The sequence below is a fragment of the Oryctolagus cuniculus genome, chromosome 16, assembly GCF_051225735.1.
Source record: "Oryctolagus cuniculus isolate XC-2025 breed Fujian yellow rabbit chromosome 16, ASM5122573v1, whole genome shotgun sequence".
NCBI classification, from domain to species: domain Eukaryota; kingdom Metazoa; phylum Chordata; class Mammalia; order Lagomorpha; family Leporidae; genus Oryctolagus; species Oryctolagus cuniculus.
The window spans coordinates 31612599-31684687 of NC_142882.1; the positions used below are offsets into that span (position 1 = coordinate 31612599).

The window sequence follows — 72089 nt, forward strand, 5'->3', positions numbered from 1 at the left end:
GGTCTCCTGTATTTCTTTGGCATTTTTCTCATTTTTTGATTTATCCTGCTTTGTAATGAATTTTCTGATGTGAGATTTGGTTTTGAGGCTGCAATATGGAGTTTAGGGCACAAGAGGAAGGTTTTTTTTTTTTTAAACAGGGCACAGCCCTTGGCTTGCTCCAATTCTGGCTTGCTGTCATTGTTTTGCATGCCTCAGCTCAATTTTGGTTTGTTGAGTGGCAATTTCCTAAATGTTTTCTGGGTCTGAGTTGGTTTTGCCTTCTTCCTTCCAAAATTTTGTATTCTGTCGCATTACAAACAAGAGTTTGGACAGAGCAGCCATTATGAAATAAAAAACACAACAAATAGGTGTTAGAAGCTTAGAAATCTACAGGTAACACGACCAAGGTGAGTTTTTGTGTTTTGGAAAATCAAATGGAACACTTTGGCTGAGGTGACAGATATTAATTGCCTCCAAACTGAGTTTCACTGCGATTTTCAGGTTAATTCAGTCAGAATTGCACAGGCAGTCAGCTGGAGGGGTGGATGAATCCGGGAACAGCCGGTTTCCTTGCGACTGAATCAAGCCCAATATCATTATGAATTCTTGCATTTCTTTGGCTTTTTTCTATGTTTTCTTATTTATCATGGTTTGTAATGAATTTTCTGATGTGAGCTTTGGTTTTGAGGCTGCAGTATGGAGTTCACGGCACTGGAAGTATGGTCATTTTAAACAGGGTACAGCTGTGGCTTGCTCCAATTCTGGCTTGCCTTCATTGTTTTGGCTGCCTCAGCTGATTTTGGTTTCTTGAGCGGCAACTTTTTAAATGTTTTCTGGGTCTGAGTTGGTTTTACCGTCTTCGTATCCAAATTTGCTTTTCTGCTGCCATACAAAGAAGAGTTTGGGCAGAATAGCCATTATGAAATAAAAAACACAACAAATAGGCGTTTGAAGCTTAGAAATCTACAGGTAACATGACCAACGTGAGTTTTTGTGTTTTGGAAAATAAAATGGAACACTTTGGCTGAGGTGACAGATAGTAATTGCCTCCAAACGGAGTTTCATTGTTATTTTCAGGTTAATTCAGTTAGAAATCCACAGGCAGTCAGCTGGAGGGCTGGATGAATCCGGGAACAGCCGGTTTCCTTGCGACTGAATCAAGCCCAATATTATGGATTCTTGAATTTCCTTGTCTTTTTTCTCATTTTTCTTATTTTTTATGGTTTGTAATGAATTTTCTGATGTGAGCTTTGGTTTTGAGGCTGCAATATGGAGTTCAGGGCAGAAGAGGTAGGTTCTTTTTCAATCAGGGTACAGCTGTTGGCTTGCTCCAATTCTGGCTTGCTATCATTGTTTTGGGTGCCTCAGCTGACTTTTGGTTTCTTGAGTGGCAATTTCCTAAATGTTTTCTGGGTCTGAGTTGGTTTTGCCTTCTTCCTTCCCAAATTATGTATTCTGATGCCATAGAAACAAGAGTTTCAGCAGAGTAGCCACTATGAAATAAAAAACACAACAAATAGGCATTTAAACCTTCAAAATCTACCAGTAACATGACCAAAGTGAGTTTTTGTGTTTTGGAAAATCAAATGGAACACTTTGGCTGAGGTGACAGATAGTAATTGCCTCCAAACTGAGTTTCACTGCGATTTTCAGGTTAATTCAGTCAGAATTCCACAGGCTGTCAGCTGGAGGTGTGGATGAATCCGGGAACAGCCGGTTTCCCTGTGACTATTCAGGCCAAATGTCATTATGGATTCTTGCATTTCTTTGGATTTTTTCTATGTTTTCTTATTTATCATGGATTGTAATGAATTTTCTGATGTGAGCTTTGGTTTTGAGGCTGCAATATGGAGTTCAGGGCACCAGAGGAATGGTCTTTTTCAAACAGGGCACAGCTGTTGGCCTGCTTCAATTCTGGCTTGCTGTCATTGTTTTGGGTGCCTCAGCCGATTTGTGGATTCTGAGCAGCAATTTCCTAAATGTTTTCGGGGTCTGAGTTGGTTTTGCCCTCTTCCTTCTCAAATTTTGTATTCTGACGCCATACAAACAACAGTTTGGGCAGAGTAGCCATTATGAAATAAAAAACACAACAAATAGGCGTTTGAAGCTTAGAAATCTACAGGTAACATGACCAAGGTGAGTTTTTGTGTTTTGGAAAATCAAATGGAACACTTTGGCTGAGGTGACAGATAGTAATTGCCTCCAAACTGAGTTTCACTGCGATTTTCAGGTTAATTCAGTCAGAATTCCACAGGCAGTCAGCTGGAGGAGAGGATGAATCCGGGAACAGCCGGTTTCCTTGTGACTAATAAGGCCAAATGTCATTATGGATTCTTGCATTTCTTTGGCTTTTTTCTCTGATTTCCTATTTATCATGGTTTGTAATGAATTTTCTGATGTGACCTTTGGTTTTGTGGCTGCAATATGTAGTTTAGGGCACCGGGGGAATGGTCTTTTTCAAACAGGGCACAGCTGTTGACCTGCTCCAATTCTGGCTTGCTGTCATTGTTTTGGGTGCCTCAGCCGATATGTGGTTTGTGAGTGGCAATTTCCTAAATGTTTTCTGGGTCTGAGTTGGTTTTGCCTTCTTCCTTCCCAAATTTTGTATGCTGACGCCATACAAATAAGAGTTTCGGCAGAGTAGGCATTATGAAATAGAAAAACTCAACAAAAGGGGTTTGAAGCTTAGAAATCTACAGGTAACACGACCAAGGTGAGATTTGTGTTTTGCAAAATCAAATGGAACACTTTGGCTGAGGTGACAGATATTAATTGCCTCCAAACTGAGTTTCACTGCGATTTTCAGGATAATTCTGTCAGAATTCCACAGGCAGTCAGCTGGAGGGGTGGATGATTCCTGGAACAGCAGGTTTCCTAGCGACTAAATCAAGCCCTATATCATTATGGATTCTTGCTTTTCTTTTGCTTTTTTCTCCTTTTTCTTATTTATCATGGTTTGTAATGAATGTTCTGATGTGAGCTTTGGTTCTGAGGCTGGCATATTGAGTTCTGGGCAGAAGAGGAAGGTTCTTTTTCAAACAGGGCACAGCTGTTGTGCTGCTCCAATTCTGGCTTGCTTTCATTGTTTTGGGATCCTCAGCTGATTTGTGGTTTCTTGAGTGGCAATTTGCGAAATGTTTTCTGGGTCTGAGTTGGTTTTGCCTTCTTCCTTCCCAAATTTTGTATTCTGACGCCATACAAACAAGAGTTTGGGTAGAATAGCCATTATGAAATAAAAAACACAAGAAATAGGCGTTTGAAGCTTAGAAATCTACAGGTAACACGACCAAGGTGAGTTTTTGTGTTTTGCAAAATAAAATGGAACACTTTAGCTTAGGTGACAGATATTAATTGTCTCCTATATGAGTTTCACTGCTATTTTGAGGTTAATTCAGTCAGAATTCCATAGGCATTCAGCTGGATGGGTGGATGAATTCGGGAACAGCCGGTTTCCTTGCAACTATATCAAGTCCGATATCATTACAGATTCTTGCATTTCTTTGGCTTTTTTCTCATTTTTCTTATTTATAATGGTTTGTAATGAATTTTCTGATGTGAGCTTTGGTTCTGAGGCTGGCATATTGAGTTCAGGGTAAAAAAGGAAGGTTCTTTTTCAAACAGGGTACCGCTGTTGGCTTGCTCCAATTATGGCTTGCTGTCATTGTTTTGGATGCCTCAGCCGATTTCTGGTCTCTTGAGTGGCAATTTCCTAAATGTTTTCTGGGTCTGAGTTGGTTTTGCCTTCTTCCTTCCCAAATTTTGTATTCTGACGCCATACAAACAAGAGTTTGGGCAGAGTAGCTATTATGAAATAAAAAACACAACGAATAGGCATTTGAAGCTTAGAAATCTACAGGTAACATGACCAAGGTGAGTTTTTGTGTTTTGGAAAATAAAATGGAACACTTTGGCAGAGGTGACAGATATTAATTGCCTCCAAACTGAGTTTCACTGCGATTTTCAGGTTAATTCAGTCAGAATTCCACAGGCAGTGAGCTGGAGCAGAGGATGAATCCAGCTACAGCCGGTTTCCTTGTGACTAATAAGGCCAAATGTCATTATGGATTCTTGCATTTCTTTGGCTTTTTTCTCTGATTTCCTATTTATCATGGTTTGTAATGAATTTTCTGATGTGAGCTTTGGTTTTATGGCTGCAATATGGAGTTCAGAGCACCGGGGGAATGGTCTTTTTCAAACAGGGCACAGCAGTTGGCCTGCTCCAATTCTGGCTTGCTGTCATTGTTATGGGTGCCTCAGCCGATATGAAGTTTGTGAGCGGCAATTTCCTAAATGTTTTCTGGGTCTGAGTTGGTTTTGCCTTCTTCCTACCCAAATTTTGTATTCTGACGCCATACAAACAAGAGTTTCGGCAGAGTAGTCATTATGAAATAGAAAAACACAACAAATAGGCGTTTGAAGCTTAGAAATCTACAGGTAACACGACCAAGGTGAGATTTGTGTTTTGCAAAATCAAATGGAACACTTTGGCTGAGGTTACAGATATTAATTGCCTCCAAACTGAGTTTCACTGCGATTTTCAGGTTAATTCAGTCAGAATTCCACAGGCAGTCAACTGGAGGGGTGAATGAATCCGCGAACAGCCGGCTTCCATGTGACTAATTCAAGCCCAATAACATTACGGATTCTTGCATTTCTTTGGCTTTTTTCTCCTTTTTCTTATTTATCATGGTTTGTAATGAATTTTCTGATATGAGCTTTGGTTTTGAGGCTGCAAAATGGAGTTCAGGGAGCAAGAGGAATGTTCTGTTTCAAACAGGGCACAGCTATTGGCCTGCCTCAATTCTGGCTTGCTTTCATTGTTTGGGATCCTCAGCTGATTTGTGGTTTCTTGAGTGGCAATTTGCTAAATGTTTTCTGGGTCTGAGTTGTTTTTCCCTTCTTCCTTCCCAAATTTTGTATTCTGACGCCATACAAACAAGAGTTTGGGTAGAATAGCCATTATGAAATAAAAAACACAACAAATAGGCATTTGAAGTTTAGAAATCTACAGGTAACACGACCAAGGTGAGTTTTTGTGTTTTGCAAAATAAAATGGAACACTTTAGCTGAGGTGACAAATATTAATTGTCTCCAAAATGAGTTTCACTGCTATTTTGAGGTTAATTCAGTCAAAATTCCATAGGCAGTCAGCTGGAGGGGTGGATGAATCAGGGAACAGCCGGTTTTCTTGCGACTATATCAAGCCCGATATCATTACGGATTCTTGCATTTCTTTGTCTTTTTTCTCCTTTTTCTTATTTATCATGGTTTGTAATGAATTTTCTGATGTCAGCTTTGGTTCTGAGGCTGGCATATTGAGTTCAGGGTAAAAGAGGAAGGTTCTTTTTAAAACAGGGTACAGCTGTTGGCTTGCTCCACTTCTGGCTTGCTGTCATTGTTGTGGGTGCCTCAGCTGACTTGGTTTCTTGAGTGGCAATTTCCTAAATGTTTTCTGGGCCTGAGTTGGTTTTGCCTTCTTCCTTCCCAAATTTTGTATTCTGATGCAATACAAGCAAGATTTTGGACAGAGTAGCCATTATGAAAGAAAAAAAAAAAACACAGCAAATTGACCTTTCAGGATTAGAAATCCATAGGCAACACAACCAAGATGAGATTCTGTGTTTTGGAAAATGACATGGAACGCTTCTGCTGAGGTGACAGATTCTAATTCCCTCCCAAATGGAGTGTGAGAGCGATTTTGAGGTGAATTCAATCAGAATTCCAAAGTCAGTCTGTGGAAGGGGGGGATGAATCTGGAAACAGCCAGTTTCTTTGTGTCTAAATCTAGCCAAATATCACAAAGGACTCTTGCATTTCTTTGGCTTTTTCACATTTCCCTAATTTATCATGGTTTGTAATGAATTTTCTGATGTGAGCTTTGGTTTTGAGGCTGGCATATTGAGTTCAGGGCAGAAGAGGATGGTTCTTCTTCAAACAGGGCACAGCTGTTGGTGTGCTCCAATTCTGGCTATTGTCTTTGTTTTGGGTGCCTCAGCTGAAATTTGGTTTCTTGAGTTTAACTGCGATTGTCAGGTTAATTCAGTCAGAATTCCACAGGCAGTCAGCTTTAGTGGTGGATGAATCTGGGAACAGCCGGTTTCCTTGCAACTAAATCAAACCCAATATCATTATGGATTCTTGCATTTTTTTGGCTTTTTTCTCTTTTTTCTTATTTATCATGGTTTGTAATGAATTTTCTGATGTGAGCTTTGGTTTTGAGGCTGGCATATTGAGTTCAGGGCACAAGAGGAAGGTTGTTTTTCAATCAGGGCACAGCTGTTGGCTTGCTCCACTTCTGGCTTGCTGTCATTGTTTTGAGTGCCTCAGCCGATTTGTGGTTTCTTGTGTGGCAATTTCCCAAATGTTTTCAGGGTCTGAGTTGGTTTTGCCTTCTTCCTTCCCAAATTTTGTATTCTGATGCAATGCAAAGAAGAGTTTGTACAGAATAGCCATTATGAAAGAAAAAACACAACAAATAGGCGTTTGAAGCTTAGAAATCTACAGGTAACATGACCAAGGGGAGTTTTTGTGTTTACGAAAATAAAATGGAACACTTTGGCTGAGGTGACAGATATTAATTGCCTCCAAACTGAGTTTCACTGTGATTTTCAGGTTAATTCAGTCAGAATTCCACAGGCTGTCAGCTGGAGGGGTGGATGAATCCGGGAACAGCCGGTTTCCTAGCGACTAAATCAAGCCATATATCATTATGGATTCTTGCATGTTTTTGGCTTTTTTCTCTTTTTTCTTATTTATCATGGTTTGTAATGAATTTTCTGATGTGAGCTTTGGTTTTGAGGCTGGCATATTGAGTTCAGGGCACAAGAGGAAGGTTCTTTTTCAATCAGGGCACAGCTGTTGGCTTGCTCCACTTCTGGCTTGCTGTCATTGTTTTGGGTGCCTCAGCAGATTTGTGGTTTCTTGTGTGGCAATTTCCTAAATGTTTTCTGGGTCTGAGTTGGTTCTTCCTTCCCAATTTTTGTATTCTGATGCAATACAAGCAAGATTTTGGACAGAGTAGCCATTATGAAAGAAAAAACAAAAAACACAGCAAATTGACCTTTCAGGATTAGAAATCCATAGGCAACACAACCAAGGTGAGATTCTGTGTTTTGGAAAATGACATGGAACGCTTCTGCTGAGGGGACAGCTTCTAATGCCTTCCAAATGGAGTGTGAGAGCGATTTTCAGGTGAATTCAATCAGAATTCCAAAGTTGGTCTGTGGAAGGGGGGGATGAATCTGGAAACAGCCAGTTTCTTTGTGTCTAAATCCTGCCAAATATCACAAAGGACTCTTGCATTTCTTTGGCTTTTTCACATTTCCCTTATTTATCATGGTTTGTAATGAATTTTCTGATGTGAGCTTTGGTTTTGAGGCTGGCATATTGAGTTCAGGGCACAAGAGGAAGGTTCTTTTTCAATCAGGGCACAGCTGTTGGCTTGCTCAAATTCTGGCTTGCTGTCATTGTTTTGGGTGCCTCAGCCGATTTGTGGTTTCTTGAGTGCCAATTTCCTAAATGTTTTCTGGGTCTGAGTCGGTTTTGCCTTCTTATTCCCAAATTTTGTATTCTGATGCAATACAAGCAAGATTTTGGAGAGTAGCCATTATGAAAGAAAAAAAAAAAAGCGCATTGCCCTTTCAGGATTAGAAATCTACAGGCAACACGACCAAGATGAGTTTCTGTGTTTTGGAAAATGACATAGAACGCTTCTGCTGAGGGGACAGATTCTAATTCCCTCCCAAATGATTGTGAGTGCAATTTTGAGGTGAATTCAATCAGAATTCCAAAGTCAGTCTGTGGAAGGGGGGGATGAATCTGGAAACATCCAGTTTCCTTGTGTCTAAATCCAGCCAAACATCACAAAGTACTCTTGCATTTCTTTGGCTTTTTTTCTCTTTTTTCTTATTTATCATGGTTTGTAATGAATTTTCTGATGTGAGCTTTGGTTTTGAGGCTGGCATATTGAGTTCAGGGCAGAAGAGGATGGTTCTTTTTCAATCAGGGCACAGCTGTTGGCTGGCTGCAGTTCTGGCTTGCTGTCCTTATTTTGAGTACCTCAGCCAATTTGTGGTTTCTTGTGTGGCAATTTCCCAAATGTTTTCTTGGTCTGAGTTGGCTTTGCCTTCTTCCTTCCCAAATTTTGTATTCTGATGCAATGCAAAGAAGAGTTTGTACAGAATAGCCATTATGAAAGAAAAAACACAACAAATAGGCGTTTGAAGCTTAGAAATCTACAGGTAACATGACCAAGGGGAGTTTTTGTGTTTACGAAAATAAAATGGAACACTTTGGCTGAGGTGACAGATATTAATTGCCTCCAAACTGAGTTTCACTGTGATTTTCAGGTTAATTCAGTCAGAATTCCACAGGCTGTCAGCTGGAGGGGTGGATGAATCCGGGAACAGCCGGTTTCCTAGCGACTAAATCAAGCCCTATATCATTATGGATTCTTGCATGTTTTTGGCTTTTTTCTCTTTTTTCTTATTTATCATGGTTTGTAATGAATTTTCTGATGTGAGCTTTGGTTTTGAGGCTGGAATATTGAGTTCAGGGCACAAGAGGAAGGTTCTTTTTCAATCAGGGCACAGCTGTTGGCTTGCTCCACTTCTGGCTTGCTGTCATTGTTTTGGGTGCCTCAGCAGATTTGTGGTTTCTTGTGTGGCAATTTCCTAAATGTTTTCTGGGTCTGATTTGGTGTTGCCTTCTTCCTTCCCAAATTTTGTATTCTGATGCAATACAAACAAGAGTTTGGACAGAGTAGCCATTATGAAATAAAACACACAACAAATAGGATGTTGAAACTTAGACATCTACAGGTAAAACAACCAAGGTGAGTTTTTCTGTTTTGGAAAATCAAATGGAACACTTTGGCTGAGGTGACAGATATTAATTGCCTCCAAACTGAGTTTCACTGCGATTTTCAGGTTAATTCAGTCAGAATTCCACAGGCCGTCAGCTTGAGGGGCGAATGAATCCGGGAACAGCCGGTTTCCTTGCGACTAAATCAAGCCCAATATAATTAGGGATTCTTGCATTTCTTTGGCTTTTTTCTCATTTTTCTTATGTATCATGGTTTGTAATGAATTTTCTGATGTGAGCTTTGGTTTTGAGGCTGGCATATTGAGTTCAGGGCACAAGAGGAAGGTTCTTTTTCAATCAGGGCACAGCTGTTGGCGTGCTCCAATTCTGGCTTGCTGTCATTGTTTTGGGTGCCTCAGCTGACTTTTGGTTTCTTGAGTGAAAATTTCCTAAATGTTTTCTGGGTCTGAGTTGCTTTTGCCTTCTCCCTTTTGAAATTTTGCATTCTGACACAATACAAACAAGAGTTTGGGCACAGTAGCCATTATGAAATAAACAACACAACAAATTGCGTTTGAAGCTTAGAAATCTGCAGGTAGCATGACCAAGGTGAGTTTTTGTGTATTGGAAAATAAAATGGAACACTTTGGCTGAAGTGACAGATATTAATTGCCTCCAAACCGAGTTTCACTGCGATTTTCATGTTAATTCAGTCAGAAACCACAGACACTCAGCTGGGAGTTGTTGATGAATCTGCAACCAGCCAGCAATAAGAGAACAAATCAAGCCCAATATCACTAAGAACTCCTGCATTTCTTTGGCTTTTTTCTGATTTTTCTTATTTATCATGGTTTGTAATGAATTTTCTGATGTGAGCTTTGGTTTTGAGGCTGCAATATTGAGTTCAGGGCTCAAGAGGAAGGTTCTTTTTCAATCAGGGCACAGCTGTTGGCGTGTTCCAATTCTGGCATCCTGACATTTTTTTGGGTGCCTCAGCTGATTTGTGATTTCTTGAGCGGCAATTTCCTAAATGTTTTCTGGGTCTGAGTTGGTTTTGCCTTCTTCCTTCCCAAATTTTGTATTCTGACACAATACAAACAAGAGTTTGGCCAGAGCAGCCATTATGAAATAAAAAACACAACACATAGGTGTTTGAAGCTTAGAAATCTACAGATAACACGACCAAGGTGAGTTTTTGTGTTATGGAAAATAAAATGGAACACTTTGGCTGAGGTGACAGATATTAATTGCCTCCAAACTGAGTTTCACTGCGATTTTCAGGTTAATTCAGTCAGAATTCCACAGGCAGTCAGCTGGAGGGGTGGATGAATCCGGGAACAGCCCATTTCCTTGCGACTAAATCCAGCTCAATATCATTATGGATTCTTGCATTTCTTGGCTTTTTTCTCATTTTTCTTATGTTCCGCCCAAGGAACGACTCCAAGAGACTTTTTCTCTCATGCAACCAGCAAAGGGTTAAATTTATTGATCCAACATGTTGGGGCCCTCTGACAAGGACAGAGGAGCAGTGAGGAACTACAGCATAGGGTTTATAAAGGCAAAAACCGCAAAATCGGGAGGGGGGAGAGAATACACGGTTGCTAAGCTGTTGCTAAAATCTTACAATCAGCAATTATGATTTTAAGACATAGACAAATTACATCTTCATTATTAGCCCAGGTAACCCAGGTGCAACCTTTCTACTTTTAAGCTTGAGCAATCATGCTAGGGGGGTTTTGTGCGTTGCCAAGGGTGGTGTAGTGCCCTGCTATTGTCCGACTATTTGAGATCATAGTTTCAGACCAGAGTCTCATGGTGGGGGGGGGTGCTTTCCCAGAATGCAGTCTCAAGGGCTCCAAAATGGAGTCCCTACTGTCAAGGTGCTACTTTACTCTGTCTTATTTTCACAGCTGCACCAGGAAGGTTTAAATGTAAGCTTAAGCTTAACTTTTGACACCCGTACATATACAATTTTAACTCTTCATTCCCCACTCCTTGTTGTGAGGATCTCTAATCTTAGAGATTATTCGTTTTTGTCTCTTTTAATGTGACATATTGTTGTCTTATGACCATGAGTTTAACATTTTTAACTTGTTTCCGCATGAAGGTGATGAGTCTATTTAACACACCAGGTCCTATGGTTACAATTAGGAGTAGAACAATTAAGGGTCCTGTTAGGGCTGACAGTAGAGTAGTAAGCCATGGGGACCGGCCGAACTATGACTCAAACCATCCCTGTTGAGTTTCCCTCTCCCGTTGCTGTTTTTTCAGTCGTTTTTTTGAGTTTAGCCATGGAGTTTCTAACCACCCCAGTTTAGTTGACATAAAAACAACATTTTTTTTTTTTAGGGCCGCGCATAACCCACCCCCATGAAAATGAGATTCAACCCCCGCCTGTTCTGTAATACTGAAATGCAGATACTGGGCTGCATCTGGGAGATTGTGGAAGATTTGTCAGGCAGAAGGGGCGGGCATCTCCACCTGGCAGGTTATCAGGTAGAAGGGGGCAGGGCAGGATGCAAAGGCCAGGCTGCCCGTGAAACATTGTCAGGATGACTGAGATGCAGATGCATATGCTGGACACATTAGGCCTTTATGTCACACACACATAAGCTCATAACTGACTTTCTGCCTAATATTTTTCCCTCAAGAGGTAATACCCAAAATTCTTCTTTGGGATTATGGATGGAGTTCCGTTTTCTGTAACTTCTTCAAAGCTGGCATGTGGGCGTCGAGGGGGATTTGGGTATTTCCTCTTGCTACCTGTCTTATGGTGTGCAACAGTGGCCTTGGAAAGACTGTGTTGCTCGGTCCAGAGGGCTGCTCAGGTCGTCCAGTGGAATGGGCTGGAAGTCTTGCCTGATGACCATTTGGAGTTTAACAGCTTTTAGTCTGTTAGAGACAAAATGAACAAGGGCATTAAAAACACACTGTGCAAAGAGAAGCATTAAGATTACAGAAGTTAGTGGGCCAAGGAGAGGAAATAGCCAGGATTTCTGGGACCAGATGTCAGGTCAGAAATCCCAGCCCTGCTTGGCCTGGTCCTGGAGCTGTTTGGCTTTTCCCAGGAAAAGTACAAATTTGGGTTTGTGCCTGGCTAGTCTGATTGACCCAGAGATAATATATATATATATATATTTTTGGATATTTAGTAGCCAGTTTTGCTAGGAAGTTAAGCCAATGTACAAGACTAGAGTTTCAGGCTGGGAAAAAGACAGACTAATGAATTATTTACATTAAACCATTTATATTATGGATTATTGTGCACCCCCCTCAAGAGATAGGCCCTTTAAGTCCTCAGTGAGGCCCTGTCCAAGTCGGTGTAGGGCTATCTGAGTTAGCTGTTACCGAAAGCCCTGTTTAATGTTATTGGATAGACTTTTAAGGCCTGGCTGGGTGTGTGAGGCCCAGACCTATCCATGGGGTGCTGGAAGAGAATTGAAAGAGATGCAAATCTCCTTTAAGGGAGGCACCCTGTTGACTTGCATTACATGGATGGACTAGGAGGAGAGCTGAATAGGAGGCTGATGGAAATAGGCAACTTGCATGTCACTGACCCTAGGCCATCCCCTCAATAGCAGTGGCTGGAGCTGGAAGCTGGGCAGAGGCTGGGCAGAGCCAAAGGCTTTTTAGCTCGGGGCCACAGGGTCAGCGGTTCTGAACCAGGAGTCCTTCGACACCCAGGGCAGTTCCGTGTCCAGTGGCCGTGCTCTTGGCAGGGCTGACAGAAGGCATTTGCTGTCACGACAGCTGCTTGCCCAGTGCCCTGGCTCCTTATATTAGCAACAGGTGCCATTTGGGGTGCACTGGCCTTGCTGGGTCTCCTTGATGGCAATCACTGTGTAAAGCAGCCATTGATTGGTCTGTTGCCTATCCTCTGCTGCTAGCTTGCTCCTCATTTTTCTGGTCTCTAATAAAGTAGACAAGGAGGCAGCCTCTATGATGTCAGTCAAGGGGGTGCTCAACCCATCCCTGATTTTTGGAGATTTTTTTAAATATCAGGGTGAGCTAGAAAAACTATGGTCATGGGCAAATTCTGACACTTAATATTTTCCTGCGAGTTAAGACCGTGCCCATGAGGAGAACTATGACCCTTTAGGTAAGATTAACTGTGGTGACCTGCTTGCATACTTTGAGGTGGTCAGTGTAACTTTTTACACCGAAAAATTGATCTAGTTGTTGCATTATTTTATAGTTCAACCTTTGTTGTTGTTGTTGTTGTTGTTTGGGGCCCTATACTGTGGCCAGGCATTATTACAGAAGAGGTCAGTCATCCCTTACATAAGGTCTGGGGATCAAACCGTACATCACAGTGGAGAGTCCTGCAGAACAGTAGTAACTTCCCTTCTGGAAGAGAAAAGAGGAGAAGTGAGGCAGCGAGTTGGGTCTCTAGCCTGACTTTTTGGGCTTTTAGATTTAACTGGCAGTTTAACCAGTGTTTACTTTGTAGCCTGACTTAGAGGAGAAATTGTGGCAGAGGTCTCTGCCATTCTTTGGCTTCCGGGTATTTACCGTGTAGCCTGTGGACACTAGCGCTTTCTTGGGTTTCTGGAACCCAGTTTTTTAGCATCTTCCGCATAACCATAACTTAACAGAGACAGTAGAGTACACAATGGATTAACATGAATTTTATGTCTCTTGTCGAATAAACCAGATATAAAAAAAAACCTTGTATATAAGAGTTTACATAATTTAGGATTATTTAACAGAGTCGAAAAAAGAGCTTACAGGACCTAACTCTAGAAATGGCAGAGTAACCGAATAAGCAAACACTGTTAAAATAGACGTTACAGTTTTTGCAGAAACAGATTCCAAGATTTATGATTTAGACCATTTTTAGATATTTACTAACATTAGTACACTTTTTTTTTTTTTTTTAAACCCCATTGTTATAACAGAAGATCAGACTTTAACTTTAGGTTAGTGTAATTTTGGCATTAGCACTCAACTCTGTAAACAATATTTTAAAATTGTAAACATTTTAAAACTTTTTATGACTTGTTTACACCTTTTGAAACTTTATACCCGTAGTTTCTTTTACATAGCCTTGAATTGTCATGTATGGACAACCTATGAGAATACATGTTAACAAACTCAAACAGTTTTTTTTTTTTATCAAATTTGAGATGTTAAAAGTATATATAATATATTTTCCCAAGTTTTACTTAGCACTGATGCCTAGATGTCTTAAGACACTGAGTTATTAATGAATACCACACCATTATCTGAAATAGAAGTTAAAATTACATTTTTATGTTTTTAAGTAACATGAGGATAACACCTCCTGGACAGCAAACACTAGTGTATGTTTACAACTTTGAAAAGATCTTCCTCATTAAGAGAAACAAGTTTAAAGCATATCAGACATGTAAAACTGAGCAAGCAAGCCACTGAGCAAACCGAAGGGTGTTTGCATTACCTCAATTTTCTGAACCAATCTGCATTGGCTTACTTTAGTTAACAACATAAAGGCTTGTATACACAGAATTTACTCTTATTTTTATAAGACCACTTTAGCTGGAAAGCAAAAACATAAATACAGTATAGGTCTGACACCATTTATAACATTTTAATATATTTTATATAATTTGAATTGACCCAAGCAGCTGTTACTTTAATAAATTTAGAGTCTCATTCTTTGAGAGTTCCAGGGATCCGGCTGGAAGCCCAAAGTTGGAAGACTCGGTTTAGAATTTAAGCTGTCAGAGAGTCAAACCATTTAGCCAAAATTAGTACATTTCTGATCAGTTGGGTAATCACTCAGACATTAAAAACAGATAAACAATGTAAACAACTTTGCATTGTAGTTTTCCCAATTAAGACTCTAATGGCAATAGAAAAACACGAAACCTTCAAGACAGGTGAATGCTCTCAGATGAATAACCCATTATTTAGGTTTTTATTAGCTGCAAAGAGAAAAACCCATCAGGTTGGTAAGGGTTAATGGCTTAAGGTTCTGGCTCCCTTAGGTAAGACCAGCAGTAGTATTGAATTGGAAATTCCTCCAGGAGAGGAGAGAAAAAGCAACCCTGGGGTGGGGGCTCTGCCTAGAGATATTTGGCTATGCCTGCCTGGGTGCGGCAGGCCACATGAACTAGAATACAGTGCAGAGAAAGGCTGTGGTCCCCCATTTACAGGGAAGACTGCACACACCGTGGCCTGGCAGGACTAACCGTGGGGTTGGGTAAGTGTGCCGTTTTACTAAGAGTGTTGGGAACCTCCTATAATTTAACCAAAGCCAGATCAATTAGGACTACTGCAGACACTCAGTCAATTACAACAGATAGTTAACTTTAGCTTTTTTCCAGATTTAGTCCTCAGGCAATCAAAGCTTAGCAACAGTAATACTTCACAAAAAACTTTAAGACGCACCAGAGCTACCATAAGCTGCAAAGACAGAAAACTTTCTACCAGGTTGGAAAGGGTTAACAGGTAACAGGTAACAGCTTTTCCTGGGGTGGAGAGACCTGTGGAATTTCCCTCTCCCTTTCTCCTGGCCAGTGGTACAGGAATGGAGATGAGGAGAGCAAAAGAGTGGAGGAGGGAGCCCCTGGGAGAAGGAGGAAGGCAGAAAGCAATAAAGCTCCTCAGTCTGGGGGCTGAGTGGGGTTCGAAATCTCCTATCGCTCAAGGTTACCCACTACCTAGTTGTCTGAGTTTACCTGAAGGGCCAATATTAGCCTCGACCGAAGCTAAGCCCTGCTCGCGTAGCAGTAGGCAGCACGACCAGGCGTCCCTCCGAGAGAGAGACCTGATCCTCGGGTCGCAGTCCGGCCGCCGGGAAGCCAAAGCGAGCTCAGGGGGTCTCCAGGCTCTCAGCCAACTGCCCTTCCTAATTTCCCTCCCGTTCCTTACAATCCCTCTGGAGTTTCGGCCGTAGCTAAGCCGTGGCCGGGGGGACTCCGCGTTCTCGGAGAGCTGTGGGGTGCCGGACACTCAACGGTCACTTCCACAGATCCGGTCCCGCTTGAGGGAAGGAATACTGACCTTCGATGTCTTCTTAAAATCCCCGTCTGGGTGCCCATGACGGCCAGGCTGGAGAACGGCCTCTTTCACTCAGCGAATGAGTGGTAAATGGAATGAGCCCTCCGGGGGCCAATCCACTCTGAGAGCAGGTCATTTAGAGACACAGAAAGACTGCCACTTTACCTTTTTGACTGACAAAGAAAGGTTATGTGCCTAGTGGCTTACCTCTGACCAATGATTCAAAGTTAGAGACAAAGGTGTAGACACAGTCTGGCCCATGTTAGCAGACAACACAATGTACACAAACAGACAAACAGCGTAGAGAAGCAGCATACAACGACCACATAGATGTCTACCAAACGGGAGCCATCACGGCGTCCCAAAAATGCTTAACAAATACAAAAGACTAACGAGCTCGATCAAATACCAAAGTTTCGGCAGTACAAACAAAATGTGAGTCTCTGCAGTCTATTTCTCTACTGCAGGCAACCCACCAAACAGGAAACACTGGGCGTCCCCAGTTCTCCCTTTCTCCTGGGGCGTCCCCCGGGATGTGGTCTGTGGCTCTGGAGCACGTCTGCCCGCCACAGTCGGGTGGAGCTCTCGCTCGAGCCCGACAACCACGCTGCCGATTACAAACAAATAACAAACCTCACCAAACAACAAATCAAAGTGTACACGTTCAATCAAAACAATAGGCGCCTTACTCACCCCGAGAGATATCCGTTGGAGGCGTCCACAGGCAGCAGTCAGGTCTCGGTGGAACCTCCAAATGTTAGGGTCTAAAAAAAAGCCCACCGCCCAAGGAACGACTCCAAGAGACTTTTTCTCTCATGCAACCAGCAAAGGGTTAAATTTATTGATCCAACATGTTGGGGCCCTCTGACAAGGACAGAGGAGCAGTGAGGAACTACAGCATAGGGTTTATAAAGGCAAAAACCGCAAAATCGGGAGGGGGGAGAGAATACACGGTTGCTAAGCTGTTGCTAAAATCTTACAATCAGCAATTATGATTTTAAGACATAGACAAATTACATCTTCATTATTAGCCCAGGTAACCCAGGTGCAACCTTTCTACTTTTAAGCTTGAGCAATCATGCTAGGGGGGTTTTGTGCGTTGCCAAGGGTGGTGTAGTGCACTGCTATTGTCCGACTATTTGAGATCATAGTTTCAGACCAGAGTCTCATGGTGGGGGGGGGTGCTTTCCCAGAATGCAGTCTCAAGGGCTCCAAAATGGAGTCCCTACTGTCAAGGGGCTACTTTACTCTGTCTTATTTTCACAGCTGCACCAGGAAGGTTTAAATGTAAGCTTAAGCTTAACTTTTGACACCCGTACATATACAATTTTAACTCTTCACAGGTAGCACGACCATGGTGAGTTTTTGTGTTTTGGAACATAAAATGGAACGCTTTGGCTGAGGTGACAGATATTAATTGCTACCAAACTGAGTTTCACTGCGATTTTCAGGTTAATTCAGTCAGAATTCCACAGGCAGTCAGCTGGAGGGGTGGATGAATCTGGGAACAGCCGGTTTCCATGCGAATAAAACAAGCCTAATATCATTATGGATTCTTGCATTTCTTTGGCTTTTTTCTCATTTTTTATTTATCAAGGTTTGTAATGAATTTTCTGATGTGAGATTTGGTTTTGAGGCTGCAATATGCAGTTCAGGGCACCGGAGGAATGGCCTTTTTCAAACAGGGCACAGCTGTTGGCCTGCTCGAATTCTGGCTTGCTGTCATTGTTTTAAGTGCCTCAGCTGACTTTTGGTTTCTTGAGCAGCAATTTCCTGCATGTTTTCAGGGTCTGAGTTGGTTTTGCCTTCTTCCTTCCCAAATTTTGTATTCTGACGCCACACAAACAAGAGTTTGGGCAGAGCAGCCATTTTGTAATGAAAAACACAGCAAATAGGCATTTGAAGCTTAGAAATCTACAGGTAACATGACCAAGGTGAGGTTTTGTGTTTTGGAAAATCAAATGGAACACGTTGGCTGAGGTGACAGATATAAATTGCCTCCAAACTGAGTTTCACTGCGATTTTCAGGTGAATTCAGTCACAATTCCACAGGCAGTCAGCTGGAGGGGTGGATGAATTGGGAACAGCCGGTATCCTTGCGAGTAAATCCAGCCCAATATCATTATGGATTCTTGCATTTCTTTGTCTTTTTTCTCATTTGTCTTATTTATCATGGTTTGTAATGAATTTTCTGATGTCAGCTTTGGTTTTGAAGCTGCAATATGGAGTTCAGGGCACCGGAGGAATGGCCTTTTTCCATCAGGGCACAGCTGTTGGCTTGCTCCAATTCTGGCTTGCTATCATTATTTTGGGAGCCTCAGCTGACTTTTGGTTTCTTGAGTGGAAATTTGCTAAATGTTTTCTGGGTCTGAGTTGGTTTTGCCTTCTTCCTTCCCAAATTTTGTATTCTGACGGCATACAAACAAGAGTTTGGACAGAGTAGCCATTATGGAATGAAAAACACAACCAATAGGCATTTGAAGCTTAGAAATCTACAGGTAACACGACCAAGGTGAGTTTTTGATTTTTGGAAAGTCAAATGGAACACTTTGGCTAGGTGACAGATATTAATTGCCTCCACACTGAGTTTCACTGCGATATTCAGGTTAATTCAGTCAGAATTCCACAGGCAGTCACCTGGAGGGGTAGATGAATCCGGGAACAGCCAGTTTCCTTGCGACTAAATCAAGCCCAATATCATTATGGATTCTTGCATTTCTTTGGCTCTTATTTTTCTTATTTATCATGGTTTGTAATGAATTTTCTGATGTGCGCTTTGGTTTTTAGGCTGGAATATGGAGTTCAGGGCACAAGAGGAATGGCATTTTCAATCAGGGCATAAGAGTTGGCTTGCTCCAATTCTGGCTTGCTGTCATTGTTTTGGGTGCCTCAGCCGATTTGTGGTTTTTTGAGCGGCATTTTCCTAAATGTTTTCTGGGTCTGAGTTGGTTTTTCCTTCTTCCTTCCCAAATTTTGTATTCTGATGCAATATAAACAAGAGTTTGGTCAAAGTAGCCATTATGAAATAAAAAACACAACAAACAAGCATTTCAAGGTTATACATGTACAGAAAACACGACCAAGGTGTGTTTTTGTGTTTTGGAAAATCAAATGGAACACTTTGACTGAGGTGACAGATATTAATTGCCTCCAAACTGAGTTTCACTGCGATGTTCAGGTTAATTCAGTCGAATTCCACAGGTAGCCAGATGGAGGGGTGGATGAATCTGGGAACAGCCGGTTTCCTTGCGACTGAATCAAGCCAAATATCATTATGGATTCTTGCATTTCTTTGGCTTTTTCTCTTTTTTCTTATTTATCATGGTTTGTAATGAATTTTCTGATGTGAGCTTTGGTTTTGAGTCTGGAAGATGGAATTCAGGGCAGAAGAGGATGGTTCTTTTTCAATCAGGGCACAGCTCTTTGCTTGCTCCAATTCTGGTTTAATGTAATTGGTTTGGGTACCTCAGCTGACTTTTGGTTTCTTGAGCGGCAATTTCCTAAATGTTTTCTGGGTCTGAGTTGGTTTTGCCTTCTTCCTTCCCAAATTTTGTATTCTGACGCCATACAAAAAAGAGTTTGGTTAAAGTAGCCATTATGAAATAAAAACCACAACAAATAGGCTTTTGAAGCTTAGAAATCTACAGGTAACACGACCATGGTGAGTTTTTGTGTTTTGGAAAATCAAATGGAACACTTTGGCTGAGGTGACAGATATTAATTGCTTCCAAACTGAGTTTCACTGTGATTTTCAGGTTAATTCAGTCAGAATTCCACAGGTAGTCAGCTGGAGGGGGGGATGAATCTGGGAAGAGCTGATTTCCTTGAGACTAAATCAAGCCCAATATCATTATGGATTCTTGCATTTCTTTGGCTTTTTTCTCATTTTTCTTATGTATCATGGTTTGTAGTGAATTTTCTGATGTGAGCTTTGGTTTTGAGTCTGCAATATGGAGTTCAGGGCACAAGAGGAAGGTTCTTTTTCAAACAGGGCACAGCCATTTGCTTGCTCCAGTTCTGGCTTGCTGTCATTGTTTTGGGTGCCTCAGCTGATTTTTGGTGTGTTGAGTGGCAATTTCCTAAATGTTTTCTGGGTCAGAGTTGGTTTTGCCTTCTTCCTTCCCAAATTTTGTATTCTGACGCCATACAAACAAGAGGTTGGACAGAGTAGCCATTATGAAATAAAAAAAAAAAACAAGAAATAGGAGTTTGAAGCTTAGAAATCTACAGGTAACACGACCAAGGTGAGATTTTGTGTTTTGGAAAATCAAATGGAACACTTTGGCTGAGGTGACAGATATTAATTGCTTCCAAACTGAGTTTCACTGTGATTTTCAGGTTAATTCAGTCAGAATTCCACAGGTAGTCAGCTGGAGGGGGGGATGAATCTGGGAAGAGCTGATTTCCTTGAGACTAAATCAAGCCCAATATCATTATGGATTCTTGCATTTCTTTGGCTTTTTTCTCATTTTTCTTATGTATCATGGTTTGTAGTGAATTTTCTGATGTGAGCTTTGGTTTTGAGTCTGCAATATGGAGTTCAGGGCACAAGAGGAAGGTTCTTTTTCAAACAGGGCACAGCCATTTGCTTGCTCCAGTTCTGGCTTGCTGTCATTGTTTTGGGTGCCTCAGCTGATTTTTGGTGTGTTGAGTGGCAATTTCCTAAATGTTTTCTGGGTCAGAGTTGGTTTTGCCTTCTTCCTTCCCAAATTTTGTATTCTGACGCCATACAAACAAGAGGTTGGACAGAGTAGCCATTATGAAATAAAAAAAAACACAAGAAATAGGCTTTTGAAGCTTAGAAATCTACAGGTAACACGACCAAGGTGAGATTTTGTGTTTTGGAAAATCAAATGGAACACTTTGGCTGAGTTGACAGATATTAATTGCCTCCAAACTGAGTTTCACTGCGATTTTCAGGTTAATTCTGTCAGAATTCCACAGGCAGTCAGCTGGAGTGGTGGATGAATCCGGGAAAGATGGTTTCCTTGCGACTAAATCAAGCCCAATATCATTGTGGATTCTTGCATTTCTTTGGCTTTTTTCTCATCTTTCTTATTTATCATGGTTTGTAATGAATTTTCGGATGTGAGCTTTGGTTTTGAGGCTGGCATTTTGAGTTCAGGGCACCGGAGGAATGGTCCTTTTCAAACAGGGCACAGCTGTTGGCCTGCTCCAATTCTGGCTTGCTGTCATTTTATTTTGGTTGCCTCAGCTTATTTGTGGTTTCTTGAGCGGCAATTTTATGAATGTTTTCTGGGTCTGAGTTGCTTTTGCCTTCTTCCTTGTCAAATTTTGTATTCTGACGCAATACAAACCAGAGTTTCAGCAGAGTAGCCATTATGAAATAAAAAACACAACAAATAGGCGTTTGAAGCTTAGAAATCTACAGGTAACACGACCAAGGTGAGTTTTTGTGTTTTGGAAAATCAAATGGAACACTTTGGCTGAGGTGACAGATATTAATTGCCTCCAAAAAGAGTTTCAATGCGATTTTCAGGTTAATTCAGTCAGAATTCCACAGGCTGTCAGCTGGAGGGGTTGATGAATCCGGGAACAACCGGTTTCTTTGCGACTCAATCAAGCCCAATAGCATTATGGATTCTTGCATTTCTTTGGCTTTTTTCTTCGTTTTCATATTTATCATCGTTTCTAATGAATTTTCTGATGTGAGCTTTGGTTTTGAGGCTGCAATATGGAGTTCAGAGTAACGGAGGAATGGTCTTTTTCAAACAGGGCACAGCTGTTGGCCTGCTCCAATTCTGGTTTGCTGTCATTCTTTTGAGTGCCTCAGACGATTTGTGGATTCTTGAGCGGCAATTTCCTACATGTTTTCTAGGTCTGAGTTGGTTTTGCCCCCTTCCTTCCCAAATTTTGTATTCTGACGCCATAGAAAGAAGAGTTTGGGTAGAGTAGCCATTATGAAATAAAAAACACAACACATAGGCTTTTGAAGCTTAGAAATCTACAGGTAACACGAACAAGGTGAGTTTTTGTGTTTTGGAAAATAAAATGGAACACTTTGGCTGATTTGAGAGATATTAATTGCCTCCAAACTGAGTTTCACTGCGATTTTCAGGTTAATTCAGTCAGAATTCCACAGGCAGTCAGCTGGAGGGGTGGATGAATCCGGGAACAGCCCGTTTCCTTGCGACTAAATCAAGCCCAATATCATTATGGATTCTTGCATTTCTTTGGATTTTTCGCATTTTTCTTATTTATCATGGTTTGTAATGAATTTTGTGATGTCAGCTTTGGTTATGAGGCTGCAATATGGAGTTCAGGGCACCGGGGGAATGGTCTTTTTCAATCAGGGCACAGCTGTTAGTCTGCTTTAATTCTGGCTTGCTGTCATTGCTTTGAGTGCCTCAGCCGATTTGTGGTTTCTTGAGTGGCAATTTCCTACATGTTTTCTGGGTCTGAATTGATTTTGCCTTCTTCCTTCCCAAATTTTGTATTCTGACGCAATACAAACAAGAGTTTGGACAGAGTAGCCATTTTGTAATGAAAAACATAGCATATAGGCGTTTGAAGCTTAGAAATCTACAGGTAACACGACCAAGGTGAGGTTATGTGTTTTGTATAATAAAATGGTCTGAGGTGACAGATATTAATTGCCTCCAAACTGAGTTTCACTGCGATTTTCAGGTGAATTCAGTCAGAATTCCACAGGCAGTCAGCTGCAGTGGTCGATGAATCCAGGAACAGCCGGTTTCCTTGAGACTAAATCAAGCCCAATATCATTATGCATTCTTGGAATTCTTTGGCTTTTTTCTCATTTTCCTTATTTTTCATGGTTTGTAATGAATTTTCTGAAGTGAGCTTTGGTTTTGAGGCTGCAATATGGGGTTCAGGGCACCGGGGCAATGGTCTTTTTCAAACACGGCACAGCTGTTGGCCTGCTCCAATTCTGCCTTGCTGTCATTGTTTTGAGTGCCTCAGCCAATTTGTGGTTTTTTGAGCGGCAATTTCTTAAATGTTTTCTGGGTCTGAGTTGGTTTTGCCTTCTTCCTTCCCAAATTTTGTATTCTGACGCAATACAAACAAGAGTTTGTTTAAAGTAGCCATTATGAAATAAAAAACACTACAAATAGGCATTTTAAGCTTAGAAATCTGCAGGTAACACAACCAAGGGGAGTTTTTGTGTTTTGGAAAATACAATGGAACACTTTGGCAGGGTGACAGATATTAATTGCCTCCAAACTGAGTTTCACTGCGATATTCAGGTTAATTCAGTCAGAATTCCACAGGCAGTCCACTGAAGGGGTGGATGAATCCTTGAACAGCCGGTTTCCTTGCGACTAACTCAAGCCCAATATCATTATGGATTCTTGCATTTCTTTGGCTTTTTTCTCCGTTTTCTTATTTATCATGGTTTGTAATGAATTTTCTGATGTGAGCTTTGGTTCTGAGGCTGGCATATTGAGTTCAGGGCACCGGAGGAATGGTCTTTTTCAAACAGGGCACAGCTGTTGGCCTGCTCCAATTCTGCCTTGCTGTCATTGTTTTAAGTACCTCAGCCGATTTGTGGCTTCTTGAGCGGAAATTTTAAATGCTTTCTGGACAGAGTAGCCATTATGAAATAAAAAATACAACTAATAGGCGTTTGAATCTTAGAAATCTACAGGTAACACGAGCAAGGTGAGTTTTTGTGTTTTGGATAATAAAATGGTCTGAGGTGACAGATATTAATTGCCCCCAAACTGAGTTTCACTGCGATTTTCAGGTTAATTCAGTCAGAATTCCACAGGCAGTCAGCTGGAGGGGTGGATGAATCCAGGAACAGCCGGTTTCCTTGAGACTAAATCAAGCCCAATATCATTATGCATTCTTGCATTTGTTTGGCTTTTTTCTCATTTTTCTTATTTATCATGGTTTGTAATGCATTTTCTGATGTCAGCTTTGGTTTTGAGGCTGCAATATGGAGTTCAGGGCACCGGGGCAATGGTCTTTTTCAAACACGGCACAGCTGTTGGCCTGCTCCAATTCTGGCTTGCTGTCATTGTTTTGAGTGCCTCAGCCGATTAGTGGTTTCTTGAGCGGCAATTTCCAAAATGTTTTCTGGGTCTGAGTTGGTTTTGCCTTCTTCCTTCCCAAATGTTGTATTCTGACACAATACAAACAAGAGTTTGGGCAGAGTAGCCATTATGAAATAAAAAACAATACAAATAGGCGTTCAAAGCTCAGAAATCTACAGGTAACAGGACAAGATGAGGTTTTGTGTTTTGGCAAATAAAATGGAACACTTTGGCTGAGGTGACAGATATTAATGGCCTCCAAACTGAGTTTCACTGCGATTTTCAGGTGAATTCAGTCAGAATTCCACAGGCAGTCAGCTGGAGGGGTGGATGAATCTGGGAACAGCAAATTTCCTTGCGACTAAATCAAGCCCAATATCATTATGGATTCTAGCATTTCTTTGGCTTTTTTCTCATTTTTCATATTTATCATGGTTTGTAATGAATTTTCTGATGTGAGCTTTGGTTTTGAGGCTGCAATATGGAGTTCAGGGCACAAGAGGAAGGTTATTTTTCAAAAAGGGCACAGCTGTTGACTTGCTCCAATTCTGCCTTGCTGTCATTGTTTTGGGTGCCTTAGCTGACTTTTGGTTTCTTGAGCGGCAATTTCCTAAATGTTTTCTGTGTCTGAGAGGTTTTTGCCTTCTTCCTTCCCAAATTTTGTATTGTGACGCAATACAAACATGAGTTCAGACAGAGTACCGATTATGAAATAAAAAACACAACAAATAGGCGTTTGAAGCTTAGAAATCTACAGGAAACATGACCAAGGTGAGTTTTTGTGTTTTGGAAAATCAAATGGAACACTTTGGCTGAGGTGACAGATATTAATTGCCTCCAAACTGAGGTTCACTGCGATTTTCCGGTTAATTCAGTCATATTTCCACAGGCAGTCAGCTGGAGGGGTGGATGAATCTGGGAACAGCCAATTTCCTTGCGACTAAATCAAGCCCAATATCATTATGGATTCTTGCATTTCTTTGGCTTTTTTCTTCGTTTTCTTATTTATCATGGTTTGTAATGCATTTTCTGATGTGAGCTTTGGTTTTGAGGCTGCAATATGGAGTTCAGGGTAACAGAGGAATGGTCTTTTTCAAACAGGGCACAGCTGTTGGCCTGCTCCAATTCTGGCTTGCTGTCATTGTTTTGGGTGCCTCAGCCGATTATTGGTCTTTTGAGCGGCAATTTACTACATGTTTTCTGGGCCTGAATTGGTTTTGCCTTCTTCCTTCCCAAATATTGTATTCTGACGCAATACAAACAAGAGTTTCGGCAGAGTAGCCATTATGAAATAAAAAACACAACAAATAGTCATTTGAAGCTTAGAAATCGACAGGTAACACGAGCAAGGTGAGTTTTTGTGTTTTCGAAAATAAAATGGAACACTTTGGCTGAGGTGACAGATGTTAATTGCCTCCAAACTGAGTTTCACTGTAATTTTCAGGTGAATTCAGTCAGAATTCCACAGGCAGTCAGCTGGAGGGGTGGATGAATCTGGGAATAGCCGGTTTCCTTGCGATTGAATCAAGCCCAATATCATTATAGATTCTTGCATTTCTTTGGCTTTTTTCTTATTTTTCTTATTTATCATGGTTTGTAATGAATTTTCTGATGTGAGCTTTATTTTGAGGCTGCAATATAGACTTCAGTGCAGAAGAGAATGGTTCTTTTTCAATCAGGGCACACCTCTTTGCTTGCTGCAATCTGGTTTAATGTCATTGCTTTGGGTACCTCTGCTGACTTTTGGTTTCTTGAGCGGCAATTTCCTAAATGATTTCTGGGTGTGAGTTGGTTTTGCCTTCTTCCTTCCCAAATGTTGTATTCTGATGCAATACAAAAAAGAGTTTGGTTAAAGTAGCCATTATGAAATAAAAAACACAACAAATAGTCGTTTGAAGCTTAGAACTCTACAGGTAACACAACAAAGGTGAGTTTTTGTGTTTTGGAAAAGAAAATGGAACACTTTGGCTGAGGTGAGAGATATTAATTGCCTCCAATCTGAGTTTCACTGTGATTTTCAGCTGAATTCAGTCAGAATTCCACAGGCAGTCAGCTGCAGTGGTCGATGAATCCTGGAACAGCCGGTTTCCTTGAGACTAAATCAAGCCCAATATCATTATGCATTCTTGGAATTCTTTGGCTTTTTTCTCATTTTCCTTATTTTTCTTGGTTTCTAATGAATTTCCTGATGTGAGCTTTGGTTTTGAGGCTGCAATATGGAGTTCAGGGCACCGGAGGAATGGTCTTTTTCAAACAGGGCACAGCTTTTGGCCTGCTCCAATTCTGGCTTGCTGTTATTGTTTTGAGTGCCTCAGCTGACTTTTGGTTTCTTGAGCTGCAATTTCCTACATGTTTTCTGAGTCTGAGTTGGTTTTGCCTTTTTCCTTCCCAAATTTTGTATTCTGACGCCATACAAACAAGAGTTTGGGGCGAGTAGCCAGTGTGAAATACAAAACACAACAAATAGTCTTTTGAAGCTTAGAAATCTACAGGTAACACGACCAAGGTGAGTTTTTGTGTTTTGGAAAATCAAATGGAACACTTTGGCTGAGGTGACAGATATTAATTGCCTCCAAACTGAGTTTCACTGCGATTTTCAGGTAAATTCAGTCAGAATTCCACAGGCAGTCAGCTGGAGGGGTTGATGAATCCGGGAACAGCCGGTTTCCTTGCAACTCAATCAAGCCCAATATCATTATGGATTCTTGCATTTCTTTGGCTTTTTTCTCATCTTTCTTATTTATCATGGTTTAAATGAATTTTCTGATGTGAGCTTTGGTTTTTAGGCTGCAATATGGAGTTCAGGGCACCGGAGGAATGGTCTTTTTCAAACAGGGCACAACTGTTGGCCTGCTCCAATTCTGCCTTGCTGTCATTGTTTTGAGTGCCTCAGCCGATTTGTGGTTTTTTGAGCGGCAATTTCTTAAATGTTTTCTGGGTCTGAGTTGGTTTTGCCTTCTTCCTTCCCAAATTTTGTATTCTGACGCAATACAAACAAGAGTTTGTTTAAAGTAGCCATTATGAAATAAAAAACACTACAAATAGGCGTTTTAAGCTTAGAAATCTACAGGTAACACGACCAAGGGGAGTTTTTGTGTTTTGGAAAATCAAATGGAACACTTTGGCTAGGTGACAGATATTAATTGCCTCCAAACTGAGTGTCACTGCGATATTCAGGTTAATTCAGTCAGAATTCCACAGGCAGTCCGCTGAAGGGGTGGATGAATCCGGGAACAGCCGGTTTCCTTGCGACTAACTCAAGCCCAATATCATTATGGATTCTTGCATTTTTTGGCTTTTTTCTCCGTTTTCTTATTTATCATGGTTTGTAATGAATTTTCTGATGTGAGCTTTGGTTTTGAGGCTGGCATATTGAGTTCAGGGCACCGGAGGAATGGTCTTTTTCAAACAGGGCACAGCTGTTGGCCTCCTCCAATTCTGCCTTGCTGTCATTGTTTTAAGTACCTCAGCCGATTTGTGGTTTCTTGAGCGGAAATTTTAAATGTTTTCTGGACAGAGTAGCCATTATGAAATAAAAAATACAACAAATAGGCGTTTGAAGCTTAGAAATCTACAGGTAACACGACCAAGGTGAGTTTTTGTGTTTTAGATAATAAAATGGTCTGAGGTGACAGATATTAATTGCCTCCAAACTGAGTTTCACTGCGATTTTCAGGTTAATTCTGTCAGAATTCCACAGGCAGTCCGCTGGAGGGGTGGATGAATCCAGGAACAGCCGGTTTCCTTGAGACTAAATCAAGCCCAATATCATTATGCATTCTTGCATTTGTTTGGCTTTTTTCTCATTTTTCTTATTTATCATGGTTTGTAATGCATTTTCTGATGTCAGCTTTGGTTTTGAGGCTGCAATATGGAGTTCAGGGCACCGGGGCAATGGTCTTTTTCAAACACGGCACAGCTGTTGGCCTGCTCCAATTCTGGCTTGCTGTCATTGTTTTGAGTGCCTCAGCCGATTTGTGGTTTTTTGAGCGGCAATTTCTTAAATGTTTTCTGGGTCTGAGTTGGTTTTGCCTTCTTCCTTCCCAAATGTTGTATTCTGACACAATACAAACAAGAGTTTGGGCAGAGTAGCCATTATGAAATAAAAAACAATACAAATAGGCGTTCGAAGCTCAGAAATCTACAGGTAACAGGACAAGATGAGGTTTTGTGTTTTGGAAAATCAAATGGAACACTTTGGCTGAGGTGACAGATATTAATGGCCTCCAAACTGAGTTTCACTGCGATTTTCAGGTGAATTCAGTCAGAATTCCACAGGCAGTCAGCTGGAGGGGTGGATGAATCTGGGAACAGCCAATTTCCTTGCGACTAAATCAAGCCCAATATCATTATGGATTCTAGCATTTCTTTGGCTTTTTTCTCCTTTTGCATATTTATCATGGTTTGTAATGAATTTTCTGATGTGAGCTTTGGTTTTGAGGCTGCAATATGGAGTTCAGGGCACAAGAGGAAGGTTATTTTTCAAAAAGGGCACAGCTGTTGACTTGCTCCAATTCTGCCTTGCTGTCATTGTTTTGGGTGCCTTAGCTGACTTTTGGTTTCTTGAGCGGCAATTTCCTAAATGTTTTCTGTGTCTGAGAGGTTTTTGCCTTCTTCCTTCCCAAATTTTGTATTGTGACGCAATACAAACATGAGTTCAGACAGAGTACCGATTATGAAATAAAAAACACAACAAATAGGCGTTTGAAGCTTAGAAATCTACAGGAAACATGACCAAGGTGAGTTTTTGTGTTTTGGAAAATCAAATGGAACACTTTGGCTGAGGTGACAGATATTAATTGCCTCCAAACTGAGGTTCACTGCGATTTTCCGGTTAATTCAGTCATATTTCCACAGGCAGTCAGCTGGAGGGGTGGATGAATCTGGGAACAGCCAATTTCCTTGCGACTAAATCAAGCCCAATATCATTATGGATTCTTGCATTTCTTTGGCTTTTTTCTTCGTTTTCTTATTTATCATGGTTTGTAATGCATTTTCTGATGTGAGCTTTGGTTTTGAGGCTGCAATATGGAGTTCAGGGTAACAGAGGAATGGTCTTTTTCAAACAGGGCACAGCTGTTGGCCTGCTCCAATTCTGGCTTGCTGTCATTGTTTTGGGTGCCTCAGCCGATTATTGGTCTTTTGAGCGGCAATTTACTACATGTTTTCTGGGCCTGAATTGGTTTTGCCTTCTTCCTTCCCAAATATTGTATTCTGACGCAATACAAACAAGAGTTTCGGCAGAGTAGCCATTATGAAATAAAAAACACAACAAATAGTCATTTGAAGCTTAGAAATCGACAGGTAACACGAGCAAGGTGAGTTTTTGTGTTTTCGAAAATAAAATGGAACACTTTGGCTGAGGTGACAGATGTTAATTGCCTCCAAACTGAGTTTCACTGTAATTTTCAGGTGAATTCAGTCAGAATTCCACAGGCAGTCAGCTGGAGGGGTGGATGAATCTGGGAATAGCCGGTTTCCTTGCGATTGAATCAAGCCCAATATCATTATAGATTCTTGCATTTCTTTGGCTTTTTTCTTATTTTTCTTATTTATCATGGTTTGTAATGAATTTTCTGATGTGAGCTTTATTTTGAGGCTGCAATATAGACTTCAGTGCAGAAGAGAATGGTTCTTTTTCAATCAGGGCACACCTCTTTGCTTGCTGCAATCTGGTTTAATGTCATTGCTTTGGGTACCTCTGCTGACTTTTGGTTTCTTGAGCGGCAATTTCCTAAATGATTTCTGGGTGTGAGTTGGTTTTGCCTTCTTCCTTCCCAAATGTTGTATTCTGATGCAATACAAAAAAGAGTTTGGTTAAAGTAGCCATTATGAAATAAAAAACACAACAAATAGTCGTTTGAAGCTTAGAACTCTACAGGTAACACAACAAAGGTGAGTTTTTGTGTTTTGGAAAAGAAAATGGAACACTTTGGCTGAGGTGAGAGATATTAATTGCCTCCAATCTGAGTTTCACTGTGATTTTCAGCTGAATTCAGTCAGAATTCCACAGGCAGTCAGCTGCAGTGGTCGATGAATCCTGGAACAGCCGGTTTCCTTGAGACTAAATCAAGCCCAATATCATTATGCATTCTTGGAATTCTTTGGCTTTTTTCTCATTTTCCTTATTTTTCTTGGTTTCTAATGAATTTCCTGATGTGAGCTTTGGTTTTGAGGCTGCAATATGGAGTTCAGGGCACCGGAGGAATGGTCTTTTTCAAACAGGGCACAGCTTTTGGCCTGCTCCAATTCTGGCTTGCTGTTATTGTTTTGAGTGCCTCAGCTGACTTTTGGTTTCTTGAGCTGCAATTTCCTACATGTTTTCTGAGTCTGAGTTGGTTTTGCCTTTTTCCTTCCCAAATTTTGTATTCTGACGCCATACAAACAAGAGTTTGGGGCGAGTAGCCAGTGTGAAATACAAAACACAACAAATAGTCTTTTGAAGCTTAGAAATCTACAGGTAACACGACCAAGGTGAGTTTTTGTGTTTTGGAAAATCAAATGGAACACTTTGGCTGAGGTGACAGATATTAATTGCCTCCAAACTGAGTTTCACTGCGATTTTCAGGTAAATTCAGTCAGAATTCCACAGGCAGTCAGCTGGAGGGGTTGATGAATCCGGGAACAGCCGGTTTCCTTGCAACTCAATCAAGCCCAATATCATTATGGATTCTTGCATTTCTTTGGCTTTTTTCTCATCTTTCTTATTTATCATGGTTTAAATGAATTTTCTGATGTGAGCTTTGGTTTTTAGGCTGCAATATGGAGTTCAGGGCACCGGAGGAATGGTCTTTTTCAAACAGGGCACAACTGTTGGCCTGCTCCAATTCTGCCTTGCTGTCATTGTTTTGAGTGCCTCAGCCGATTTGTGGTTTTTTGAGCGGCAATTTCTTAAATGTTTTCTGGGTCTGAGTTGGTTTTGCCTTCTTCCTTCCCAAATTTTGTATTCTGACGCAATACAAACAAGAGTTTGTTTAAAGTAGCCATTATGAAATAAAAAACACTACAAATAGGCGTTTTAAGCTTAGAAATCTACAGGTAACACGACCAAGGGGAGTTTTTGTGTTTTGGAAAATCAAATGGAACACTTTGGCTAGGTGACAGATATTAATTGCCTCCAAACTGAGTGTCACTGCGATATTCAGGTTAATTCAGTCAGAATTCCACAGGCAGTCCGCTGAAGGGGTGGATGAATCCGGGAACAGCCGGTTTCCTTGCGACTAACTCAAGCCCAATATCATTATGGATTCTTGCATTTTTTGGCTTTTTTCTCCGTTTTCTTATTTATCATGGTTTGTAATGAATTTTCTGATGTGAGCTTTGGTTTTGAGGCTGGCATATTGAGTTCAGGGCACCGGAGGAATGGTCTTTTTCAAACAGGGCACAGCTGTTGGCCTCCTCCAATTCTGCCTTGCTGTCATTGTTTTAAGTACCTCAGCCGATTTGTGGTTTCTTGAGCGGAAATTTTAAATGTTTTCTGGACAGAGTAGCCATTATGAAATAAAAAATACAACAAATAGGCGTTTGAAGCTTAGAAATCTACAGGTAACACGACCAAGGTGAGTTTTTGTGTTTTAGATAATAAAATGGTCTGAGGTGACAGATATTAATTGCCTCCAAACTGAGTTTCACTGCGATTTTCAGGTTAATTCTGTCAGAATTCCACAGGCAGTCCGCTGGAGGGGTGGATGAATCCAGGAACAGCCGGTTTCCTTGAGACTAAATCAAGCCCAATATCATTATGCATTCTTGCATTTGTTTGGCTTTTTTCTCATTTTTCTTATTTATCATGGTTTGTAATGCATTTTCTGATGTCAGCTTTGGTTTTGAGGCTGCAATATGGAGTTCAGGGCACCGGGGCAATGGTCTTTTTCAAACACGGCACAGCTGTTGGCCTGCTCCAATTCTGGCTTGCTGTCATTGTTTTGAGTGCCTCAGCCGATTTGTGGTTTTTTGAGCGGCAATTTCTTAAATGTTTTCTGGGTCTGAGTTGGTTTTGCCTTCTTCCTTCCCAAATGTTGTATTCTGACACAATACAAACAAGAGTTTGGGCAGAGTAGCCATTATGAAATAAAAAACAATACAAATAGGCGTTCGAAGCTCAGAAATCTACAGGTAACAGGACAAGATGAGGTTTTGTGTTTTGGAAAATCAAATGGAACACTTTGGCTGAGGTGACAGATATTAATGGCCTCCAAACTGAGTTTCACTGCGATTTTCAGGTGAATTCAGTCAGAATTCCACAGGCAGTCAGCTGGAGGGGTGGATGAATCTGGGAACAGCCAATTTCCTTGCGACTAAATCAAGCCCAATATCATTATGGATTCTAGCATTTCTTTGGCTTTTTTCTCCTTTTGCATATTTATCATGGTTTGTAATGAATTTTCTGATGTGAGCTTTGGTTTTGAGGCTGCAATATGGAGTTCAGGGCACAAGAGGAAGGTTATTTTTCAAAAAGGGCACAGCTGTTGACTTGCTCCAATTCTGCCTTGCTGTCATTGTTTTGGGTGCCTTAGCTGACTTTTGGTTTCTTGAGCGGCAATTTCCTAAATGTTTTCTGTGTCTGAGAGGTTTTTGCCTTCTTCCTTCCCAAATTTTGTATTGTGACGCAATACAAACATGAGTTCAGACAGAGTACCGATTATGAAATAAAAAACACAACAAATAGGCGTTTGAAGCTTAGAAATCTACAGGAAACATGACCAAGGTGAGTTTTTGTGTTTTGGAAAATCAAATGGAACACTTTGGCTGAGGTGACAGATATTAATTGCCTCCAAACTGAGGTTCACTGCGATTTTCCGGTTAATTCAGTCATATTTCCACAGGCAGTCAGCTGGAGGGGTGGATGAATCTGGGAACAGCCAATTTCCTTGCGACTAAATCAAGCCCAATATCATTATGGATTCTTGCATTTCTTTGGCTTTTTTCTTCGTTTTCTTATTTATCATGGTTTGTAATGCATTTTCTGATGTGAGCTTTGGTTTTGAGGCTGCAATATGGAGTTCAGGGTAACAGAGGAATGGTCTTTTTCAAACAGGGCACAGCTGTTGGCCTGCTCCAATTCTGGCTTGCTGTCATTGTTTTGGGTGCCTCAGCCGATTATTGGTCTTTTGAGCGGCAATTTACTACATGTTTTCTGGGCCTGAATTGGTTTTGCCTTCTTCCTTCCCAAATATTGTATTCTGACGCAATACAAACAAGAGTTTCGGCAGAGTAGCCATTATGAAATAAAAAACACAACAAATAGTCATTTGAAGCTTAGAAATCGACAGGTAACACGAGCAAGGTGAGTTTTTGTGTTTTCGAAAATAAAATGGAACACTTTGGCTGAGGTGACAGATGTTAATTGCCTCCAAACTGAGTTTCACTGTAATTTTCAGGTGAATTCAGTCAGAATTCCACAGGCAGTCAGCTGGAGGGGTGGATGAATCTGGGAATAGCCGGTTTCCTTGCGATTGAATCAAGCCCAATATCATTATAGATTCTTGCATTTCTTTGGCTTTTTTCTTATTTTTCTTATTTATCATGGTTTGTAATGAATTTTCTGATGTGAGCTTTATTTTGAGGCTGCAATATAGACTTCAGTGCAGAAGAGAATGGTTCTTTTTCAATCAGGGCACACCTCTTTGCTTGCTGCAATCTGGTTTAATGTCATTGCTTTGGGTACCTCTGCTGACTTTTGGTTTCTTGAGCGGCAATTTCCTAAATGATTTCTGGGTGTGAGTTGGTTTTGCCTTCTTCCTTCCCAAATGTTGTATTCTGATGCAATACAAAAAAGAGTTTGGTTAAAGTAGCCATTATGAAATAAAAAACACAACAAATAGTCGTTTGAAGCTTAGAACTCTACAGGTAACACAACAAAGGTGAGTTTTTGTGTTTTGGAAAAGAAAATGGAACACTTTGGCTGAGGTGAGAGATATTAATTGCCTCCAATCTGAGTTTCACTGTGATTTTCAGCTGAATTCAGTCAGAATTCCACAGGCAGTCAGCTGCAGTGGTCGATGAATCCTGGAACAGCCGGTTTCCTTGAGACTAAATCAAGCCCAATATCATTATGCATTCTTGGAATTCTTTGGCTTTTTTCTCATTTTCCTTATTTTTCTTGGTTTCTAATGAATTTCCTGATGTGAGCTTTGGTTTTGAGGCTGCAATATGGAGTTCAGGGCACCGGAGGAATGGTCTTTTTCAAACAGGGCACAGCTTTTGGCCTGCTCCAATTCTGGCTTGCTGTTATTGTTTTGAGTGCCTCAGCTGACTTTTGGTTTCTTGAGCTGCAATTTCCTACATGTTTTCTGAGTCTGAGTTGGTTTTGCCTTTTTCCTTCCCAAATTTTGTATTCTGACGCCATACAAACAAGAGTTTGGGGCGAGTAGCCAGTGTGAAATACAAAACACAACAAATAGTCTTTTGAAGCTTAGAAATCTACAGGTAACACGACCAAGGTGAGTTTTTGTGTTTTGGAAAATCAAATGGAACACTTTGGCTGAGGTGACAGATATTAATTGCCTCCAAACTGAGTTTCACTGCGATTTTCAGGTAAATTCAGTCAGAATTCCACAGGCAGTCAGCTGGAGGGGTTGATGAATCCGGGAACAGCCGGTTTCCTTGCAACTCAATCAAGCCCAATATCATTATGGATTCTTGCATTTCTTTGGCTTTTTTCTCATCTTTCTTATTTATCATGGTTTAAATGAATTTTCTGATGTGAGCTTTGGTTTTTAGGCTGCAATATGGAGTTCAGGGCACCGGAGGAATGGTCTTTTTCAAACAGGGCACAACTGTTGGCCTGCTCCAATTCTGCCTTGCTGTCATTGTTTTGAGTGCCTCAGCCGATTTGTGGTTTTTTGAGCGGCAATTTCTTAAATGTTTTCTGGGTCTGAGTTGGTTTTGCCTTCTTCCTTCCCAAATTTTGTATTCTGACGCAATACAAACAAGAGTTTGTTTAAAGTAGCCATTATGAAATAAAAAACACTACAAATAGGCGTTTTAAGCTTAGAAATCTACAGGTAACACGACCAAGGGGAGTTTTTGTGTTTTGGAAAATCAAATGGAACACTTTGGCTAGGTGACAGATATTAATTGCCTCCAAACTGAGTGTCACTGCGATATTCAGGTTAATTCAGTCAGAATTCCACAGGCAGTCCGCTGAAGGGGTGGATGAATCCGGGAACAGCCGGTTTCCTTGCGACTAACTCAAGCCCAATATCATTATGGATTCTTGCATTTTTTGGCTTTTTTCTCCGTTTTCTTATTTATCATGGTTTGTAATGAATTTTCTGATGTGAGCTTTGGTTTTGAGGCTGGCATATTGAGTTCAGGGCACCGGAGGAATGGTCTTTTTCAAACAGGGCACAGCTGTTGGCCTCCTCCAATTCTGCCTTGCTGTCATTGTTTTAAGTACCTCAGCCGATTTGTGGTTTCTTGAGCGGAAATTTTAAATGTTTTCTGGACAGAGTAGCCATTATGAAATAAAAAATACAACAAATAGGCGTTTGAAGCTTAGAAATCTACAGGTAACACGACCAAGGTGAGTTTTTGTGTTTTAGATAATAAAATGGTCTGAGGTGACAGATATTAATTGCCTCCAAACTGAGTTTCACTGCGATTTTCAGGTTAATTCTGTCAGAATTCCACAGGCAGTCCGCTGGAGGGGTGGATGAATCCAGGAACAGCCGGTTTCCTTGAGACTAAATCAAGCCCAATATCATTATGCATTCTTGCATTTGTTTGGCTTTTTTCTCATTTTTCTTATTTATCATGGTTTGTAATGCATTTTCTGATGTCAGCTTTGGTTTTGAGGCTGCAATATGGAGTTCAGGGCACCGGGGCAATGGTCTTTTTCAAACACGGCACAGCTGTTGGCCTGCTCCAATTCTGGCTTGCTGTCATTGTTTTGAGTGCCTCAGCCGATTTGTGGTTTTTTGAGCGGCAATTTCTTAAATGTTTTCTGGGTCTGAGTTGGTTTTGCCTTCTTCCTTCCCAAATGTTGTATTCTGACACAATACAAACAAGAGTTTGGGCAGAGTAGCCATTATGAAATAAAAAACAATACAAATAGGCGTTCGAAGCTCAGAAATCTACAGGTAACAGGACAAGATGAGGTTTTGTGTTTTGGAAAATCAAATGGAACACTTTGGCTGAGGTGACAGATATTAATGGCCTCCAAACTGAGTTTCACTGCGATTTTCAGGTGAATTCAGTCAGAATTCCACAGGCAGTCAGCTGGAGGGGTGGATGAATCTGGGAACAGCCAATTTCCTTGCGACTAAATCAAGCCCAATATCATTATGGATTCTAGCATTTCTTTGGCTTTTTTCTCCTTTTGCATATTTATCATGGTTTGTAATGAATTTTCTGATGTGAGCTTTGGTTTTGAGGCTGCAATATGGAGTTCAGGGCACAAGAGGAAGGTTATTTTTCAAAAAGGGCACAGCTGTTGACTTGCTCCAATTCTGCCTTGCTGTCATTGTTTTGGGTGCCTTAGCTGACTTTTGGTTTCTTGAGCGGCAATTTCCTAAATGTTTTCTGTGTCTGAGAGGTTTTTGCCTTCTTCCTTCCCAAATTTTGTATTGTGACGCAATACAAACATGAGTTCAGACAGAGTACCGATTATGAAATAAAAAACACAACAAATAGGCGTTTGAAGCTTAGAAATCTACAGGAAACATGACCAAGGTGAGTTTTTGTGTTTTGGAAAATCAAATGGAACACTTTGGCTGAGGTGACAGATATTAATTGCCTCCAAACTGAGGTTCACTGCGATTTTCCGGTCAATTCAGTCATATTTCCACAGGCAGTCAGCTGGAGGGGTGGATGAATCTGGGAACAGCCAATTTCCTTGCGACTAAATCAAGCCCAATATCATTATGGATTCTTGCATTTCTTTGGCTTTTTTCTTCGTTTTCTTATTTATCATGGTTTGTAATGCATTTTCTGATGTGAGCTTTGGTTTTGAGGCTGCAATATGGAGTTCAGGGTAACAGAGGAAGGTTCTTTTTCAAACAGGGCACAGCCATTTGCTTGCTCCAGTTCTGGCTTGCTGTCATTGTTTTGGGTGCCTCAGCCGATTATTGGTCTTTTGAGCGGCAATTTACTACATGTTTTCTGGGCCTGAATTGGTTTTGCCTTCTTCCTTCCCAAATATTGTATTCTGACGCAATACAAACAAGAGTTTCGGCAGAGTAGCCATTATGAAATAAAAAACACAACAAATAGTCATTTGAAGCTTAGAAATCGACAGGTAACACGAGCAAGGTGAGTTTTTGTGTTTTCGAAAATAAAATGGAACACTTTGGCTGAGGTGACAGATATTAATTGCCTCCAAACTGAGTTTCACTGCAATTTTCAGGTGAATTCAGTCAGAATTCCACAGGCAGTCAGCTGGAGGGGTGGATGAATCTGGGAATAGCCGGTTTCCTTGCGATTGAATCAAGCCCAATATCATTATAGATTCTTGCATTTCTTTGGCTTTTTTCTTATTTTTCTTATTTATCATGGTTTGTAATGAATTTTCTGATGTGAGCTTTATTTTGAGGCTGCAATATAGACTTCAGTGCAGAAGAGAATGGTTCTTTTTCAATCAGGGCACACCTCTTTGCTTGCTGCAATCTGGTTTAATGTCATTGCTTTGGGTACCTCTGCTGACTTTTGGTTTCTTGAGCGGCAATTTCCTAAATGATTTCTGGGTGTGAGTTGGTTTTGCCTTCTTCCTTCCCAAATGTTGTATTCTGATGCAATACAAAAAAGAGTTTGGTTAAAGTAGCCATTATGAAATAAAAAACACAACAAATAGTCGTTTGAAGCTTAGAACTCTACAGGTAACACAACAAAGGTGAGTTTTTGTGTTTTGGAAAAGAAAATGGAACACTTTGGCTGAGGTGAGAGATATTAATTGCCTCCAATCTGAGTTTCACTGTGATTTTCAGCTGAATTCAGTCAGAATTCCACAGGCAGTCAGCTGCAGTGGTCGATGAATCCTGGAACAGCCGGTTTCCTTGAGACTAAATCAAGCCCAATATCATTATGCATTCTTGGAATTCTTTGGCTTTTTTCTCATTTTCCTTATTTTTCATGGTTTCTAATGAATTTCCTGATGTGAGCTTTGGTTTTGAGGCTGCAATATGGAGTTCAGGGCACCGGAGGAATGGTCTTTTTCAAACAGGGCACAGCTTTTGGCCTGCTCCAATTCTGGCTTGCTGTTATTGTTTTGAGTGCCTCAGCTGACTTTTGGTTTCTTGAGCTGCAATTTCCTACATGTTTTCTGAGTCTGAGTTGGTTTTGCCTTTTTCCTTCCCAAATTTTGTATTCTGACGCCATACAAACAAGAGTTTGGGGCGAGTAGCCAGTGTGAAATACAAAACACAACAAATAGTCTTTTGAAGCTTAGAAATCTACAGGTAACACGACCAAGGTGAGTTTTTGTGTTTTGGAAAATCAAATGGAACACTTTGGCTGAGGTGACAGATATTAATTGCCTCCAAACTGAGTTTCACTGCGATTTTCAGGTAAATTCAGTCAGAATTCCACAGGCAGTCAGCTGGAGGGGTTGATGAATCCGGGAACAGCCGGTTTCCTTGCAACTCAATCAAGCCCAATATCATTATGGATTCTTGCATTTCTTTGGCTTTTTTCTCATCTTTCTTATTTATCATGGTTTAAATGAATTTTCTGATGTGAGCTTTGGTTTTTAGGCTGCAATATGGAGTTCAGGGCACCGGAGGAATGGTCTTTTTCAATCAGGGCACAACTGTTGGCCTGCTCCAATTCTGCCTTGCTGTCATTGTTTTGAGTGCCTCAGCCGATTTGTGGTTTTTTGAGCGGCAATTTCTTAAATGTTTTCTGGGTCTGAGTTGGTTTTGCCTTCTTCCTTCCCAAATTTTGTATTCTGACGCAATACAAACAAGAGTTTGTTTAAAGTAGCCATTATGAAATAAAAAACACTACAAATAGGCGTTTTAAGCTTAGAAATCTACAGGTAACACGACCAAGGGGAGTTTTTGTGTTTTGGAAAATCAAATGGAACACTTTGGCTAGGTGACAGATATTAATTGCCTCCAAACTGAGTGTCACTGCGATATTCAGGTTAATTCAGTCAGAATTCCACAGGCAGTCCGCTGAAGGGGTGGATGAATCCGGGAACAGCCGGTTTCCTTGCGACTAACTCAAGCCCAATATCATTATGGATTCTTGCATTTTTTTGCTTTGTTCTCCGTTTTCTTATTTATCATGGTTTGTAATGAATTTTCTGATGTGAGCTTTGGTTTTGAGGCTGGCATATTGAGTTCAGGGCACCGGAGGAATGGTCTTTTTCAAACAGGGCACAGCTGTTGGCCTCCTCCAATTCTGCCTTGCTGTCATTGTTTTAAGTACCTCAGCCGATTTGTGGTTTCTTGAGCGGAAATTTTAAATGTTTTCTGGACAGAGTAGCCATTATGAAATAAAAAATACAACAAATAGGCGTTTGAAGCTTAGAAATCTACAGGTAACACGACCAAGGTGAGTGTTTGAGTTTTAGATAATAAAATGGTCTGAGGTGACAGATATTAATTGCCTCCAAACTGAGTTTCACTGCGATTTTCAGGTTAATTCTGTCAGAATTCCACAGGCAGTCCGCTGGAGGGGTGGATGAATCCAGGAACACCCGGTTTCCTTGAGACTAAATCAAGCCCAATATCATTATGGATTCTTGCATTTCTTTGGCTTTTTTCTCATTTTTCTTATTTATCATGGTTTGTAATGCATTTTCTGATGTCAGCTTTGGTTTTGAGGCTGCAATATGGAGTTCAGGGCACCGGAGGAATGGTCTTTTTCAAACACGGCACAGCTGTTGTGCTGCTCCAATTCTGGCTTGCTGTCATTGTTTTGAGTGCCTCAGCCGATTAGTGGTTCTTGAGCGGCAATTTCCAAAATGTTTTCTGGGTCTGAGTTGGTTTTGCCTTCTTCCTTCCCAAATGTTGTATTCTGACACAATACAAACAAGAGTTTGGGCAGAGTAGCTATTATGAAATAAAAAACACAACAAATAGGCTTTTGAAGCTTAGAAATCTACAGGTAACACGACCAAGGGGAGTTTTTGTGTTTTGGAAAATCAAATGGAACACTTTGGCTGAGGTGACAGTTATTTAATGCCTCCAAACGGAGTTTCACTGCGATATTCAGGTTAATTCAGTCACAATTCCACAGGCAGTCAGCTGGAGGGGTGGATGAATCCAGGAACAGCCGGTTTCCTTGCGACTGAACCAAGCCCAATATCATTATGGATTCTTGCATTTCTTTGGATTTTTCGCATTTTTCTTATTTATCATGGTTTGTAATGAATTTTGTGATGTCACCTTTGGTTTTGAGGCTGCAATATGGAGCTCAGGGCACCGGAGGAATAGTCTTTTTCAAACAGGGCACAGCTGTTGGCCTGCTCCAATTCTGGCTTGCTGTCATTGTTTTGAGTGCCTCTGCCGATTTGTGGTTTCTTGAGCGGCAATTTCCTAAATGTTTTCTGGGTCTGAGTTGGTTTTGCCTTCTTCCTTCCCAAATTTTGTATTCTGACGCAATACAAACAAGAGTTTGGGCAGAGTAGCCATTATGAAATAAAAAACAATACAAATATGCGTTCGAAGCTCAGAAATCTACAGGTAACAGGACAAGATGAGGTTTTGTGTTTTGGCAAATAAAATGGAACACTTTGGCTGAGGTGATAGATATTAATGGCCTCCAAACTGAGGTTCACTGCGATTTTCAGGTTAATTCAGTCAGAATTTCACAGGCAGTCAGCTGGAGGGGTGATGAATGCAGGAACATCCGGTTTCCTTGAGACTAAATCAAGTCCAATATCATTATGGATTCTTGCATTTCTTTGGCTTTTTTCTCATTTTTCTTATTTGTAATGATTTGAAATGCATTTTCTGATGTGAGCTTTGGTTTTGAGGCTGCAATATGGAGTTCAGGGCACAAGAGGAAGGTTATTTTTCAAAAAGGGCACAGCTGTTGGCCTGCTCCAATTCTGCCTTGCTGTCATTGTTTTGGGTGCCTTAGCTGACTTTTGGTTTCTTGAGCGGCAATTTCCTAAATGTTTTCTGTGTCTGAGAGGTTTTTGCCTTCTTCCTTCCCAAATTTTGTATTGTGACGCAATAGAAACATGTGTTCAGACAGAGTACCGATTATGAAATAAAAAACGCAACAAATAGGCGTTTGAAGGTTATGATTCTACAGGTATCATGACCAAGGTGAGTTTTTGAGTTTTGAAAAATCAAATGGAACACTTTGGCTGAGGTGACAGATATTAATTGCCTTCAAACTGAGTTTCACTGCATTTTTCAGGTTAATTCAGTCAGAATTCCACAGGCAGTCAGCTGGAGGGGTGGATGAATGCAGGAACATCCGGTTTCCTTGCGACTAAATCAAGTCCAATATCATTATGGATTCTTGCATTTCTTTGGCTTTTTTCTCATTTTTCTTATTTGTAATGATTTGAAATGCATTTTCTGATGTGAGCTTTGGTTTTGAGGCTGGCATATTGACTTCAGGGCACAAGAGGATGGTTCTGTTTCAATCAGGGCACAGTTGTTGATTTGCTCCAATTCCGGCTTGCTGTCATTGTTTTGGATGCCTCAGAAGATTCGTGGTTTCTTGAGTGGCAATTTCATAAATGTTTTCTGTGTCTGAGTTGGATTTGCCTTCTTATTCCCAAATTTTGTATTCTGATGCAATGCAAAGAAGAGTTTGGACAGAGTAGCCATTATGAAATAAACAACACAACAAATAGGCATTTGAAGCTTGGAAATCTACAGGTAACAAGACCAAGGTGAGTTTTTGTGTTTTGGAAAATAAAATGGAACACTTTGGCTGAGGTGACAGATATTAATTGCCTCCAAACTGAGGTTCACTGCAATTTTCAGGTTAATTCAGTCAGAATTCCACACGCAGTCAGCTGGAGTGTTGGATGAATCCGGGAACAGCCGATTTCCTTGCAACTAAATCCAGCTCAATATCATTATGGTTTCTTGCATTTCTTGGCTTTTTTCTCATTTTTCTTATGTATCGTGGTTTGTAATGAATTTCCTGATGTGAGCTTTGGTTTTGAGGCTGGAATATGGAGTTCAGGGTACCGGAAGAATGGCCTTTTTCAATCAGGACTCAGCTGATTGCCTGCTCCAATTCTGGCTTGCTGTCATGGTTTTGGGAGCCTCAGCTGACTTTTGGTTTCTTGAGTGGCAATTTCCTAAATGTTTTCTGGGTCTGAGTTGGCTTTGCCTTCTACCTTCCGAAATTTTGTATGTTGATGCAATACAAGCAAAATTTTGGACAGAGTAGCCATTATGAAATAAAAAACACAACAAATAGGCGTTTGACGCTTTGAAATCTATAGGAAACATGACCAAAGTGAGTTTTTTTGTTTTGGAAAATAAAATGGAACACTTTGGCTGAGGTGACAGATATTAATTGTCTCCAAACCGAATTTCACTGCCATTTTGAGGTTAATTCAGTCAGAATCCCTATTCACTCAGCTGGGAGTTGTGGATGAATCTGGAAACAGCTGTTTACTTAGGAATAAATCAAGCCCAATATCACTAAGAAAACTTGCATTTCTTTGGCTTTTTTCAGATTTTTCCTATTTATCATGGTTTGAAATGAATTTTCTGATGTGAGCTTTGGTTTTGTGGCTGGCATATTGAGTTTAGGGCACAAGAGGAAGGTTCTTTTTCAATCAGGGCACAGCTGTTGGCGTTCTCCAGTTCTGCTTTCTGTCATTGTTTTGGATTCCTTAGCTGATTTGTGGATTCTTTTTCTGCAGTTTCCTAAATGTTTTCTGGGTCTGAGTCGGATTTGCCTTCTTATTCCCAAATTTTGTATTCTGACGCAATACAAGCAAGATTTTGGACAGAGTAGACATTATGAAAGAAAAAAAAAAAAAACACAGTAAATTGCCCTTTCAGGATTAGAAATCTACAGGCAACACGACCAAGATGAGTCTTGGAAATTCACATGGAACACTTCTGCTGAGGGGACAGATACTAATTCCCTCCAAATTGAGTGTGAGTGCGATTTTGAGGTGAATTGAGTCAGAATTCCAAAGTCAGTCTGTGGAAATGGGGGATGAATCCAGAAACAGCCTGTTTCCTTCTGTCTAAATCCAGCCAAATACCACAAAGGACTCTTGAATTTCTTTGGCTTTCTCAGATTTCCCTTATTTATCATTGTTTGTAATGATTATTTTTTGTGAGATTTGGTTTTGAGGCTGGAAGATGGAGTTCAGGGCACTGGATTAATGGTTTTGTTCAATCAGGGCACAGCTGTTGGCTTGCTCCAATTCTGGCTTGCTTTCAAGGTTTTGGGTGCCTCAGTCCATTTGTGGTTTCTTGAGCGGCAATTTCCTACATGTTTTCTGGCTCTGAGTAGGTTTTGCCTTCTTCCTTCCCAAATTTTGTATTCTGGCGTAATACAAACAAGAGTTTGGACAGAGTAGTCATTATGAAATAAAAAACACAACAAATATGCGTTTGAAGCTTATATATGTACTGGTCACAAGACCAAGGTATGATTTTTTGTTTTCGAAATTAAAATTGAACACTCTGGCTGAGGTGACAGATATTAATTGCCTCCAAAACCGAGTTTCACTGCGATTTTCAGATTAATTCAGTTAATTCAGTTAGGATTCCACGGGCTTGCATTTCTTTGGCTTTTTCTCATTTCCCTTATTTATCATGGTTTGTAATGAATTTTCTGATGTGAGCTTTGGTTTTGAGGCTGGAATATGGAGTTCAGGGTACTGGAGGAATGGTCTTTTTCAAACAGGGCACAGCTGTTGGCTTGCTCCAATTCTGGCTTGCTGTCATTGTTTTGGGTGCCTCAGCTCAATTTTGGTTTGTTGAGCGGCAATTTCCTAAATGTTTTCTTGGTCTGATTTGGTTTTGCCTTCCTCCTTCCCAAATTTTGTATTCTGACGCCATACAAACATGAGTTTGGGCAGAGTACCGATTATGAAATACAAAACACAACAAATGGGCATTTCAAGCTTAAAAATCTACAGGTTACATGACCAAGGTGAGTTTTTGTGTTTTGGAAAAAAAAATGTTACACTTTGGCTGAGGTCACAGATATTAATGGACTCCAAGCTGAGTTTCACTGCGATTTTCAGGGTAATTCAGTCAGAATTCCACAGGCAGACAGCTGGAGGTATGGATGAATCTGGGGACAGCCGGATTCCTTGCGACTAAATCAAGCCCAATATCATTAAGGATTCTTGCATTTCTTTGGCTTTTTTCTCTTTTTTCTTATTTATCATGGTTTGTAATGAATTTTCTGATGTGAGCTTTGGTTTTGAGGCTGGCATATTGAATTCAGGGCACAAGAGGAAGGTTCTTTTTCAATCAGGGCACAGCTGTTGGCTTGCTCCAATTCTGGCTTGCTGTCATTGTTTTGGGTGCCTCAGCTGATTTGTGGTTTCTTGAGCGGCAATTTCCTTAATGTTTTCTGGGTCTGAGTCGGTTTTGCCTTCTTATTCCCATATTTTGTATTCTGATGCAATACAAGCAAGATTTGGACAGAGTAGCCATCATGAAAGAAAAAAAAAAAACACAGAAATTGCCCTTTCAGGATTAGAAATCTACTGGCAACATGATCAAGATTAGTTTCTGTGTTTTGGAAAATGACATGGAACCCTTCTGCTGAGGGGACAGATTCTAATTCCCTCCAAATTGAGTGTGAGTGCGATTTTGAGGTGAAATCAATCAGAATTCCAAAGTCAGTCAGTGGAAGGGGGGATGAATCTTTAAACAGCCAGTTTCCTTGTGTCTAAATCCAGCCAAATATCACTAAGAACTCGTGCATTTCTTTGGCTTTTGTCTCATTTTTCTGATTTATCATGGTTTGTAATGAATTTTCTGATGTGAGCTTTGGTTTTGAGGCTGGCATATGGAGTTCAGGGCACAAGAGGAAGGTTCTTTTTCAATCAGGGCACAGCTGTTGTCTTTCTCCAATTCTGGCTTGCTGTCATTGTTGGGGTTCCTCAGCTGACTTTGGGTTTCTTGAGTGGCAATTTCCTAAATGTTTTCTGGGTCTGAGTTGGTTTTGCCTTCTTCCTTCACAAATTTTGTATTCTGACGCAATACAAACAAGAGTTTGGACAGAGTAGCCATCATGAAATAAAAAACACAACAAATAGGCATTTGAAGTTTTGAAATCTACAGGTAAGAAGACTAAGGTGAGTTTTTGGGTTTTGGAAGATAAAATGTTACACTTTGACTGAGGTGACAGATATTAATTGCCTCCAAACCGAGTTTGACTGCGATTTTTTTGTTAATTCATTCAGAAACCAAAGACACTCAGCTGGGAGGTGTGGATGAATCTGGAAACAGCCGTTTACATGGCAATAAATCAAGCCCAATATTACTAAGAACTCCTGCATTTCTTTGGCTTTTTTCTCATTTTTCTTATTTATCATGGTTTGTAATGAATTTTCTGATGTGAGCTTTGGTTTTGAGGCTGGTATATTGAGCTCAGGGCACAAGAGGAAGGTTCTTTTTCAATCAGGGCACAGCTGTTGGCTTGCTCCAATTCTGGCTTGCTGTCATTGTTTTGGGTGCCTCAGCTGATTTGTGGTTTCTTGAGCGGCAATTTCCTTAATGTTTTCTGGGTCTGAGTCGGTTTTGCCTTCTTATTCCCATATTTTGTATTCTGATGCAATACAAGCAAGATTTGGACAGAGTAGCCATCATGAAAGAAAAAAAAAAAAAAACACAGAAATTGCCCTTTCAGGATTAGAAATCTACTGGCAACATGATCAAGATTAGTTTCTGTGTTTTGGAAAATGACATGGAACCCTTCTGCTGAGGGGACAGATTCTAATTCCCTCCAAATTGAGTGTGAGTGCGATTTTGAGGTGAAATCAATCAGAATTCCAAAGTCAGTCAGTGGAAGGGGGGATGAATCTTTAAACAGCCAGTTTCCTTGTGTCTAAATCCAGCCAAATATCACTAAGAACTCGTGCATTTCTTTGGCTTTTGTCTCATTTTTCTGATTTATCATGGTTTGTAATGAATTTTCTGATGTGAGCTTTGGTTTTGAGGCTGGCATATGGAGTTCAGGGCACAAGAGGAAGGTTCTTTTTCAATCAGGGCACAGCTGTTGTCTTTCTCCAATTCTGGCTTGCTGTCATTGTTGGGGTTCCTCAGCTGACTTTGGGTTTCTTGAGTGGCAATTTCCTAAATGTTTTCTGGGTCTGCGTTGGTTTTGCCTTCTTCCTTCACAAATTTTGTATTCTGACGCAATACAAACAAGAGTTTGGACAGAGTAGCCATCATGAAATAAAAAACACAACAAATAGGCATTTGAAGTTTTGAAATCTACAGGTAAGAAGACTAAGGTGAGTTTTTGGGTTTTGGAAGATAAAATGTTACACTTTGACTGAGGTGACAGATATTAATTGCCTCCAAACCGAGTTTGACTGCGATTTTTTTGTTAATTCATTCAGAAACCAAAGACACTCAGCTGGGAGGTGTGGATGAATCTGGAAACAGCCGTTTACATGGCAATAAATCAAGCCCAATATCCCTAAGAACTCCTGCATTTCTTTGGCTTTTTTCTCATTTTTCTTATTTATCATGGTTTGTAATGAATTTTCTGATGTGAGCTTTGGTTTTGAGGCTGGTATATTGAGCTCAGGGCACAAGAGGAAGGTTCTTTTTCAATCAGGGCACAGCTGTTGGCTTGCTCCAATTCTGGCTTGCTGTCATTGTTTTGGGTGCCTCAGCCGATTTGTGGTTTCTTGAGCGGCAATTTCCTGAATGTTTTCTGGGTCTGAGTCGGTTTGGCCTTCTTATTCCCAAATTTTGTATTCTGAATCAATACAAGCAAGATTTTGGCAGAGTAGCCATTACGAAAGAAAAAAAAAATACACAGCAAATTGCCCTTTCAGGCTTAGAAATCTACAGGCAACTCGACCAAGATGAGTTTCTGTGTTTTGGAAAATGACATGGAACACTTCTGCTGAGGGGACAGATTCTAATTCCCTCCAAATTGAGTGTGAGTGCGATTTTGAGGTGAATTCAATCAGAATTCCAAGGTCTTTCTGTGGAAGGGGGGGATGAATCTGGAAACAGCCAGTTTCTTTGTGTCTAAATCCAGCTAAATACCACAAAGGACTCTTGAATTTCTTTGGCTTTCTCAGATTTCCCTTATTTATCATGGTTTGTACTGAATTTTCTGATGGGAGCTTTGGTTTTGAGGCTGCAATTTGGAGTTCAGGGCACCGCAGGAATGGTCTTTTTAAAACAGGGCACAGCTGTTGGCTTGCTCCAATTCTGTCTTGCTTTCAAGGTTTTGGGTGCCTCAGCTGATTTGTGGTTACTTGAGCGGCAATTTCCTAAATGTTTTCTGGGTCTGAGTTGGTTTTGCCTTCTTCCTTTCCAAATTTTGTATTCTGACGTAATACAAACAAGAGTTTGGACAGAGTAGCCATTATGAAATAAAAAACACAACAAATATGCGTTTGAAGCTTATATATGTACAGGTAACACGAGCAAGGTAAGTTTTTGTGTTTTCGAAAGTAAAATTGAACACTCTGGCTGAGGTGACAGATATTAATTGCCTCCAAAACCGAGTTTCACTGCGATTTTTTTGTTAATTCATTCAGAAACCAAAGACACTCAGTTGGGAGGTGTGGATGAATCTGGAAACAGCCGTTTACATGGCCATAATTCAAGCCCAATATCCCTAAGAACTCCTGCATTTCTTTGGCTATTTTCTCATTTTTCTGATTTATCATGGTTTGTAATGAATTTTCTGATGTGAGCTTTGCTTTTGAGGCTGGCATATTGAGTTCAGGGCACAAGAGGAAGGTTCTTTTTCAATCAGGGCACAGCTGTTATCTTTCTCCAATTCTGGCTTGCTGTCATTGTTGTGGGTTCCTCAGCTGACTTTTGGTTTCTTGAGTGGCAATTTCCTAAATGTTTTCTGGGTCTGACACGGTTTTTCCTTCTTAATCCCAAATTTTTTATTCTGACGCAATACAAACAAGAGTTTGGACAGACTAGCAATGATGAAATAAAAAACAAAACAAATAGGCATTTGAAGCTTAGAAATCTACAGGTAAGAAGACTAAGGTGAGTTTTTGAGTTTTGGAAAATAAAATGGAACACTTTGGCTGAGGTGACAGATATTAATTGCCTCCAAACCGAGTTTCACTGCGATTTTCAGGTTAATTCAGTCAGAAACCACAGACACTCAGCTGGAAGGTGTGGATGAATCTGGAAACAGCCGTTTACATGGCAATAAATCAAGCCCAATATTACTAAGAACTCCTGCATTTCTTTGGCTTTTTTCTCATTTTTCTTTTTTATCATGGTTTGTAATGAATTTTCTGATGTGAGCTTTGGTTTTGATGCTGGTATATTGAGCTCAGGGCACAAGAGGAAGGTTCTTTTTCAATCAGGGCACAGATGTTGGCTTGCTGCAATTCTGGCTTGCTGTCATTGTTTTGGGTGCCTCAGCCGATTTGTGGTTTCTTGAGCGGCAATTTCCTAAATGTTTTCTGGGTCTGAGTCGGTTTTGCCTTCTTCCTTCCCAAATTTTGTATTCTGATGCAATACAAGCAAGATTTTGGACAGAGTAGCCATTATGAAAGAAAAAAAAAAAAAAAACACAGCCAATTGCCCTTTCAGGATTAGAAATCTACAGGCAACTCGACCAAGATGAGTTTCTGTGTTTTGGAAAATGACATGGAACACTTCTGCTGAGGGGACAGATTCTAATTCCCTCCAAATTGAGTGTGAGTGCGATTTTGAGGTGAATTCAATCAGAATTCCAAAGTCTGTCTGTGGAAGGGGGGATGAATCTTTAAACAACCAGTTTCTTTGTGTCTAAATCCAGCCAAATACCACAAAGGACTCTTGAATTTCTTTGGCTTTCTCAGATTTCCCTTATTTATCATGGTTTGTAATGAATTTTCTGATGGGAGCTTTGGTTTTGAGGCTGCAATGTGGAGTTCTGGGCACTGGATTAATGGTCTTGTTCAATCAGGGCACAGCTGTTGGCTTTCTCCAATTCTGTCTTGCTTTCAAGGTTTTGGGTGCCTCAGCTCATTTGTGGTTTCTTGAGCGGCAATTTCCTAAATGTTTTCTGGGTCTGAGTTGGTTTTCCCTTTTCCTTCCCACATTTTGTATTCTGACGCAATACAAACAAGAGTTTGGACAGAGTAGCCATCATGAAATAAAAAAAAAAAAAACAAATTAGCGTTTGAAGCTTATGAATCTAAGGGTAACACGACCAAGGTGAGTTTTTGTGATTTGGAAAATCAAATGGAACACTTTGGCTGAGGTGACTGATATTATTGCCTCCAAACCGAGTCTTACTGCGATTTTCAGGTTAATTCAGTCAGAATTCCACAGGCAGTCAGCTGGAGGGGTGGATGAATCCGGGAACAGCCGGTTTCCTTGCAACTAATTCAAGCCACTATGATTATGGATTCTTGCATTTCTTTGGCTTTTTTCTCTTTTTTCTTATTTATGATGATTTGTAATGAATTTTCTGATGTGAGCTTTGGTTTTGAGGCTGGCATATTGAGTTCAGGGCACAAGAGGAAGGTTCTTTTTCAATCAGGGCACAGCTGTTGGCTTGCTCCAATTCTGGCTTGCTGTCATTGTTTTGGGAACCTCAGCCGATTTGTGGTTTCTTGAGCGGCAATTTCCTTAATGTTTTCTGGGTCTGAGTCGGTTTTGCCTTCTTATTCCCATATTTTGTATTCTGATGCAATACAAGCAAGATTTGGACAGAGTAGCCATTATGAAAGAAAAAAAAAAACACAGAAATTGCCCTTTCAGGATTAGAAATCTACTGGCAACATGATCAACATTAGTTTCTGTGTTTTGGAAAATGACATGGAACCCTTCTGCTGAGGGGACAGATTCTAATTCCCTCCAAATTGAGTGTGAGTGCAATTTTGAGGTGAAATCAATCAGAATTCCAAAGTCAGTCAGTGGAAGGGGGGGATGAATCTTTAAACAGCCAGTTTCCTTGTGTCTAAATCCAGCCAAATATCACTAAGAACTCGTGCATTTCTTTGGCTTTTGTCTCATTTTTCTTATTTATCATGGTTTGTAATGAATTTTCTGATGTGAGCTTTGGTTTTGAGGCTGGCATATTGAGTTCAGGGCACCGGATCAATGGTCTTTTTCAAACAGGACACAGCTGTTGGCTTGTTGCAATTCTGGCTTGCTGTCATTGTTTTGCGTGCCTCAGCTGTTTTTGGTTTCTTTAGCGGCAATTTCCTACATGTTTTCTGGGTCTGAGTTGGTTTTGCCTTCTTCCTTTCCAAATTTTCTATTCTGACGTAATACAAACAAGAGTTTGGACAGAGTAGCCATTATGAAATAAAAAACACAACAAATATGCGTTTGAAGCTTATATATGTACAGGTAACACGAGCAAGGTAAGTTTTTGTGTTTATGAAAATAAAATTGAACACTCTGGCTGAGGTGACAGATATTAATTGCCTCCAAAACCGAGTTTCACTGCGATTTTTTTGTTAATTCATTCAGAAACCAAAGACACTCAGTTGGGAGGTGTGGATGAATCTGGAAACAGCCGTTTACATGGCCATAATTCAAGCCCAATATCCCTAAGAACTCCTGCATTTCTTTGGCTATTTTCTCATTTTTCTGATTTATCATGGTTTGTAATGAATTTTCTGATGTGAGCTTTGCTTTTGAGGCTGGCATATTGAGTTCAGGGCACAAGAGGAAGGTTCTCTTTCAATCAGGGCACAGCTGTTGGCTTTCTCCAATTCTGGCTTGCTGTCATTGTTGTGGGTTCCTCAGCTGACTTTTGGTTTCTTGAGTGGCAATTTCCTAAATGTTTTCTGGGTCTGACACGGTTTTTCCTTCTTAATCCCAAATTTTTTATTCTGACGCAATACAAACAAGAGTTTGGACAGACTAGCAATGATGAAATAAAAAACAAAACAAATAGGCATTTGAAGCTTAGAAATCTACAGGTAAGAAGACTAAGGTGAGTTTTTGAGTTTTGGAAAATAAAATGGAACACTTTGGCTGAGGTGACAGATATTAATTGCCTCCAAACCGAGTTTCACTGCGATTTTCAGGTTAATTCAGTCAGAAACCACAGACACTCAGCTGGGAGGTGTGGATGAATCTGGAAACAGCCGTTTACATGGCAATAAATCAAGCCCAATATTACTAAGAACTCCTGCATTTCTTTGGCTTTTTTCTCATTTTTCTGATTTATAATGGTTTGTAATGAATTTTCTGATGTGAGCTTTGGTTTTGAATCTGCTATATTGAGCTCAGGGCACAAGAGGAAGGTTCTTTTTCAATCAGGGCACAGCTGTTGGCTTGCTCCAATTCTGGCTTGCTGTCATTGTTGTAGGTTCCTCCGCTGACTTTTGGATTCTTGAGTGGCAATTTCCTAAATGTTTTCTGGGTCTGAGTTGGTTTTGCCTTCTTTCTTGCCAAATTTTGTATTCTGACGCAATACAAATAAGAGCTTGGGCAGAGTAGCCATTATGAAATAAAAAACAAAACAAATAGGCATTTGAAGTTTTGAAATCTACAGGTAAGAAGACTAAGGTGAGTTTTTGAGTTTTGGAAGATAAAATGGAACACTTTGGCTGAGGTGACAGATATTAATTGCCTCCAAACCGAGTTTCACTGCGATTTTCAGGTTAATTCAGTCAGAAACCACAGACATTCAGCTGGGAGGTGTGGAAGAATCTGGAAACAGCCGTTTACATGGCAATAAATCAAGCCCAATATTACTAAGAACTCCTGCATTTCTTTGCCTTTTTTCTCTTTTTTCTTATTTATCATGCTTTGTAATGAATTTTCTGATGTGAGCTTTGGTTTTGAGTCCGGCATATTGAGTTCAGGGCACAAGAGGAAGGTTCTTTTTCAATCAGGGCACAGCTGTTGGCTTGTTCCAATTCTGTCTTGTTTAAAGTTTTTGGGTGCCTCAGCGGTGTTTGGTTTCTTGAGAGGCAATTTTCTAAATGTTTTCCGGGTCTGAGTTGGTTTTGCCTTCTTCCTTCCCAAATTTTGTATTCTGACTCAATACAAACAAGAGTTTGGACAGAATAATGAATTTTCTGATGTGAGCTTTGGTTTTGAGGCTGCAATATGGAGTTCAGTGCACAAGAGAATGGTTCTTTTTCAATCAGGGCACAGCTGTTGGCTTGCTCCAATTCTGGCTTGCTGTCATTGGTTTAGGTGCCCCAGCCGATTTGAGGTTTCTTGAGCAGCAATTTCCTAAATGTTTTCTGGGTCTGAGTTGGTTTTGCCTTCTTCCTCCCCAAATTTTGTATTCTGACGCAATACAAACAAGAGTTTGGACAGAGTAGCCATTATGAAATAAGAAACACAACACATAGGCATTCGAAGCTTATAAATCTACAGGTAACACGAACAAGGTGAGTTTTTGTGTTTTGGAAAATAAAATGGAACACTTTGGCTCAGGTGACAGTTATATATTGCCTCCAAACTGAGTTTCACTGCGAATTTCAGGTTAATTTAGTCAGAAGTCTACAGGCAGTCAGCTTTAGGGTTGGATGAATCCGGGAACAGCCGGTTTCCTTGAGACTAAATCAAGCCCAATATCATTATGGATTCTTGCATTTCTTCGGCTTTTTTCTCATTTTTCTTATTCATCATGGTTTGTAATGAATTTTCTTGTGTGATCTTTGGTTTTGAGGCTGGCATATTGAGTTCATGGCACCAGAGGAATGGTCTTTTTCAAACAGGGCTCAGCTGTTGGCTTGCTCCAATTCTGGCTTGCTGTCATTGTTGTGGGTTCCTCAGCTGACTTTTGGTTTCTTGAGTGGCAATTTCCTAAATGTTTTCTGGGTCTGACACGGTTTTTTCTTCTTATTCCCAAATTTTTTATTCTGACTCAATACAAACAAGAGTTTGGACAGAGTAGCCATTATGAAATAAAAAACACAACAAATAGGCGTTTGAAGCTTAGAAATCTACAGGTAACATGACCAAGGTGAGTTTTTGTGTTTTGGAAAATAAAATGGAACACTTTGGCTCAGGTGACATATATTAATTGCCTCCAAACTGAGTTTCCCTGTGATTTTCAGGTTAATTCAGTGAGAATTGCACAGGCAGTCACCTCGAGGGGTGGACGAATCCAGGAATAGCCGGATTCCTTACGACTAAATCAACCCCAATATCATTATGGATTCTTGCATTTCTTTGGCTTTTTTCTCATTTTTGTTATGTATGATGGTTTGTAATGAATTTTCTGATGTGCGCTTTGTTTTTGAGGTTGGCATATTGAGTTCAGGGCACAAGAGGATGGTTCTTTTTCAATCAGGGCACAGCTGTTGGCTTGCTCCAATTCTGGCTTGCTGTCATTGTTTTGGGTGCTTCAGCCGATTTGTGGTTACTTGAGTGGTAATTTACTAAATGTTTTCTGGGTCTGAGTTGGTTTTGCCTTGTTATTCCCAAATTTTGTATTCTGATGCAATACAAGCAAGATTTTGGACAGAGTAGCTATTATGAAAAAAAAGAAAATACGGCAAAAAGCCCTTTCAGGATTCAAAAGCTACAGGGAACAAGACCAAGATGAGTTTCTGTGTTTTGGATAATGACTTGGAACACTTCTGCTGAGGGGACAGATTCTAATTACCTTCCAATTGAGTGTGAGTGCGATTTTGAGGTGAATTCCATCAGAATTCCAAAGTCAGTCTGTGGAAGGGGTTGATGAATCTGGAAACAGCCAGTTTCCTTGTGTCTAAATCCAGCCAAATATCACAAAGGACTCTTGCATTTATTTGACTTTTTCACATTTCCCTTATTATCAAGGTTTGTAATGAATATTCTGATGTGAGCTTTGGTTTTGAGACGGCAATATGGAGTTTTGGGCACCGGAAGAATGGTCTTTTTAAAACAGGGCACAGCTGTTAGCTTGCTCCAATTCTGGGTTGCTGTCATTGGTTTTGGGGTTTCAGCTGACTTTTGGTTTCTTGAGCGGCAATTTTCTAAATTTTTTCTGGGTCTGAGTTAGTTTTGCCTTATTCCTTCCCAAATTTTGTATTCTGACACAATGCAACAAATAGACATTTACAGATTATAAATCTGCTGGTAACACGCCAATATGATTTTTTTTGTTTTGGAAAATAAAATGGAACACTTTGGCTGAGGGGACAGATATTAATTGCCTCCAAACTGAGTTTCACTGCGATTTTCTGATAAATTCAGTCGGAATTCCACAGGCAGTCAGCTGGAGCTGTGGATGAATCTGGGAACAGCCGATTTCCTTGCGACTAAATCAAGCCCAATATCATTATGGATTCTTGCATTTCTTTGGCTTTTTTCTCATCTTTCTTATTTATCATGGTTTGTAATGAATTTTCTGGTGTGAGCTTTGGTTTTGAGGCTGGCATATTGAGTTCAGGGCACAAGTGGAAGGTTCTTTTTCAATCAGGGCACAGCTGTTGGCCTGCTCCAATTCTGGCTTGCTGTCATTGTTTGGGTGCCTCAGGAGATTTGTGGTTTCTTGAGTGCCAATTTCCTAAATGTTTTCTGGGTCTGAGTCGGTTTTGCCTTCTTATTCCCAAATTTTGTATTCTGATGCAATACAAGCAAGATTTTGGACAGAGTAGCCATTATGAAAGAAAAAAAAAAACACATCAAATTGCCCTTTCAGAATGAGAAATATAGGCAATATGAACAAGATGTGTTTCTGTGTTTTGGAAAATGACATGGAACCCTTTTGCTGAGGGGACAGATTCTAATTCCCTCCAAATTTGGTTTCTTGTGTGGCATTTTCCTGAAAGTTTTCTGGGTCTGTGTTGGTTTTGCCTTTTTCCTTCCCAAATTTTGTATTCTGCCGCAGTAGAAACAAGAGTTTGGACAGAGTAGCCATTTTGTAAAGAAAAACACAACAAATAGGCATTTGTAGCTTAGAAATCTACAGGTAACACGGCCAAGGTGAGCTTTTGTGTTTTGGAAAATAAAATGGAACACTTTGGCTGAGGTGACAGATATTAATTGCCTCCAAACAGAGTTTCACTGCGATTTTCAGGTTAATTCAATCAGAATTCCAGAGGCAGTCAGATGGAGGGGTGGATGAATCCGGGAACAGCCAGTTTCCTTGCAACTGAATCAAGCCCAATATCATTCTGGATTCTTGCATTTCTTTGCCTTTTTTCTCATTTTTGTTATTTATCATGATTTGTAATGAATTTTCTGATGTGAGCTTTCGTTTTGAGGCTGCAATATGGAGTTCAGGCCACCGGGGGAATGGTCTTTTCCAAACAGGGCACAGCTGTTGGCCTGCTCCAATTCTGGCTTGCTGTCATTGTTTTGGGTGCCTCAGCTGAATTTGGATTTTTGAATGGCAATTTCCTAAACGTTTTCTGGGTCTGAGTTGGTTTTGCCTTCTTCCTTCCCAAATTTTGTATTCTGATGCAATACAAACAAGAGTTTGGACAGAGTAGCCATTATGAAATAAAAAACACATCAAATAGGTGTTTTAAGCTACAGGTAACACGACCAAGGTGAGATTTTGTGTTTTGAAAAAATAAAATGGAACACTTAGGCTGTGGTGACAGATATTAACTGCCTTCGTTCAGGTTAATTCTGTCAGAATTCCACAGGCTGTCAGCTGGAGGGGTGGATGAATCTGGGAACAGCCGGTTTCCTTGCGACAGTATCAAGGCCAATATCATTCTGGATTCTTGCATTTCTTTGGCTTTTTTTCTCATTTTTCTTATTTATCATGCTTTGTAATGAATTTTCTGATGTGAGCTTTGGTTTTGAGGCTGGCATATGGAGTTCAGGGCACAAGAGGAAGGTTCTTTTTCAATCAGGGCACAGCTGTTGGCTTGCTCCAATTCTGGCTTGCTGTCATTGTTTTGGGTGCCTCAGCCGATTTGTGGTTTCTTGAGTGGCAATTTCCTAAATGTTTTCTGGGTGTGAGTTGGTTTTCCTTCTTCCTTCCCAAATTTTGTATTCTGACACAATACAAACAAGAGTTTGGACAGAGTAGCCATTAGGAAATAAAAAACACAACAAATAGGCTTTTGAAGATACAGGTAACACGACCAAGGTGAGATTTTGTGTTTTGGAAAATAAAATGGCACACTTTGGCTGTGGTGACAGATATTAACTGCCTCCGTTCAGGTTAATTCAGTCAGAATTCCACAGGCAGTCAGCTGGATGGGTGGATGAATCCGGGAACAGCCGGTTTCCTTGCAACTAAATCCAGCCCAATATCATTCTTGATTCTTGCATTTCTTTGTCTATTTTCTCATTTTTCTTATTTATCATGGTTTGTAATGAATTTTCTGATGTGAGCTTGGTTTTGAGGCTGCAGTATGGAGTTCAGGGCACCGGAGGAATGGTCTTTTTCAATCAGGGTACAGCTGTTGGCCTGCTCCAATTCTGGCTTGCTGTCATTGTTTTGGGTGCCTCCGCCGATTTGAGGTTTCTTGAGTGGCAATTTCCTAAACGGTTTCTGAGTCTCAGTTGGTTTTGTCCTCTTCCTTCCCAAATTTTGTATTCTGACGCAACAGAAACAAGAGTTTGGACAGAATAGCCATTATGAAATAAAAAACACATCAAATAGGCTTTTGAAAGCTACAGGTAACACGACCAAGGTGAGATTTTGTTTTGGAAAATGAAATGGAACACTTTGGCTGTGGGGACAGATATTAACTGCCTCCGTTCAGGTTAATTCAGTCAATATTCCTGAGGCAACAGCTGGAGAGGTGGATGAATCTGGGAATATACGGTTTCCTTGCGACAAAATCAAGCCCAATATCATTATGAATTCTTGAATTTCTTTGGCCTTTTTCTCATTTTTCTTAATTTTAGTGGTTTGTAATGAATTTTCTGATGTGAGCTTTGGTTTTGAGGCTGGCATATGGAGTTCAGGGCACAAGAGGAAGGTTCTTATTCAATCAGGTCACAGCTGTTGGCTTGCTCCAATTCTGGCTTGCTGTCATTGTTTTGGGTGCCTCCGCCGATTTGAAGTTTCTTGAGCATCAATATCCTAAATGTTTTCTTGGTCTGAGTTGGTTTTCCTTCTTCCTTCCCAAATTTTGTATTTGACACAATACAAACAAGTGTTTGGACAGAGTAGCCATTAGGAAATAAAAAACACAACAAATAGGCTTTTGAAGCTACAGGTAACACGACCAAGGTGAGATTTTGTGTTTTGGAAAATAAAATGGCACACTTTGGCTGTGGTGACAGATATTAACTGCCTCCGTTCAGGTTAATTCAGTCAGAATTCCACAGGCAGTCAGCTGGAAGGGTGGATGAATCCAGGAACAGCCGGTTTCCTTGCAACTAAATCCAGCCCAATATCATTCTTGATTCTTGCATTTCTTTGTCTATTTTCTCATTTTTCTTATTTATCATGGTTTGTAATGAATTTTCTGATGTGAGCTTTGGTTTTGAGGCTGCAGTATGGAGTTCAGGGCACCGGAGGAATGGTCTTTTTCAATCAGGGTACAGCTGTTGGCCTGCTCCAATTCTGGCTTGCTGTCATTGTTTTGGGTGCCTCCGCCGATTTGAGGTTTCTTGAGTGGCAATTTCCTAAACGGTTTCTGAGTCTCAGTTGGTTTTGTCCTCTTCCTTCCCAAATTTTGTATTCTGACGCAACAGAAACAAGAGTTTGGACAGAATAGCCATTATGAAATAAAAAACACATCAAATAGGCTTTTGAAAGCTACAGGTAACACGACCAAGGTGAGATTTTGTTTTGGAAAATGAAATGGAACACTTTGGCTGTGGGGACAGATATTAACTGCCTCCGTTCAGGTTAATTCAGTCAATATTCCTCAGGCATCAGCTGGAGAGGTGGATGAATCTGGGAATATACGGTTTCCTTGCGACAAAATCAAGCCCAATATCATTATGAATTCTTGAATTTCTTTGGCCTTTTTCTCATTTTTCTTAATTTTAGTGGTTTGTAATGAATTTTCTGATGTGAGCTTTGGTTTTGAGGCTGGCATATGGAGTTCAGGGCACAAGAGGAAGGTTCTTATTCAATCAGGTCACAGCTGTTGGCTTGCTCCAATTCTGGCTTGCTGTCATTGTTTTGGGTGCCTCCGCCGATTTGAAGTTTCTTGAGCATCAATATCCTAAATGTTTTCTTGGTCTGAGTTGGTTTTCCTTCTTCCTTCCCAAATTTTGTATTCTGACACAATACAAACAAGAGTTTGGACAGAGTAGCCATTAGGAAATAAAAAACACAACAAATAGGCTTTTGAAGCTACAGGTAACACGACCAAGGTGAGATTTTGTGTTTTGGAAAATAAAATGGCACACTTTGGCTGTGGTGACAGATATTAACTGCCTCCGTTCAGGTTAATTCAGTCAGAATTCCACAGGCAGTCAGCTGGAAGGGTGGATGAATCCGGGAACAGCCGGTTTCCTTGCAACTAAATCCAGCCCAATATCATTCTTGATTCTTGCATTTCTTTGTCTATTTTCTCATTTTTCTTATTTATCATGGTTTGTAATGAATTTTCTGATGTGAGCTTTGGTTTTGAGGCTGCAGTATGGAGTTCAGGGCACCGGAGGAATGGTCTTTTTCAATCAGGGTACAGCTGTTGGCCTGCTCCAATTCTGGCTTGCTGTCATTGTTTTGGGTGCCTCCGCCGATTTGAGGTTTCTTGAGTGGCAATTTCCTAAACGGTTTCTGAGTCTCAGTTGGTTTTGTCCTCTTCCTTCCCAAATTTTGTATTCTGACGCAACAGAAACAAGAGTTTGGACAGAATAGCCATTATGAAATAAAAAACACATCAAATAGGCTTTTGAAAGCTACAGGTAACACGACCAAGGTGAGATTTTGTTTTGGAAAATGAAATGGAACACTTTGGCTGTGGGGACAGATATTAACTGCCTCCGTTCAGGTTAATTCAGTCAATATTCCTGAGGCAACAGCTGGAGAGGTGGATGAATCTGGGAATATACGGTTTCCTTGCGACAAAATCAAGCCCAATATCATTATGAATTCTTGAATTTCTTTGGCCTTTTTCTCATTTTTCTTAATTTTAGTGGTTTGTAATGAATTTTCTGATGTGAGCTTTGGTTTTGAGGCTGGCATATGGAGTTCAGGGCACAAGAGGAAGGTTCTTATTCAATCAGGTCACAGCTGTTGGCTTGCTCCAATTCTGGCTTGCTGTCATTGTTTTGGGTGCCTCCGCCGATTTGAAGTTTCTTGAGCATCAATATCCTAAATGTTTTCTTGGTCTGAGTTGGTTTTCCTTCTTCCTTCCCAAATTTTGTATTTGACACAATACAAACAAGTGTTTGGACAGAGTAGCCATTAGGAAATAAAAAACACAACAAATAGGCTTTTGAAGCTACAGGTAACACGACCAAGGTTAGATTTTGTGTTTTGGAAAATAAAATGGCACACTTTGGCTGTGGTGACAGATATTAACTGCCTCCGTTCAGGTTAATTCAGTCAGAATTCCACAGGCAGTCAGCTGGAGGGGTGGATGAATCCGGGAATAGCCGGTTTCCTTGAAACTAAATGAAGCCCAATATCATTATGGATTCTTGCATTTCTTTGCCTTTATTCTGATATTTCTTATATATCATGGTTTGTAATGAATTTTCTGATGTGAGCTTTGGTTTTGAGGCTGCAATATGGAGTTCAGGGCACCGGAGGAATGGTCTTTTTCAATCAGGGCACAGCTGTTGGCTTGCTTCAATTCTGTCTTGCTTTCAAGGTTTTGGCTTCCTCAGCGGCCCTTTGTTTCTTGAGCGGCAATTTCCTAAATGTTTTCTGGGTCTGAGTTGGTTTTGCCTTCTTCCTTCCCAAATTTTGTAATCTGACGCAATACAAACAAGAGTTTGGGCAGAGTAGCCATTATGAAATAAAAAAACACGACAAATATGCGTTTGAAGCTTAGAAATCTACAGGTAACACAACCAAGGTGAGTTTTTGTGTTTTGGAAAATCAAATGGAACACTTTGGCTGAGGTGACAGATATTAATTGCCTCCAAACTGAGTTTCCCTGCGATTTTCAGGTTAATTCAGTCAGAATTCCACAGGCAGTCAGCTGGAGGGGTGGATGAATCCGGGAACAGCCGGTTTCCTTGCAACTAAATCAAGCCGAATATCATTCTGGATTCTTGCATTTATTTGGCTTTTTTCTCATTTTTGTTATTTATCATGGTTTGTAATGAATTTTCTGATGTGAGCTTTGGTTTTGAGGCTGCAATATGGAGTTCAGGCCACCGGGGGAATGGTCTTTTTCAAACAGGGCACAGCTGTTGACCTGCTCCAATTCTGGCTTGCTGTCATTGTTTTGGGTTCCTCAGCGGCCGTTTGTTTCTTGAGCGGCAATTTCCTAAATGTTTTCTGGGTCTGAGTTGGTTTTGCCTTCTTCCTTCCCAAATTTTGTAATCTGACGCAATAGAAACAAAAGTTTGGGCAGAGTAGCCATTATGAAATAAAAAACACAACAAATAGGCATTTTAAGCTTAGAAATCTACAGGTAACACAACCAAGGTGAGCTTTTGTGTTTTGGAAAATCAAATGGAACACTTTGGCTGAGGTGACAGATATTAATTGCCTCCAAACTGAGTTTCCCTGCGATTTTCAGGTTAATTCAGTCAGAATTCCACAGGCAGTCAGCTGGAGGGGTGGATGAATCCGGGAACAGCCGGTTTCCTTGCGACTAAATCAAGCCCAATATCATTCTTGATTCTTGCATTTCTTTGTCTATTTTCTCATTTTTCTTATTTATCATGGTTTGTAATGAATTTTCTGATGTGAGCTTTGGTTTTGAGGCTGCAATATGGAGTTCAGGGCACCGGAGGAATGGTCTTTTTCAATCAGGGCACAGCTGTTGGCCTGCTCCAATTCTGGCTTGCTGCCATTTATTTGGGTGCCTCAGCTGACTTTCGGTTTCTTGAGTGGCAATTTCCTAAATGTTTTCTGGGTCTGAGTTGGTTTTGCCGTCTTCCTTCCCAAATTTTCTTTTCTGATGGCATACAAACAAGACTTTGGACAGAGTAGACATTATGAAATAAAAAACACATCAAATAGGCTTTTGAAAGCTACAGGTAACACGACCAAGGTGAGATTTTGTGTTTTGTAAAAAGAGATGGAACACTTTTGCTGAGGTGACAGATATTAATTGCCTCCAAACCGAGTTTCACAGCGAATTTCATTTTAATTCAGTCAGAAACCACAGACACTCAGCTGGGAGGTGTAGAAGAATCTGGAAACAGCCATTAACAAGGGAATAAATCAAGCCCAATATCACTAAGAACTCCTGCATTTCTTTGGATTTTTTCTGATTTTTCTTTTTTATCAAGGTTTGTAATGAATTTTCTGATCTGAGGTTTGGTTTTGAGGTTGCAATATCGAGTTCAGGACACCGGAGGAATGGTCTTTTTCAATCAGGGCAAAGCTGTTGGCTTGCTCCAATTCTGTCTTGCTTTCAAAGATTTGGGTTCCTCAGCGGCCCTTTGTTGCTTGAGCGGCAATTTCCTAAATGTTTTCTGGGTCTGAGTTGGTTTTGCTTTATTCCTTCCCAATATTTGTATTCTGACCACATACAAACAAGAGTTTGGGCAGAGTAGCCATTATGAAACAAAAAACACAACAAATAGGCGTTTGAAGCTTAGAAATCTACAGGTAACACGACCGAGGTGAGTTTTTGTGTTTTAGAAAATAAAGTGGAACACTTTAGCTGAGGTGACAGTTATTAATTGCTTCCAAACTGAGTTTCACTGCGATTTTCAGGTGAATTCAGTCAGAATTCCACAGGCAGTCAGCTGCAGGGTTGGATGAATCCGGGAACAGCCGGTTTCCTTGCGAACAAATCCAGCCCAATGCATTCTGGATTCTTGCATTTTTGCGTATTTTCTCATTTTTCTTATGTATGAAGGTTTGTAATGAATTTTCTGATGTGAGCTTTGGTTTTGAGGCTGCAATATGGAGATCAGGGCACCGGAGGAATGGTCTTTTTCAATCAGGGCAGAACTGCTGGCTTGCTCCAATTCTGGCTTGCTGTCATTGTTTTGGGTGCCTCCGCCGATTTGAGGTTTCTTGAGTGGCAATTTCCTAAACGTTTTCTGAGTCTCAGATGGTTTTGTCCTCTTACTTCCCAAATTTTGTATTCTGACGCAATACAAGCAAGATTTTGGACAGAATAGCCATTATGAAATAAAAAACACATCAAATAGGCTTTTGAAAGCTACAGGTAACACGACCAAGGTGAGATTTTGTGTTTTGTAAAAAGACATGGAACACTTTTGCTGAGGTGACAGATATTAATTGCCTCCAAACCGAGTTTCACAGCGAATTTCATTTTAATTCAGCAGAAACCACAGACACTCAGTTGGGAGGTATAGAAGAATCTGGAAACAGCCATTAACAAGGGAATAAATCAAGCCCAATATCACTAAGAACTCCTGCATTTCTTTGGATTTTTTCTGATTTTTCTTATTTATCATGATTTGTAATGAATTTTCTGATCTGAGGTTTGGTTTTGAGGTTGCAATATCGAGTTCAGGACACCGGAGGAATGGTCTTTTTCAATCAGGGCAAAGCTGTTGGCTTGCTCCAATTCTGTCTTGCTTTCAAAGTTTTGGGTTCCTCAGCGGCCCTTTGTTGCTTGAGCGGCAATTTCCTAAATGTTTTCTGGGTCTGAGTTGGTTTTGCCTTCTTCCTTCCCATATTTTGTATTCTGACGCCATGCAAACAAGAGTTTCGGCAGGGTAGCCATTATGAAATAAAAAACACCACAAATAGGCTTTTGAAGCTTAGAAATCTACAGGTAACACAACCAAGGTGAGTTTTTGTGTTTTGGAAAATAAAATGGAACACTTTGGCTGAGGTGACAGATATTAATTGCCTCCAAACTGAGTTTCACTGCGATTTTCAGGTTAATTCAGTCAGAATTCCACAGGCAGTCAGCAGGTGGGGTGGTTGAATCCGGGAACAGCCCGTTTTCTTGCGACTAAATGAAGCCCAATATCATTATGGATTCTTGATTTCTTTGGCTTTTTTCTCATTTTTCTTATTTATCATGGTTTGTAATGAATTTTCTGATGTGAGCTTTGGTTTTGAGGCTGTAATATGGAGTTCAGGGCACCGGGGGAACGGTCTTTTTCAAACAGAGCACAGTTGTTGGCCTGCTCCAATTCTGGCTTGCTGTCATTGTTTTGGGTGCCTCTGCCAATTTGAGGTTTTTTGAGCAGCAATTTCCTAAAAGTTTTCTGGGTCTGAGTTGGTTTTGCCTTCTTCCTTCCCAAATTTTGTATTCTGACGCAATACAAACAAGAGTTTGGGCAGAGTGGCCATTATGAAATAAAAAACGCAACAAATAGGTTTTGAAGCTTAGAAATCCAGAGGCAACATGACCAAGGTGAGTTTTTGTGTTTTGGAAAATCAAATGGAACAGTTTGGCTGAGGTGACATATATTAATTGCCTCCAAACTGAGTTTCACTGCGATTTTCCGGTTAATTCAGTCAGAATTCCACAGGCAGTCAGCTGGAGGGGTGGATGAATCTGGGAACAGCCGGTTTCCTTGAAACTAAATCCAGCCCAACATCATTATGGATTCTTGCATTTCTTTGGCTTTTGTCTCATTTTTCTGATTTATCATGGTTTGTAATGAATTTTCTGATGTGAGCTTCGGTTTTGAGGCTGGCATATGGAGTTCAGGGCACAAGAGGAAGGTTCTTATTCAATCAGGGCACAGCTGCTGGGTTACTCCAATTCTGGTTTACTGTCATTGTTTTGGTTGCCTCCGCCGATTTGAGGTTTCTTGAGCATCAATTTCCTAAATGTTTTGTTCATCTGAGTTGGTTTTCCTTCTTCCTCCAAAATTTTGTATTCTGACCCAATACAAACAAGAGTTTGGACAGACTTGCCATTTTGCCATAAAATAAACACAATAAATAGGCGTTTGAAGCTTAGAAATCCACAGGTAATATGACCAAGGTGAGTTTTTGTGTTTTGGAAAATAAAATGGGACACTTTGGCTGAGGTGACAGATATTAATTGCCTCCAAACTGAGTTTCCCTGCGATTTTCCGGATAATTCCGTCAGAATTCCACAGGCAGTCAGCTGGAGGGGTGGATGAATCTGGGAATACCCGGTTTCCTTTTGACTAAAAAAAGCCCAATATCATTATTGATTCTTGCATTTCTTTGGCTTTTTTCTCATTTTTCTTATGTATCATGGTTTGTAATGAGTTTTCTGATGTGAGCTTTGGTTTTAAGCTGGCATATTCAGTTCAGGGCACCAGAGGAAGGTTGTTTTTCAATCAGGACACAGCTGTTGGCCTGCTCCAATTCTGGCTTGCTGTCATTGTTTTGGGTGCCTCAGCTGATTTGTGGATTCTTGTGTGGCAATATCCTAAATGTTTTCTGGGTCTGAGTTAGTTTTGCATTCTTATTCCCAAATTTTGTATTCTGATGCAATACAAGCAAGATTTTGACAGAGTAGCCATTATGAAAGAAAAAAAAAAAAAAACAAAGCAAATTGGCCTTTCATGTTTAGAACTGTACAGGCAACACAATCAAGATGAGTTTCTGTGTTTTGGAAAATGACTTGGACTCCTTCTGCCGAGGGGACAGATACTAATTTCCTCCAAATTGAGTGTGAGTGCAATTTTGAGGTGAATTCAATCAGAATTCCAAAGTCAGTCTGTTTAAGGGTGGGATGAATCCTGAAACAGCCAGTTTCCTTGTGTCTAAATCCAGCCAAATATCACAAAGAACTCTTGCATTTCTTTGGCTTTTTCACATTTCCCTTATTTATCATGGTTTGTAATGATTTTTCTGATGTGAGCTTTGGTTTTGAGGCTGCAATATGGAGTTCATGGCACAAGAGAATGGTTCTTTTTCAATTGGGGCACAGTTTGGCTTGCTCCAATTCTGGCTTGCTGTCATTGTTGGGTGCCTCAGCTGACTTTTGGTTTCTTGAGGGTCAGTTTGCTGAATATTTTCTGGGTCTGAGTTGGTTTTCCCTTCTTCATACCCAAATTGTGTATTCTCATGCAATACAAGCAAGATTGTGGACAGAGTAGCCATTATGAAAGAAAACAAAAAACACAGCAAATTGGCCTTTCAGGATTAGAAATCTACAGGCAACATGACCAAGATGAGTTTCTGTGGTTTGGAAAATGATATGGAATCCTTCTGCTGAGGGGAGAGATACTAATTCATCCAAATTGAATGTGAGTGGGATTTTGAGGTGAATTCAATCAGAAGTCCAAAGACAGTCTGTGGATGGGGGGATGAATCTGGAAACAGCCAGGTTCCTTTTGTCTAATCCCGCCAAGTATCACAAAGGACTCTTGCATTTCTTTGGCTTTTTCACATTTCCATTATTTATCATGGTTTGTAATGAATTTTCTGATGTGAGCTTTGGTTTTGAGGCTGCAATATGGAGTTCAGGGTAACGGAGGAATGGTCTTTTTCAAACAGGGCACAGCTGTTGGCCTGCTCCAATTCTGGCTTGCTGTCATTGTTTTGGGTGCCTCAGCTGACTTTTAGTTTCTTGAGCGGCAATTTCCTAAATGTTTTCTGGGTCTGAATTGGGTTTGCCTTCTTCCTTCCCAAATGTTGTATTCTGATGCCATACAAACAAGAGTTTGGGGAGAGTAGCCATTATGAAATAAAAACACAACAAATAGGCATTTGAAGCTTTGAAATCTACAGGTAACACGACCAAGGTGAGGTTTTGTGTTTTGGAAAATCAAATGGAACACTTTGGCTGAGGTGACAGATATTAATTGCCTCCAAACTGAGTTTCACTGTGTTTCTCCGGTTAATTCACTCAGAATTCCACAGGCTGTCAGCTGGAGGGGTGGATGTATCTGGGAACAGCCGGTTTCCTTGCGACTAAATCAAGCCCAATATCATTATGGATTCTTCCATTTCTTTGGCTTTTTTATCATTTTTCTTATTTTTTATGGTTTGTAATGAATTTTCTGATGTGAGCTTTGGTTTTGAGGCTGCAATATGGAGTTCATGGCACAAGAGGAAGGTTCTATTTCAATCAGGGCACAGCTGTTGTCTTGCTCCAATTCTGGCTTGCTGTCATTGTTTTCGATACCTCAGCTAATTTGTGGTTTCTTGAGCGGCAATTTCCTAAATGTATTGTGCATCTGAGTTGGTTTTTCCTTCTTCCTTCCCTAATTTTGTATTCTGAGGCAACACAAACAAGAGTTTGTACAGAGTAGCAATTATGAAATAAAAACCACAACAAATAGGCATTTGAAGCTTAGAAATCTACAAGTAACATTACCAAGGTGAGTTTTTGTGTTTTGGAAAAAAAAATGGAACACTTTGGCTGAGGTGACAGATATTAATTGCCTCCAAACTGAGTTTCACTGCGATATTCAGGTGAATTCAGTCAGAATTCCACAGGCAGTCAGCTGGAGGGGTGGATGAATCCGGGAACAGCCAGTTTCCTTCAACTAAATCAAGCCCAATATCATTATTGATTCTTGCATTTCTTTGGCTTTTTTCTCCTTTTTCTTATTTATCATGGGTTGTAATGAATTTTCTGATGTCAGCTTTGGTTTTGAGGCTGCAATATGGAGTTCAGGGCACCGGGGGAATGGACCTTTTAAACAGGGCAAAGCTGTTGGCCTGCTCCAATTCTGGCTTGCTGTCATTGTTTTGAGCCTCAGCCGATTTCTGGTTTCCTGAGCTGCAATTTCCTACATGTGTTCTGCGTCTGAGTTGGTTTTGCCTTCTACCTTCCCAAATTTTGTATTCTGATTTCTACAAACAAGAGTTTGGGGAGAGTAGCCATTATGACATAAAAAACACAGCAAATAGGATTTTGAAGTTTATAAATCTACAGGTAACATGACCAAGGGGAGTTTTTGTGTTTTGGAAAATCAAATGGAACACTTTGGCTGAGGTGACAGATATTAATTGCCTCCAAACTGAGTTTCACTGCGATTTTCAGGTTAACTCAGTCAGAATTGCACAGGCAGTCAGCTGGAGGGGTGGATGAATCTGGGAATAGCCGGTTTCCTTGCGACTGAATCAAGCCCAATATTATGGATTCTTGCATTTCCTTGTCTTTTTTCTCATTTTTCTTAATTTTTATGGTTTGTAATGAATTTTCTGATGTGAGCTTTGGTTTTGAGGCTGCAATATGGAGTTCAGGGCACAAGAGGAAGGTTCTTTTTCAATCAGGGTACAGCTGTTGGCTTGCTCCAATTCTGGCTTGCTATCATTGTTTTGGGTGCCTCAGCCGATATGTGGTTTGTGAGCGGCAATTTCCTAAATGTTTTCTGGGTCTGAGTTGGTTTTGCCTTCTTCCTACCCAAATTATGTATTCTGATGGCACACAAACAAGAGTTTGGGCAGATTAGCCATTATGAAATAAAAAAACACAAGAAATAGGCGTTTAAACCTACAAAATCTACTGGTAACTTGACCAAAGTGAGTTTTTGTGTTTTGGAAAAACAAATGGAACACTTTGGCTGAGGTGACAGATAGTAATTGGCTCCAAACTGAGTTTCACTGCAATTTTCAGGTGAATTCAGTCAGAATTCCACAGGCAGTGAGCTGGAGCAGAGGATGAATCCGGGAACAGCCGGTTTCCTTGTGACTAATAAGGCCAAATGTCACTATGGATTCTTGCATTTCTTAGGCTTTTTTCTCTGTTTTCTTATTTATCATGGTTTGTAATGAATTTTCTGATGTGAGCTTTGGTTTGTGGCTGAATATGTAGTTCAGGGCACCAGAGGAATGGTCTTTTTCAAACAGGGCACAGCTGTTGGCCTACTCCAATTCTGGCTTCCTGTCATTGTTTTGAGTACCTCAGCCGATTTGTGGATTCTGAGCGGCAATTTCATAAATGTTTTCTGGGTCTGAGTTGGTTTTGCCTTCTTCCTTCCCAAATTTTGTATTCTGACGCCAAACAAACAAGAGTTTGGGCAGAGTAGCCATTATGAAATAAAAAACACAACAAATAGGCATTTGAAGCTTAGAAATCTACAGGTAACACGACCAAGGTGAGTTTTTGTGTTTTGGAAAATCAAATGGAACACTTTGGCTGAGGTGACAGATATTAATTGCCTCCAAACTGAGTTTCACTGTGATTTTCAAGTTAATTCAGTCAGAATTCCACAGGCAGTCAGCTGGACGGGTGGATGAATCCGGGAACAGCCGGTTTCCTTTTGACTGAATCAAGCCCAATATCATTATGGATTCTTGCATTTCTTTGGCTTTTTTTCTCTGATTTCCTATTTATCATGGTTTGTAATGAATTTTCTGATGTGAGCTTTGGTTTTGTGGCTGCAATATGGAGTTTAGGGCACCGGGGGAATGGTCTTTTTCAAACAGGTCACAGCTGTTGACCTGCTCCAATTCTGGCTTGCTGTCATTGTTTTGGGTGCCTCAGCCGATATGTGGTTTGTGAGCGGCAATTTCCTAAATGTTTTCTGGGTCTGAGTTGGTTTTCCCTTCTTCCTACCCAAATTTTGTATTCTGACGCCATACAAACAAGAGTTTCAGCAGAGTAGCCATTATGAAATAGAAAAACACAACAAATAGGCATTTGAAGCTTGGAAATCTACAGGTAACACAACCAAGGTGAGTTTTTGTGTTTTGGAAAATCAAATGGAACACTTTGGCTGAGGTGACAGATATTAATTGCCTCCAAAGTGAGTTTCACTGCGATTTTCAGGTTAATTCAGTCAGAATTCCACAGGCAGTCAGCTGGAGGGGCGGATGATTCCGGGAACAGCCGGTTTCCTTGCAACTGAATCAAGCCCAATATCATTATGGATTCTTGCTTTTCTTTTCTTTTTTCTCCTTTTTCTTATTTATCATGGTTTGTAATGAATTTTCTGATGTGAGCTTTGGTTCTGAGGCTGGCATATTGAGTTCAGGGCAGAAGAGGAAGGTTCTTTTTCAAAGAGGGCACAGCTGTTGGCTTGCTCTAATTCTGGCTTGCTGTCATTGCTTTGGGTGCCTCAGCTAACTTTTGGTTTCTTGAGCGGCAATTTCCTGAATATTTTCTGGGTCTGAGTTGGTTTTGCCTTCTTCCTTCTGAAATTTTGTATTCTGACGCCAAACAAACAAGAGTTTGGGCAGAGTAGCCATTATGAAATAAAAAACACAACAAATAGGCGTTTGAAGCTTAGAAATTTACAGGTAACATGACGAAGGTGATTTTTTGTGTTTTGGAAAATAAAATGGAACACTTTGGCTGAGGTGACAGATATTAATTGCCTCCAAACTGAGTTTCACTGCGATTTTCAGGTTAATTCAGTCAGAATTCCACAGGCAGTCAACTGGAGGGGTGAATGAATCCGCGAACAGCCGGCTTCCATGTGACTAAATCAAGCCCAATAACATTACGGATTCTTGCATTTCTTTGGCTTTTTTCTCCTTTTTCTGATTTATCATGGTTTGTAATGAATTTTCTGATATGAGCTTTGGTTTTGAGGCTGCAAAATGGAGTTCAGGGAGCAAGAGGAATGTTCTGTTTCAAACAGGGCACAGCTATTGGCCTACCTCAATTCTGGCTTGCTTTCATTGTTTGGGATCCTCAGCTGATTTGTGGTTTCTTGAGTGGCAATTTGCGAAATGTTTTCTGGGTCTGAGTTGTTTTTCCCGTCTTCCTTCCCAAATTTTGTATTCTGACGCCATACAAACAAGAGTTTGGGTAGAATACCCATTATGAAATAAAAAACACAACAAATAGGCATTTGAAGTTTAGAAATCTACAGGTAACACGACCAAGGTGAGTTTTTGTGTTTTGCAAAATAAAATGGAACACTTTAGCTGAGGTGACAAATATTAATTGTCTCCAAAATGAGTTTCACTGCAATTTTGAGGTTAATTCAGTAAGAATTCCATAGGCATTCAGCTGGAGGTGTGGATGAATCCGGGAGCAGCCGGTTTCCTTGCGACTATATCAAGCCCGATATCATTACGGATTCTTGCATTTCTTTGTCTTTTTTCTCCTTTTTCTTATTTATCATGGTTTGTAATGAATTTTCTGATGTGAGCTTTGGTTCTGAGGCTGGCATATTGAGTTCAGGGTACAAGAGGAAGGTTCTTTTTCAAACAGGGTACAGCTGTTGGCTTGCTCCAATTATGGCTTGCTGTCATTGTTGTGGGTGCCTCAGCTGACTTGGTTTCTTGAGTGGCAATTTCCTAAATGTTTTCTGGGCCTGAGTTGGTTTTGCCTTCTTTCTTGCCAAATTTTGTATTCTGACGCCATACAAACAAGAGTTTGGGCAGAGTAGCCATTATGAAATAAAAAACACAACAAATAGGCATTTGAAGCTTAGAAATCTACAGGTAACACGACCAAGGTGAGTTTTTGTGTTTTGGAAAATCAAATGGAACACTTTGGCTGAGGTGACAGATATTAATTGCCTCCAAACTGAGTTTCACTGCGATTTTCAGGTTAATTCAGTCAGAATTCCACAGGCAGTGAGCTGGAGCAGAGGATGAATCCAGCGACATCCGGTTTCCTTGTGACTAATAAGGCCAAATGTCATTATGGATTCTTGCATTTCTTTGGCTTTTTTCTCATTTTTCTTATTTATCATGGTTTGTAACGAATTTTCTGATGTGAGCTTTGGTTTTATGGCGGCAATATGGAGTTCAGGGCACCGGGGGAATGGTCTTTTTCAAACAGGGCACAGCTGTTGGCCTGCTCCAATTCTGGCTTGCTGTCATTGTTTTGGGTGCCTCAGCCGATATGTGGTTTGTGAGCGGCAATTTCCTAAATGTTTTCTGGGTCTGAGTTGTTTTTCCCTTCTTCCTTCCGAAATTTTCTATTCTGACGCCATACAAACAAGACTGTGGGCATAGTAGCCATTATGAAATAAAAAAACACAACACATAGGCGTTTGAAGCTTAGAAATCTAAAGGTAACACGACCAAGGTGAGTTTTTGTGTTTTGGAAAATCAAATGGAACACTTTGGCTGAGGTGATAGATATTAATTGCCTCCAAACTGAGTTTCACTGCGATTTTCAGGTTAATTCAGTCAGAATTACACAGGCAGCCAGCTGGAGGGGTGGATGATTCCGGGAACAGCCGGTTTCCTTGCGACTGAATCAAGCCCAATATCATTATGGATTCTTGCTTTTCTTTTGGTTTTTTCTCCTTTTTCTTATTTATCATGGTTTGTAATGAATTTTCTGATGTGAGCTTTGGTTCTGAGGCTGGCATATTGAGTTCAGGGCAGAAGAGGAAGGTTCTTTTTCAAATAGGGCACAGCTGTTGGCTTGCTCTAATTCTGGCTTGCTGTCATTGCTTTGGGTGGCTCAGCTGAATTTTGGTTTCTTGAGCGGCAATTTCCTAAATGTTTTCTGGGTCTGAGTTGGTTTTGCCTTATTCCTTCCGAAATTTTGTATTCTGACGCCAAACAAACAAGAGTTTGGGCAGAGTAGCCATTATGAAATAAAAAACACAACTAATAGGCGTTTGAAGCTTAGAAATCTACAGGTAACACGACCAAGGTGAGTTTTTGTGTTTTAGAAAATGAAATGGAACAGTTTGGCTGAAGTGACAGATATTAATTGCCTCCAAACTGAGTTTCACTGCGATTTTCAGGTTAATTCAGTCAGAATTCCACAGGCAGTCAGCTGGAGGGGTGGATGAATCCGGGAACAGCCGGTTTCCTTGCGACTATATCAACTCTGATTTCATTATGGATTCTTCCATTTCTTTGGCTTTTTTCTCCTTTTTCTTATTTATCATGGTTTGTAATGAATTTTCCGATGTGAGCTTTGGTTTTGAGGCTGCAATATGGACTTCAGGGCACCGGAGGAATGGTCTTTTTCAAACAGGGCACAGCTGTTGGCCTGCTTCAATTCTGGCTTGCTGTCATTGTTTTGGGTGCCTCAGCCGATTTGTGGTTTCTTGAGCGGTAATTTGCTAAATATTTTCTGGGTCTGAGTCGGTTTTGCCTTCTTCCTTCCCAAATTTTGTATTCTGACGCAATGCAAACAAGACTGTGGGCAGAGTAGCCATTATGAAATAAAACACAAAACAAATAGGCGTTTGAAGCTTAGAAATCTACAGGTAACACAACCAAGGTGAGTTTTTGTGTTTTGGAAAATCAAATGGAACACTTTGGCTGAGGTGACAGATATTAATTGCCTCCAAACTGAGTTTCCCTACGATTTTCAGGTTAATTCAGTCAGAAATCCACAGGCAGTCAGCTGGAGTGGTGGATGAATCCGGAAACAGCCGGGTTCCTTGCGACTAAATCAAGCCCAATATCATTATGGATTCTTGCATTTCTTTGGCTTTTTTCTCCTTTTTCTTATTTATCATGGTTTGTAATGAATTTTCTGATGTGAGCTTTGGTTTTGAG

At 40.5% G+C, this 72089-nt stretch overlaps 1 long non-coding RNA gene across 2 annotated transcripts; it reads right to left on the reverse strand.

The window, feature by feature from the left end:
• Window positions 1–11422: 11422 nt before the first annotated feature.
• LOC149121653 (uncharacterized) lies at window positions 11423–13445 on the reverse strand. Of its 2 annotated transcripts, none has more exons than XR_016222320.1 (2): window positions 13091–13445; window positions 11423–11676 (listed from the first exon to the last, which is right to left on the reverse strand). It is a non-coding gene; the product is annotated as an uncharacterized LOC149121653 (long non-coding RNA). The 2 variants fall into 2 exon arrangements; XR_016222321.1 differs by having other exon boundaries at window positions 12342–13445.
• Window positions 13446–72089: the final 58644 nt, after the last annotated feature.